We start from the raw sequence: 60948 nt of genomic DNA, 5'->3' as shown, positions 1-60948 counted from the left end.
CTCAGAGCACCTGCCTGGGTGGGCTTTGGGCCAGGCCTGTAGGGCTCTGGCCCTGCTGGCCTCACTGCCCTTGTGCCATGTCAGGGTGGTGCCCAGGCTGTGAGGGCTGAGCTGCAGAGCCTGGACTGGCTCAGGAGCAAAGTGGATGTCTGTGGGCTGCAGCCCTGACTCCCACCCAGCTCCAAAGGCATCCAGACCTGGATTTGTGTCAGGCCACTTTGCCAGAAGACTGCTAGTCAGCTATGTTCCCCGAAGCAGGTCCCACCTCCTGGTCGGACCTCAGTTTCTCCCCTGCAAACCAGGTGGGTGGGAGTGGGGGCTGGGGAAGGTGGTGTATTCAGAGCCCTTCTGCAGCAGGAAGTGGGCAGGGGAGAACTACCTGGAGCCATACCCCTCCCCCATCCCACCTGGCTGCTCTAAGCTGGGAGAGCCCCATATGGCTGCCCCGGGGCCCCCAGAGTGAACTCTGGAAGGGTAGATGAGTTGGGGGGCGCATTTCCCAGAGCTTGCAGACCTCCCAGTGAGCCCCTCTTCTTCCCCACCACCCCCTTGGCTCCTCTGTCTTCCTAGGCCATAACTCTGGGCTCTGACTCCCAGGGGAGCCGTGAAGGGTGAGGCTTTTACCTCCATCTCCTGCACTCTAGGCCCCAAGGACCCGCCCCGGGACGGGGTGTGGCTGAAACCTGGCCCTCACCCTCTGTCCCAGGGAAGGAAAACACAGCGAGAAATTCTGCCCGTGCTGCTGCTTGCTTGCCCCTGCCACCCTGTTTCCTTCCTGTATATCAGTGGTATCACGCTTAACAGCCCTACAGCCAACCATGCTGTGGGGGACATCACACATATCCTACTCCGTGTCCAGGGTGCGTCCAGCCTCCTCCACTACACCCCATCTCCCACCCAGAACCACAGCATTGCCACTGTGCAGCCCCCTGGGTACCCCGCAGTGAGGCGCTCCTGTCTGACAATTCAAGTGCAACCCGAGGGCTCTGCCCACAGCCCTGCCGCCAGCATTCCAGGCCTCCAGGGACAGGCCCCAGCCATGGCCCCTTCTCCCCCTCCCGTCTCCTCACCAGGCCCTGCGGGAATCCCTACACCCCTTTCTCCGCTGTGCTGCTATCAGAGGTTCAGGTCAGTAGTTTTCACAACAGACTGCAAGGCAAGGAAGTGGTACCCAGTACCTGCTCTCATGTTCAGAGTGAGTTTTGCAGTTGATGTCAGACCTGCCTGGTTTCCATTGTCCTTGGGAGCAGCACACACACACAGATGACCCTGGCATCTCAACCCACTGTGCCACAACACAAAAGTCCTCCTGCCAAGGGTTTCCTCTGCTGAGATGTCCCTGGGCAGCTGTGAGACTGTCACCTCTGTCCCCAGCCCCCATCTGCGCTTGGCCCAGTGTAACATGAAGGTGATGGTGACGCTGCTGGCCCAGGCTGCAGTTCCCCACTCCCTGTAACAAGTCAGCTTTCAAGAGACCAAAGACAAAAACCAGGAAGAAAAAAAAAAGGAGCTTTTCTCTCGGCTTTTTCCAGATGGAGACATTGAGGCAGAGGGCAGCACCTGCTCACCTAGCAGAGGCCCCCCAGTAGACAACAGCACTGGCAGCATCTGGGGTTGGCACAGACCGGCTGGAGTCGCTAGCAGCTGCGCCAGGAGCTTGGCCAAGAGGCCTGGGCACACACAGTTCAGCAGGCCGGGCCTGGCGGGGGAGGCTGCCATGGGCCCAACCAGAGGGTGAAGCTCTGGTTACTGACCCTGCTGGCTCCTGCCCTGCAGATCACAGATGCTGCCATAGAGGTCATTGTGTGTGGACACTTTGCTTCCAGAAGCCTCGACTTGACCCTGGCAGCTCCAGTGCAGGGCACAGCCCAGGCACAGCACTGGTCACAGTGAGTATATCGGGCTGCTGTCTCATGCCTGTCTTACTTGGGTCTGACTTCAGGCCTCCTCAGCCTTGTTCAGTCCCAGGTATTTCACCTGCAAATGGATTGCTGATGGCTACCTCCTGGGAAACCACCTTGGCCATTCTCCCAGGATCAAGTCTTCTGGTTATGCCTGGGAAGTGGCTCAGGTGGGGCCAGCTTGGGTACCAAGAGGCTCTGGGGACACCCCTGACCTTGCTTTTAGCTGTCTCTGTGAGCCGCCCTCTCGGGTCAGATAGGTCCTGTTCTTTCTCCCAGTTATGCCACCTTCCCATGGTGGGCTCTGGGCCAGGGTTCTAAGGTCTCGGGGGGAACTCGGGGCCCATCAGTTCTCTTTTGGGGGTGGGATGGGACGGGGAGCGCCGGGGGAGATAGAGGTGAGGGTGAGTCACCTGCAGAAAGAACAGGTGAGCACTGGTACTATGACAGTTGAGGGGACACGCTGGAGCCACGCTCAGTTATGGCAGGCCCAGTGGTTGACAGACTGGGGACAAGGTGGGCAGGATGTGTGCCTACCTGCAGGAGCACAGAGAGAGCTGACCAGGCATGTTCAGAGCTGAGCCATTGGCGGCTCTGGCCGGGAACTTGGGGCAGCGGGGTTAGATCCAGGAGAGGTACCTCCCCGGTGCCAGGGAGCTTGTCTGGGTTGTGTGTGAGGAAGGATGCATGGGGTGGGAGGGAAGCAGAGTCACACAGCCAGGCTGTTGAGGCGCAAGCTTCCTGTCCCAGGCCCCAGGGAAAACTGCCTGGGTAGGGGAGCAGCTGATCGTCCCAAGGGACAAGTGCTTCACGCACGCAGGCACACACAGGGGCTGTCAATGCAGCTGTTTGTTTTGTTTTGTTTTTTATTCAAGCCACAGTGGGAAATGGCCACCCTCTTCCCCCCCAGTTTCCCGGCCCCCCACCCCCACCCGACCTCCAATCCCTTCCCCGCACCCCTCCCCCCAGATGTCCTGTGACGGTGAAAATGAGACCTGTCTTGCCAGGACTGAGGGATGCCCGTGCTGAAATGAGAGCATGAAGAAGGAACGGAACAGGCTTGGGCTGGGGGGAGGGGTGGGCTCCGGTCGGGTCGCCTGCCCCCTCCCCCACCTCCAGGGCCCGGGCCTCCTGGGTAGGACGGCTTGGGGCTAGGGCCGGCAGCCCCCGCTCACAGTGCTGTTCCCAAGGGTCTAGGGTGGGCTGTCGGGAAGGAAGGCAACGGAAGAGGCTGAGCTGGCCCTGGCACTCCACCCGGCTGAAGCTAGGCCACAGGCTGGTTTTCTTTTGTAAAAATGGTTAAAAACGGAAACCAAAATGCAAAACCACTCACCCTGAGCACCACCCTTCTCCCCACCGGCAGGGCAAGAGGAGGTGCCAGCTCTGGGTTCTGAGGTGTGGGGAGGCGCGGGGCCCGCATGGCCTGGTGTGTCCCCCCTTCCCACCTCCCGGAGGCAGGCAGCACCCTGGGGGTGGCCAGGTGGGCTCCCCATTCCCGGCAGGGAGAGTGTCCGGATGGCTGTTCTCCCCCTGCTACCTGCCAGCGCCCCCTGGGGGCAGCTTCTAGGCCTCCGGCACCCGGTGCAGCTTCTGCTCCTGGGGTTCCAACAACCTGCACTTGTCCTGCAGTGCTGGTGCAGTGGGCAGGCAGCGGATGACCGGCTGGGTTGGGAGGGTTGGGAAGGTCCGTAAGACCTCCTGGTTCTTCTGGTTGAACAAACACACGTTGCGTCCCAACTCGGGGCTACTGGGAGCTGAGCCGGAGGGGCTGGGCAGGGCCCTGGGGGCTAGGTCCAAGGCCCCCTGGGACGGGCAGGGCTTTTCCGACAAGGAGGACAGCAGGTCCTGGACCACCCTCTGCTGCTGCTGGGGTGGCGGGGGTGGAGGCAGCGGCGGGGGACAGGGGCCAGGCTCCGAGGACTGCTCATCACGGGCTGTGCTGCTGCAGTCCGTGGAGGAGCCCAGCGTCTGGCTGCTGGCGCTCTGGGCCCTGGTGACAGAGCTGCAAGCAGAACGGGAGGCACTCTCTGAGGTGGCACTCGCGCAGGTGCCGCTGGTGCCTGGCTTCAGGGGCGCGTCCAGTGAGAAGAGGTCTGAGGAGACATTGGGCTGGTGGATATCGATGGCGGCCGTGGTGACCACGCACACGGCTGGCTCGGGGATGCCGCTGTCTGTAAGAGAGGTGACCTGCTCGTGACACCCCACCCTCTGCCTCGCTTCCAGAAGGTTGAGGGACAGAGACAGACAGACACGGGAGGGGACGCTGGGCCAGTGGGGCGGGATGGGAGGCTGGCTGCTCCCGCTCCAGGAGCCGATGGATTCTGCACTGGCAGCCAGCTTGTTCTAGAAAAGCTGGCAGGGCTGTGGTGACCATGATGAGCCAGGGGCAGGGCCCCAGCCAAGCTGCCATGGGCCTTGGCTGTGTTACTGAAACCACGAAGGCGCAGGGCTCTTTGCCACTGACTTGGAAGCGCTGTGTGCTGGGACGTGACCTTGGAGTGACCGTGTGAGGGGTGTCAGACGCAGCTCTAGATTGAGTTCCCAGCTCCTAGCTGTTGTGGCCTGGCCCTGGCTGCAGTGGGCATTCGGGGAATGAACCAGCAGATGGGAGATCTCTTGTCCGTCTGCCAAATAAACAAACAGGCCAGTGTGTGGGGCAGGGTGTGGCCAGAGCCAAGTTTTGTTCCAGAAGGTAGGTGGAGCTTCTCAGAAGCAAGGGGTACCCCAGAGCTCCTCAGGTGAGCTGGCCCAATGGGCCAAGTCACAGAGGGTATATAACAGGAAATTTTTCCTCTAGAGTTGCTGGAGTTGGAAATGGGTGTCTCTGCAGCCAACAGAAGAGGGCTCACATGTGGGAAGGGACAATTGCCATGCCCTGCGCCTGCCCTAACCCCAGCTCCCAGCCTTCCAGGGAGACTCACAGGGTATAGGGCTGTGAGGTGCAAACCCAAGACTCTGGCAAAGGAGCCAGCCCCAGGCTAGTTTCCCCAGTCTCAGCTTCCACACTGCAGACAGAAAACATCACATTGCACAGGGGGCCCTGATGTGGGTCACTGGTGCCTCTCTCCATCCTGCTGGCTTTCCCTGAGTGCGTCCCACACGTCCCACGTGGTGCTCTGCACATTTCCCTGTCCCTGGGGTCGGGGGGAGGTGTTCCATGACCATCTCTGCCAGTGGTCGAAGAACACCCTGCTACCCCACCCCACTCGAGCACTCCCAGCCTCTTCCTCCTGCACCTGCAGTAGTAGGTCTACCAGAAGCCCCGTGATGGGTACCAGGGCGAGGCAGGCGTGATCCTGGGTCTGGGGGTTGCTGGGGCCCCTGACTCACCGCTGCTGGGCCCGTTGTAGTACTGACTGATGTAGCTGTTCATGCCATCTTTCACCGCCGCTTCTGCAGGGGTGGGGACAGAGAAGGACAAAGGTAACAGTTCTCTAGGCAGCCCAGAAAGCAGGGACTGCTGGGAGGGTCATGTTCCCCTCCCATAAGCCTTCTCCTTATGAGAAATACCCACATAGGTGCCCCCCTCCAGTCTTAGCTGCCCCAGGGCGGGCTGCCCCAGTGACCAGAGGAGGCAGGTGCTGGTGCCATAGCGGTCTCCATACCTGACCCAGTCTGGCCCGAGGTCTCTCAGTGCTGTCTGCCCATCCCCGGTACGGACTTGCCCTTGTTAGGGTCACCCAAGCTCGCCAAGTGTCCCTGAGGCACCCATCATTGGCAGGAACCCTTGGCCAGCAGGGGCTCATGTGTTATCAACCCCATTTGCTCTGTTCCACACCCCACCAACCCCAGCTAGGTCCTCCCAAAGCCCTCAGATTCCAGGCAGCCCAGAAATGGAGCCAGGGCAGGGGCGGGACTGGGAACCACTGACCTCACTCTGCCCTGCTCCACCACCTGCACACTTGCTGTGCGCTCTGGCTCAGCCAAGCACTGGGGTTGTGATGGGGCCTGGAATGGGACCTGCCCTCCAGCCTCAGCCCCACCATCTCCTGAGCCTCCATAGTCCTGGGCTGTACAGTAGGGGGTAGTGACAGGTTGTTCCTCCAGTTCCTCCACCCATTGTTGAGGCAGGCACAAGGAGCTGAGAACTAGTACCAGAATGGGGTGTGGCACACAGACCCCCAGGGCTGCCCTATCCCAAGACCAAGCCCACACCATCTACAGGGGACCAGACCCGGGTGTGCATCCTGAGGCTGCCTCCCGGTGTAGCATCCATAAAGCAGACATAGCCTGCAGTGAGGAGCCGTGTGGCAAGGCGTGCGCACACAGGCCCAGCCCTTCAAAGCTTTTCTGGCCTCTTCTCATTTTTGAATGCCTGTGGTCAGGTGAGTGGAGCTAAAAGAGGAACCCCAGGCTGGCCCCAGGTCCTGCCCCTAGAACAGCCCACATGAGCAGTGGTTAGAACCAAGATACTGGAGGGGGCCCAGGGTGCACGAGAGAAGCCCAGATGCTGCGTTCATGTCATCATAGGGACCAAATGGGTTATGCCCCTTCTCTGGGCCTCACTTGGCTCTGTCCCATAAAGTGCTAAGGTTAAGCAGGAGGTGACAGAGAAGCTGGGGTAGCTAGGACACCCCTCTGTCCCCCAGAACAGGAGTCACCTGCCCAGGGGGCTCACTCTTCTCTGGCTTGCACACCTCAGGGGACAGGACTTCCCAAACCTGACCCCCAGGTATTGGTGTCCAACAGGACCACGGTATGCCTGGCCCCTTGGCCAAGTCTCCAGGCCAGGACTTGCGGCCTCACTGGGATGATGGCCACTCCTCAGTGCAGCAGGCGACCTCCGCTGAACGGGAAAGGGCTGTCCTGGGTCTACTAGCCCTGCCTTCTGTACCAATGCCAGGGACAAATGGCAGCCCATGTTCCCTGTCCATGTAGTGCCCAATCTCTGGCCTTCCAGCGTGCAGGAAGCCCCAGATGGTAGCAGAGAGAGGCGGGCACTGAACACTGCCTGCCCATCAGACCGCCAGCCTGGGGCTCAGACTTCACACCCACCAGGGCTGTGTGCCACGCTGCCATGCAGGGTGTCAGCAGCTCCCAGCTGGGTCCTTGTGCCCTGCATCCTTCCCCCATCCCCTTTCCACCCCAGGGTGCTGGGTTCATTCACACTGAGCCTGTGGCTGTTCTGCAGTGCTAGGGCCCAGCCAGGCCTGCACCACCTCCTGGGTTAACACCAGCCCCACAAGGACCTGCTTACTCTCTACCCGTCCCCTGGGGTGGGGGTTGGCCAGCTTTCAGCCTCAGTCCCGGATAAAAATAACTGGCCAGGTGACCTTCAGCCCAGACACACCCGTCCAGAGCTGCCAACTGGCCCGGACAGCTCCTCCTGAGCGACCTCCAGTGCCCTTTGACTCGACGTGCCCAGAATAAATTTGGTCCCCACCCCCTCGGCCCTCACCCCACACCTTCTACCTCTCCTGCTCTTGGGGCCTCCATCGCACTGAGCACTGGGTCCTCTGGCTTTCCCGACCAACTAGCCAACTCCTCCACACATGCCCCACCCTCACAGGTCCCCCTTCCGACACATGGGTGGCATGCCCCCCGGGTATGCCAGCTTGCCTTCCGTCCCTCTGCACACTGGACCTATGGGTGACAGGGGCCACTTTTCACTCAGTCTCCCTGGTACTTAGCACAGGGCTTGCACTGGCCAGGTCCTACCGGTACAGACCCAACAAGAGCTACTGAGGGAGCACCTTGTCCCAGCACAGCCTCAGTCCGTGCAGCACTCACTTCCCATGATGAACGTGGGTCTTGCTGCCCCACCATGCCTCTACCATGCAGCCTGCAGGATGCATTCCCAGAGATGACTGCATCCACCAAGCCCTGCCCAGACCCCAACCTGAAGTGTTCACCAGGGGCCTGACCTTGAGCAGAGAGCCGTGAGTCAGCCAGGCCGGACTGCCCAAGCTGTGATGTCCAGCCTCATGCCCTGTGAAGACCCATGTCCCAGAGCTCAGAAGGATGCCCTAACTCCTGGACTGAGGCTGCCGCTCCCAGCTTGTTGTCCCATGGCTCAGCATCGTGCGTGGGGGGAGGGCTCTGGAGCACAATGTGTACTGGGCATGGAAACTGGACACAGAAATGCATGGCCCTCTTCAGTGAAGCCCACTTTGGGGCCCCTGGAGCTCAGGGCCAGGGCCAGCCATGTGGATTCACAAGCCTGTTGTTCAGGAGGGTGACAGAACAGCACAGGACCAGGTTCGGGGCCCTGTGTGATGGTGTAGATCATTGGGCATGGAGACGGCCCCGTGCAGAGGGGCCACCTGGGCTCCTCTGGGTGATGCTGTGACCAAGTCCAGGCCTGGAGTCCCAGCTCATGGTGCCCATGCCAGGGGGCACCATGCTTCCATGAGCTGGCACAGGCCATCCCTTCTCCAAGGGACAAATTCTGGTGCAGCTCAACTCCTGGCCACCACCCTGGCTGGCCAGGTGCACTTCTGCCGATGCTGACGAGGGTCAGGGGGGATGTCAAGGTTTCCTGTAACGTACGACGAAACCCATGGCACCGCTCCAGAGTGGGGGTGGAGGGGGCTGTAATTCTCAAGTTATAGGACAAGCTTTAAGACTAATAAATTCAGGAGAGAAATATTAATGAATACACAGGAGCATCATGAACTTGGCAGGCAGGTCCCTCAGCCTGCGACTCTGCAGCCCAAGCTTTAAAAATGATTTGTGCCAGAGCAAGTCTAAACAGAAGCTGCTTGGCGACATCTGAGACCTGCTTGAGGACTCCTGAGATGGCGAGAGCCATGTCCTTCTCTCAGGCTGGCGCTGCCCGGTCCAGTGAGCCACGGCCATGCAGGGAAGGGTAGGGTTGGCCCCCCAACCTGGACTGCCTGGACAACTCGCTGGCGTCTGCATGCTCACTGCAGGGATGCTGGTGGTGTCCTCCCACACACACCACAGGCCTCCGAGCTGTGTTAGCAGCAAAGGCTGCTCTCCCTATGTCCCCGGAGAGGAGGCCTCGGGCTCATCCGGCCATAATTTCTGTTGTCACTGATGCCCCCAGGATGCAGCTCTCAGTCCCTGAGCGGTCAGCCGGGGGAATGCCCTGAGTCCCCGCAGCCCCGGAAGCTGTGACAGGTGCCTCTCACTGGACCTCATGTTCTGCCCTCTGCTCCACAGCACTGGCTGTGCTACGGTGGGGGGGTGGGGGGGAGTGGTGGTGGTGATGGTCGAGCATGCTAGGGGGCTGGCTAAAAGAGGAACGTGTGGGGCTGGGGGAGGGAGCCACATTGGTTGGGAGGGGGAATAGCAGAGGTGTGCGTTGAGTCCAGGCCAGGGGTGGAGGGGAAGAGGCCTCTGACTGGCCAGGAGGCATATTTGAAATGTCCAGGGGCATAGGCACCTGCCTGTAGGTGGGGGGACAGGGAGGGTACTGAGCCTGCCTAATGCAGACCTCCATCCCCCAGCAGTTTTCCAGGAGGCTGGGCAGGGACAGGACACGCCACAGTTAAGTTTACCCTGGGTGGTCTTTGGCCCTGCTCCCCTTTCTTTCTCCTGGCCCCGTCCCTTCTTCCTCCACGAGGTTGCCCACAGTGGGGAAGGAGTACATCCAGAGAGGAGCAGGATGGCCAGACCCAACCCTTACCACCCTGCTAGATGGAGCAAGCTCACTCGAAAGGCTTGGAGAGCATGCAGGCCCACAGCTTGGTTCCTGCCAGGCCCTTGGTGGCACAAGGCCTCCTGTCACTCAGTCATTGGCTGGACAGCAGCTGCATTCTTACCTCTGGAGCTGAGGACCTGAGAGGGACAGACGTGGCAGAGAGCCTTTGCAGAGCGGCTCTGTCTGGGAAACGCTAAGACTGCAGGAAGGGTCCCTGGGGGCAAGGTTTCGGAGACTCTGGGACACATGCACACGAGGCCAGCGATGTCCCAGAGTCTGGCCTTGTACTGGGACAGTTAGATACGTGCACTTTCCACCCAGTGCCACCAACCCTAGGGCAGCTCATGAGGTCAGGTGCAGGGAAAGGTGCTCCGAGCCTGGTACGTGTGTGTGTGTGTCGGGGGGCTGACATGACAGCACAAGCGAAGGATGGGCCCATCTAGGAGACTCCCTTTGCCATTGCTTATGGCTTTGAGGATAAAGAGGAGCTGGGAAGTCAGGCTGGGAGCCAGGGAAAGCCCATGGAGGGGCTTGGGGCACACCTCCCTTTAGGACATTTCTGGAAACCCCCTGGCATAGGAGGACGTGCCATCAGGGGTCTGCTGGGCCACCGGGGAGGGACTGAACACTGGCCTTCCCGTTTCACATGTACTCCGCTGGAGGGCTCAGGAGGGCCTAGAACCCAGAGTGGGGTCTTGCCTGGAGACAAGGTACAATTACCTAATACAAGGCTGCGTTGGAGGTAGTACAGGCCTTGGTTCATCTTCTCCAGGTGAAGGAGAAGCCCAAAATCAGGTAAGCCAAGGGAAGCCCTGGCAGGCTCACAAGGAACCGCCACCTTCAGAACCTTCTGTGAGCTCGCGTGGCTAAGGCTGTTCAGTCTGCGCACCTGCCAAAGGCAGCCCAGGAGACCCATGCTTCACCCTGGGGTGGCGGCCAGGGGACGCCTGGAGCCAGTCAAGGCCTTAAGTTACAAACAGGAGAGAGTCCAGGAAAGGTGACATTGACCATTTGGGAACTGTCAAGTGGAGGGAGGGGTGCTGCCTGGGGCAGAGGTGAGAGGTACCCCAAGGTCCAGAGATGGCAAAGGCAACAACGGAGGTGGGGCAGAGATTGTCCCAGGTCAGGGTGAGAGGAAGGAAGGGGTGATGGGCTCCTGCGTCCTGTGTGGAGGCAGAGATTAGTCACACTCCAGCTGGCTGTGAGAGAGGGACAGATAGGGCCAAGTGCCAGGGGAGGGAGCGACTGCCCATGAGCTCAGGCCAAGCGGCTACCCCAAAGCTCGGGCGCATCCCAAGACAGAGCACAGACAGCCCCTAAACAACCACTCTGGGTGGTGGGTGTTCCTCGGAGTGGAGTGGAGACATTGGAGGGCCTGTCCCCCGGAACTGTGAGAGTCAGGCAGAAGACACACATCTTGGGAGGACGCTGCACCTAAGGGTGCCCACCGTGCAGCCCTGGAAGTTAAGCCACCACTGTGGTAACAGCCTCCCATAGTGGCAGAGTGAGTTGGAGCTTTCCCTTCCCTGCTTCCCATCCAGCTCCCTGCTAACACCCCGCAGAGAACGGCTCAAGTGCTTGAGCCCTGCCACCCACGAGGCAGACTGGGATGGAGTTCTGGCTCCTGGTTTCATCCTGGACCATCCCTGGCCATTGTGGCCATTTGGGAAGGGAACCAGTGGATGGAAGATCTTTCTCTCTCTGTCACTCTGACAAAGATTCGATCTTTCAGATCTAATGATGCATAAAGCTTAAAAAAAAAAAAGTTTGTTATGATACTGTAGCCAACTAGTGGTGGCAGGTGCTGGGGTGGGGGCAGGGTGTGTGTTTCTGGTGGGGACACAGCTGGGCAAGTTTGAGGAAGACACTTACAGGCAGAGGGAGCGGCAGTGCCTGGAGCTTAGGCCTCCTGCAGTCCAACCTGCCTTAGCACACACAGCTGGCAAAACTGAGGCGGGGTTTGGGAAGCTGCCCAGGGAGGTAATTAAGCACCTATCGTTAGCGACAGGGGAGCTGACCTTCGGCAGGGAGTTACAGATGGGATGCCTGGCCTCAGCAGGTCCTCCTGGCCCTCAAATGCTGCAGTCCTAAGATCTGACCAACAGTGGCCACCTGCTCCCCCAGGACGTCTACCGGACCCCCTGTGAACTTCAGAAGGGAACTCTGGGGCCTCAGGCAACCCAGCTGGGGTGTGGCAGTGCCTGGAGTTCAGGCTTTCTGCTGTCCAACCTGCCTCAGAACACAAAACTGGCAAAACCGATATTCCTGTAGGTCACATACCCTGTCCCAGGCCATGCACGTGGGCAGGATTCAAGTGCAGGAACCTTCCCGTGCCATGTACTTGCCCTGTCCTGGCCTGCATTTCTAAGTCCATCAATATCCTTGCCCATCCAGTCACTGGCTGGCTGGCTAGCTGCAAGGGTTAGGTTGTGGGCTGTTCTGCACCGCCCCCACCCCCAAGGCCTGGCCTTGCATATGCCTGGGCCCTGGGGAGGTGAGAAGTGGCCAGGAGGGGCAAAGGTCTCAGGTGCTAAGCCTACCCCTCCTACCCCTCCTCCCCGATCAGCAGTGTGACTTTGGATAGCTTCTTCCCGGTCTGTTTCCTTCACTAGCAGCTGTTACAGACTGTAAGAACACACGCCTGAGGCGATAGTACCCAGAGAGAAGAGGGGTCCAAGTGACGAATTCGCTTCCGGGTTTGCACCAGGGTGCTTTTGGTCCCTGAAGGCGCTAACCTCCGAATGTCCCCCATCAGGCACGGAGCAGAGGGCGCAGGTGCACAGCTGCGCAGTGGACGTGGCAGGAGCACCGAAACCCACTCCCGGAGGCTCACCTGGCGAGGGCCGCAACTCCTCCACGCCGCTCTCGGCCACTGTTTCCTCGTCCCACACGCCGGCCTCCACCACCTTGTAGCGGCTGTGTGGCTGGCGCAGCACGTGCGGGGCCTGTAGCGCCGCCTCCCGCTCCGCGGCCAAATCCAGGTCTTGCTGCGCCAGGTGTGCGCGCAGCTGCCGGATCTCAAACTGCAAAGGGAGAAGGGCCAGGCAGTCGGCTGGGTGAGGAGGTGGGGGACGGGAACCCTGGCACGCTTTGTCCCCGAAGGGGAGGAGTGAGTTGGTAAAGTGATTGCCTCTTGCGAGTGTCCCTTGGAAGAGCCACCCTGGTCTAGGGCCCCCTCGCCTGCTTTGTCACTCGCAGCTCTCTGGCCGCGTGGCCTTGGACCTGTCTCTCCCTTCCCAACCTTTTCCCATAAGTTTTCACCTCTTTGAAGGACTTAGGCTGCCCCACCAGGGGGCTTTGTGAAAACCGCACGTTTTTATTTTGGTTTAATTTTGGCCTTCCGTGTCTGTGGCTTGTGGGCTTGTGGTTGTTAGCATTCGGGGTAACTGGACTGTGACATTAAAAGATGGGGTAGGGCACTGGGGCAGGGGGAACTCTGTGTCCTCTGCTCCCGGGGTAGCAGCCGGGAGCATGCACAGCCTCCTGACTGCCCCCTCCCTCCCACCTCCCCTGCCCTGCCCTGCCCTTCCCAACTGAAAGTTCCCTGCTGGCTGGTGATGGGCACACGGCCTGTCCTGACCTTCCCTGGAATGTCAGGCCCACGCCTCCACTGCCAACTCAAGCTGCTGGAAACAGGATCGAAACCTGCCCCTCAGATGTCCTCAGTCCATTTCAGCTGCACCTTCTTCGAGTGCACACGGCCTGTCACTCTCCCTCACCCCAACACACCTGCGCCCCAGTCCAGCTCTACCTCCAAGTGCTGACCCTGGCTGCCTCCTCCCCGGTGTCCACTGTCCCCACGGCCGGCACTCACCTGCACCTGGTAGCCACACTTCTTATCCCCCACCAGCACCGTCCCTCCTCACTCCCTGCTGGAGTCATGAGGTTCCCACAAGATCACTGCAGACCGCCACATCCCTGTCCCTCAAACGCCATGGCGTCCCACCTCTCGAGAAACTCCCGAAGCCTTGCGGGTGCACTGTCTGCCAGTGCCCACCTGGCCAACGGTCTCACCCTCTATCCCATTGCCAGCCCCTCAACACAAGCTCCCTGTCCCTTGATACAGAGACCATGCGCTCTCAGGGTCATTTCCCCAGCTGCTTCTTTATCCTACAACCCCTGACCTTTCATGGAAAGCAGCTACGCCAGGCCCTGGGTCACAGCAGCCTGCCTGAGTGCTCTGCATCATGCTTACCACCTTCTGGCATCTTGTGTGTGTCTATTTTAATGTTCTGTTCATTTTTCTCTTTAGGAAAGTCGAAGATGCATACTAATAAAAGCGGTCACGAACACCAGCAAAGCTGGCATCCAGCAGCCACTCCGGGTGAGTGTCTGTGGGCTTTCTCTCTGGCATTGTTCAGGTTTTCCAGAGAGGTCTTTAGTTTCTTGCCTAAGGATAAAATCTCTGGTTGACTCTGTATGTGCAGGAAAGCATGGGGGTGCGGGTGGAGGGAACTGGGGCTGGTGAGTGCTCCTCTGCCGAACCTACACTTGAATATTTTGTGTGTACACTTTTGAAAAAAAAAATCTATTTCCACTTGATTTATACAGGTAGAATGAGAGAGGGGGAACAAAGGGACAGAGATTGCCCATCTGCTGATTCAGTCCTTAAGTGTCCTGAACAGGCGCTGGTGCAGTGGTATAGCAGGCTAATCCCACATGGGTGCCTGTTGAGTCCCAGCTGCTCCACTTCCCATCCAGCTCCCTGCTTGTGGCCTGAGAAAGCAGTCGAGAATGGCCCAAAGCCTTGGGACCCTGCATCCACATGGGAGACCTGGAGGAAGCTCCTAGCTCCTGGCTTCAGCCTGGCTTAGCTCTGATCATTTGGGGAGTGAACCAATGGATGGCAGATCTCTCTCTCTACTATGACTATCAAGTAAAATAAATGAATCCTTAAAAAATAACATATATATATTATATATACAGATATATATCTATATATATATCTCCTGTAACACCCATGAATCCTTAAAAAATTATATATATATATATATACACACACACACACACACACGATATATATATCTCCTGTAACACCCATGGCTGGGCCAGGCCACCTCCAGGAGCCCAGAACTCCATCCAGGTCTTCCACATGGCTGATAGGGATCCAAGTATTTGAGCGTTCCAGGGTGTAACCAGTAGGAATCTGGATCAGAAGCGGAGCACCACAGCATCAGATGTGGGTACCCCAAGCAGTGTCGGTATCCCAACTACTGCAAAAAAAAAAAAAAAAAAAGCCCGCCCCTGTGTGCAGACTTAGCAGAAGCCCTGCCTCAAGGCCAGCTTCACCCCATCTCCTTCTTCCTGGACTCCAGGGCTTCTCAAAGGAGAATTAGTCATGTCTCCCCCGACCCCGCAGCAGGTGCCCTAGTAATTAACTCTGCCATCTGCAGTCTGCTAGATCAGCTGTCTCCGGTCTGCTCTCTACCCTCTCCTAGCCACCTGTCTCTGTACTTTATGATTCTTTTTTCTCTTCCTATCATTTGAGTGGCATTTGGGGGAGGAGAGCAGGGTGTGGTTCCATCACCATTTCCCTTAGGGACTCCCAGCATCCCCTCTCTTCCACCCCCAGGGAGCCGTGTGCTGGTGGGGGAATGGGCTTGAAGAGGAGTGTGTGTGATGTCGGCGACTGTAGACTGCCATCAGGATGTCACAGGGAGCTGGGAGGAAGTGTGTACCACAGCTTGTACAAGCAGCTCTCCTGCTCTCCGCTCCCCACCAGAGCTTTCACACCCCTGGGTCTGCTTTGGTGCCTGGTGCCCAGGAGGCACCTAAGAAACAGTCTTGAATTAAAAATGAGTAAGCAAAGGCATGAAATGAGTTAGTTGCATACAATTCTGTGGTTCAGATCAAGCCCCAAACTCCAGCTACAAACTGAGCTCTGACCTTAGCCCAAGGCTGAGACCAAGACTGAACTTCAGTGCTAGCTGCACATGAAGTTCTGACCCTGGCCACACACTGGCCGCTGACCCTGGTCGTGGGCTAAGCCCTAGTCCTGGCCATGCCCTAAGCCCTGATCCTGGCCACACTCAGGGCCCTGATCCCGGCCACACTGAACCCTGAACCCAGCTACACTATGAGCCCTGATCCCAGACACACTTGGGGCTCTGATCCCCTAACCCTAGTCCCAGACTCAGCCCTAATTTCTGATCTCAGGCTCTGGGACCTCAAAACCAAGTAGTTACATGGGCTGCGGGCTTCAGAGGGCCAGAAAGCAGGGTTGGTTCATGACTGGGTGCTTTCTGTGTAGGGGGACAGCATGCAAGCTACCCCTCTGGCAGCAGATCTCAGAGGACCTGCAAGGCCACCTCCCCAGCCCTGCTGGCCTGGGAGCCCCACCTGGCCCTGGGTGATCTGAACTTCCCATGGGCACACCCTGTCCACTTTCTCCAAGCCCATGCATCTGGCCCCACAGGCCTGGCTAATGGCTTCCTGGCCACTCTAAAAGGATGCATTATTGATGGCTTGTAATTGATACGGAGCTGCCCAAGAGCGTCCCACTGGAATTCAGGCCAGACAGTCAGAGGCCAGGACTAGCTCTGCCTGGCCCCAACACGCAGGCCCGCACACAGAAACACGTCCTAAGCTGAAGAGGCAAACTCCAAACGTGCGGTAGTTCTGGTCACCTGCCAAGAGGCCAGGTCAAACAAGGGTCCACATTGAAACTGTCCCTTGGTTTAGAATGAGATTGGCTCCCCTAGCTAAGAGGTGAGTGCAAGTGAAGGCACAAGGACTAGAATCCCGTGGGGAGCCCTGGGGTGGGGCTGGCAGCAGATGATGTAGAACAGAGAGCTGGCAGTTCAGAGGGGCTGGGGAGGTGGCAGGGACCCCATCGGCTGAGCCTCACAGCACATCAAGACATGTGAAGGACAGAGTCTGCCTGCATTTGAAGAGCCACAGAAGCCACTGAAAATTGGCGTGGTGGAGGCAGCGCACAGTGACAGGCTGTGAAGGGAGTGTGGGGCTGGCAGAGTAGATGGTGGACCACACGGGGCCAGGGGGACCATGGCGACGGTCCAGCCTGGAGGTAATCACAGAGGTGGAAAGAGGCACATGGGCCAGATTGGAATGCTTTATGTCCAGAGGGTGGAAGTGGCTGGGTGCCCTCAGCCCTTCACCCTGAGGAGCCAGTGACTCCTCCCAGGAGCACCGCAGAGGGGCCTGGTAGCTCTGAACTCTGACCACAGCTGTGATGGCCCTAGGAGACTCTGGTGTGACTTTGAGAGAGTGGTTCTGGATGCATCTGGATACATTCTAACATGTGTGCTCCTCAAAGCCAACTTCCAGGTCATCAAGGGATCCCAGCACATCAGGACCCTCCCAGATGGGGAATGGCCTTCATGCTGGGCAGAAGATGGAAAGGCCAGAAGCTACAGTGCACCCATGGCAAAGCAGGGTCCCATAACCCTACTGGCAGCCCTCAGGACTACGGGGACCTATAGCCCTCTTGAGCAGGATGGGAGGGACTCATTGAGTTCAGGGGCCAGGACAAGTCAGGGGTTACACCCTCCAGGGCAGGCAGGAGCCCAAACCCAGACCCTGAGTAGGTCCACGTGTGCCTTGGAGCCTCAGCCTCGCTGGGCGGCCAATAAGGTAAGTGGAGGAGCTGGGTGCTGAGTCTGTGGCGAGCTCTGTCTGCACTGGCCCCGGAGCAGCACCTGGGTGGGAACGAAATTCAAGTGCTCTCAGTGCTGTCTCTGGCTTCCTGCTGGGAATGTCCCATTCACGGAAGACCCAACTCTTCAGTGTCAGATAACGCAAGCCAGCATCTTCGTGTGTCATCAACGGTCTGTTGCCTATACGAAGAATGACTAGTCATGCCAACAGGCAGGAAAAGTGGTTGACGACCAATACGTAAAGCAGCACACAGAAGCTTGCCTGTAGAAACATTTGAGTTAACAGATAAGGAATTCAAAGCTTCACCCCTGGCCCACCTCCTTGCTAGTGAACCTGGGAAGGTAGCAGATGAAGGCCCAGGAGCTCAGGCCTCTCCCCCTGCCCCCACGGGAGACCTGGATGGAATTCTGGGCTCCTGGCTTCGGCCTGGACCCAGCTGCTGTGGCCATGCGGGAAGGGAGCCAGCACATGGGAGATCTGTCTCTGTCACTCTGCTATCCAACTAACTTTTTTTAAAAAATAAATATGAGTAATATGTTAAAGGAAATAGTGGAAAAGATGGACAAAATGAATGCACTGTTTCTTCAGAGAACTAGACTCAAAGTCGGACACAAATTTTGAAAACTTAATACATAATATATATTACATAATGTTATTATATGTATTAAGTATATGTGTAGCTGGGATTCATAGTATACTGGATATAGTAGAAGACAGATTTGTTAAACTTGAAGGTAGGGTTCTAGAGAATTATCAGAGCTTACAGCAGGGAGACAGAGGTGGGAGGTGAGAGAAAATAGGAGAATGGGACAGGCTGTAACAGAGGTGTGAGTGTTGCTCAAATGATGTAACATACTCACATTTAGAACCCCAGGAGGAGAGCAATGAGAGAATGGGACAGGGGCAGTTGAACAGAGAAGCCACAGACACGAATGTTCCAAACCTAAGAAACCTCAAGCCACGAGTCTCAGAAACTCAGACACCCTTAAGACACAACAAATGCCAAAATGTCCCCACCCAGACAGTTGCTCGGAATGAGTGGGAACGGCCAGCATAGCCCTTGGGAAACAAGGTGCACAGCGGTGGCCTGGGTGACAAAGTGGAGCGAGTACACCAGCACACAGGCCTGAGACCATGCCCAGAGTTAAGAAGAATTAAGGCACACCCAGAGCCTTACCTAAATGCGCATCACAAAGCATTTCCAATTAGAGAATTCACCAGATCAGGCAGGGTCCACAGGGAAGTCCTCTGCATGCATTACTGGAGGGGGCCAGGCTTTTAACATTTGCCCAGGTGGGACCAGACCTGCCCGCGCAGCCGGGCAGCCAGGCAGCCACACCCAGCGCTCCTTAATGGGCTGGCTAAGGAGTCCAGTCAACACAGGCCCTGGGTCTGATCAATGCACACTTGGGCCAAAAGCTCGATGGGGTCTAATGCAACAGCAATAACCCTATTGCATCCTATTAGTGCGGTCGGCACCGACTGCCCTGCTTTCCGACCCATCTGCCCCTGGCACAGCACCCGATGTTTATTTCCATTAGCATCACCGTTGTTGGTCGCAGTAAAAATCGGAGGCAGTTGCAAACACATGATTTAGGTGCCCAGTGACGCCGGGAAGGACCTTGGCTCCTCTCCATCCACTGTGAAGATGATGGGGGTGGGGTGGGTGGGTGGCCATAAATCTAAATCATGGCAAAAGAATAACATAACTTATTCCTCTGATGGCTAATTTTATCAGCTAAATAGGCTTGTCACTGAAGCTATCAGCTATTTTACAAATCACTTCCACTTTGACACACACACACACACACACACACACACACACACACACTTTCCAGGGTGGAGGGAGAGCTAGAATATTCCATCTAACAGGCCGTTGTGCTGAATTGCAGGAGGGGAAGGAGCTCCCTGGAGCCACAGCAGACCGCCTTCCGGAGGTTTCCCTACTGCTATTCCCGCCCTTCAGCTCCTTCTCTGAGCGCAAAGGTGAGCCCTCTGTGTGCAAGCTCCCAGCCCTTCTCTCAGGGAGGCGGCAGGGTTCGAGGGGAAGCCCCTCCCCACATACCAACAATAGCCAGAGTGGCCAGAAGCTGGGGCAAGGGCCTGAGAAGGCCCCCTCCCAGCCCTAGTTCCCTCTGTCAGAGATGCCCAGGCCTTGGGGATAAGACTAGCGTCTTGTTTGCTCGGGACACAGGCCATGTGTTGTTGTGCCTCCTGCAGGGAGTGGACAATAGTGTGGTGCCAGTGTCACTGTGCAAGGGGACTGTTCTTACTCCTGGGCACACACACCTGCTCCTGTGACATCCCTCGTTGAAAGTCACGTCTTCAGGGGTTTGGCTGCCCAGGTGGGTCTCAAAGGACAGCTAAGAGGCGCGGTCTCTGCCTTCTTGTTCCTGGGGTGCAGCCTGGCTGGTGACCCGCAGAGGCCCCAAGTTCTGGCCAGGCAACTCCTCCACCTCCACTCTGCCACGGCCCCACTGGGATCCCATCTGGCCCTCTTTGCCACCTTAACCAACATGACAGGTTCAGGTGTTTTACTAGGTTCCCTTGGTTGGTTTCTGTTCATCTGTGTCCCAGATGTCAGCGCCTGGGAAGGGGGTGGAAGATTGAATCTGTCTTCATTTTTTGGGCACCTTTCTGTGCAGTCTGTGGGCATCTCCCACCCCCCTGGGGAGGAGGCCACATTTCTGGGGCATGACCAAACCAAGATGGCAGGAACCCGGGGTTCCAACTTGGTAGGGAGTGGGGTGGGCCAGGACCAGGGGCTGTGGTGGAATCTCTGTGTGGGCGGCAGGAGGAGGAAGGCTGCTTGACACATGGCAAATGTTGATGTTTGCTCTGGCTGCATGGCTCATGCATTGTTGATGTGGTGTGTACAGCAGGGTACAGGTGTTCTCTGCCAGACCAGAAAGTGGGGAGGAGCTATGGGCTTCCAGGAGTGGACCTGGAGCTGTGCTGGAGGGTTCATGAGACCAAGCCCAGCAAAGCAGAACATGTGCTGGCCCATGAGGAGTAGACTGGGAACTGCCCGCCATCAGCTTCTGGGTTTGAAAGAGATTCCTTCCTCTGTCTCCTTCTCTGCCCACACCCAGGACCTCTCTCACCTCAGTGGGCCCTGACCCCCAACATCAGCCAGAAAACTCCAGAAGCCAGCCTAAGCAGCCCCCAATCCCACTTCTAACACCTTGCTTATCCCTGGAGGCCCTGCCCAAGCTTGCCTCCCATCCCTGCCCTTCCGCCCACACTTGGAATAGCCTAGAGCTCCGCAGATGTAATGCCCACACCTGTGCCCCACCCACACATTGCCCAGATTTCATGTGGCCCTAACTCCAGGCCAGCTCCTCTGCAGCCCTTCCCCATGTTGGCACACAGAGCCCTCAAGCATATGTCTTATGAAGCCTGCTTCACAGCAGGTGTCACCACCCTGGTATACACCAACAGCCCAGCTCCCCGAGTCCCAGGAGAATAGGGCCCTGTCCTGACCAGGCTAGCATCCCTGATGCCCATCACCAGCCCAGAATGGAGCCTGCTGGCTTTGGTATCACCTGAGGGTCCTTCCCAGGAGATGCATGTCCCCCTGGGAACATTACTGTGAAGTCCCTTTGTGGAGGACATTCCATGAAAAATAGAGAAGAGTGATGCATCCGAACGCACATTCTCTAAGAACCAAAGGTGGACAGGGCTGGCCTGGGGCTGGGGCACCGGGGACGGGAGGTAGAGATGGAGAAGCCATGGCTGCCCCTGGTGGGTACCTGGGAATGGAGAGGGAGGTGCCCAGGGTAGCCAGAGGACCCAGGCCCACATGAGGCAGGCAGCTCTGGGCTGGCCCAGGCCCTGAACCTGGCAGCCTTGGGTTTAGCGTCTCTGGCTCATGGAGCAATTGTCAGCAGCTCCCTCCTTCCCCCCACAAGCCAAGGGTCCCCACATCCCAGGATGGGCCCTCACAGGGCCCACTAGCCATCCTTGAGAGCTGAGAGCACTCGTAGCCCCTCGTCATGGTGTGTGGGCATCGTGGGTGGCACCTGGCACCCTGTGGGAGGCCCAGCAACCTTCAAGATGAGCTGGCAGAGTCAGCTGCAGTGTCACCCAGGTGACCGGGGAGATGTCCCTCCCGGCCCTGGGCCTTGGGCTCCCCCAGCAAGGCAGTGGACAGTAGTGGGCAGAAGGAGAGGTGGTGGTGCCTTACCCCCTGCTCCTGACAGATCTGCGTCAGCCTTTCCAGCTGCTCGTCCTGGACGGCCTTGGCCTTCTCGTATTGCTGGATGACCATCTCCATCTCCACCTTCACCGGCAGCACGTAGGCTGGAGGGGAGGGCAGCCCTGTGAGCAGCTCGGCAGTAGCAGGGCTTGCTGGGCCGAGGGGCAAGTGTGGGCCCCAGACTCAGTTCCCCCAGGATGGGGAGAGGACAGAATTCAAAGTTACCCTGAAGCTGCACCCTTAACTCAGTCTCCCTCCTTGTCCACAGTGGTGCCACCCTTCACTGGGCTTTGTGCAGAGCCACCTGCAATATGGCCTGGGCATGAGGCCATATTCTGGGGTCAAGAACAGGGGCCAGTGGCTTCCTGAGAAGGCAGCTTGGGAGGGGGTAACTGATCCAGTGGTTAAGACATGCCTGGCTCAAATCCGAGTCCTGAAGGTCCAGTCCCAAAGCTGGCTCCTGACCGTTGTTCCCTGCCCATGCAAGTCCTGGCTAGCAGCAGGTGGAGATGGGAGAGGGAGGCTTGGCTCAGGTAGCTGAGCTCCTATCACCCCCGTGGGAGACCCAGATTGAGTGCCTGGCTTCAGCCCAGCCCGGCCCAGCCCGGCCCAGCCCACCAGAGCTGTTGTGTGCATTTGAGGGTGTGAACCAGCGGCTGGGAGCTTTCTGTCGGTTTGTCTGTCTCAGGAGGTAGTGCTATGCCCCTCGTGCACAGCAGGTGCAGCCACTGTGGACAGCAGCTTGGTGCTTCCTGGCAAATGTTAAAGAGGGACCACCCGGCCTGGAAATCCCACTCTAAAACTAGGATACAGGAAGACACCCACCCACACACAGACTTCTCCACGAACGTCGACAGCAGCGCCAGTCCCAGTTGTGGGAATACAAAAGGCTTCTGCTTTGTCTAAATCATCATTCGTCTCTGTGAGTCACGACACTCTTGAAGATGTGTTTATGTGACTGCAAGGCCGAGTGACAGAGAGGGAGTGGAGGAGGGGAGAAGGGTCCGGCAGAAGCCGGGACCCAGATCTCCCATATGGGAGGCAGGGTCCCAAGTATAGAGCCACCACCTGCTGCTGCTTCCCGGGGGACATTAGCAAGGAGCTGGACTGGAAACAGAGGAGCCAGGACTTGGCCAGCCCCCAGTATAGGGCAGTGGGCATTGCAAAAGGTGGCTTAAAGCACTGCCCATAGGAAGACCCGGAGGAGACATCCTGTACCCAGGAGAGGGAGGGCCGGGGCTCTCCCAGGTAGTTTTCTGCAGCTCATCAGCCCTGAGCTCCTGGAAGTCTCAGTCTCAACTCCACCTTGACTTGACCTTCTCATCCTTCTTGCGCCTTCCAGAATGCAACCCTTCCTGGCTGTTCGGAGGCCTGGGTCCCTCCTCTGACCACCGTGTTCTCTAACCTTCCATGTTGCCACTCCCCTCGAAGCCTCCCAGGTGCTCCCTGGCTGACACAATAACATCCATGCAGACAGGAAATTCAGGACTGTGTTGGCAGTGGCCTTCCCCGGCTCCAGGCCCAGGGACTGCCTCCTTGGCTCTGCCCAAGACAAGAACGGCAGAGTGACATCCATGGGTGTCACCAGCATTGCCTCTAACGGTGGGGCCTAGCATGTGGGGGAGAAGGGGAACAGACAGGGGGAGCGCTCCCTTCAGAGAGGACGCTGTGCGACCGGGCAGCTGTCTGCAGCTGGCATGATGCAGTACGCACCACCCTACCCTGCCTTGTCCTGCGGAGAACGATGCTCTCAGTGGTCCAGGACTGCTTGTATGGGGCCAAGCAGCCCTCAGCCGTCCTGCCTCAGCTTGCCTATCTGTCAGATGAGAGGAATGCGCAAGATGACCCTCCCTCTCCTCCTCCCCCATCCAGGGTCTTCTGGATTTCCAAAGTCCAGAACCCAATCATGAAAATACTAGGTTAGGGGCTCCCTGATGAGAGATGAGCTGGGCTATGGGGTGGGAGGCCAGGGAGGGGTGTTTCCCCCAGGGGATGGGAGACCCTGGAGGCCTCGTTGGCTGCCTTCACCCCTGGGGACCAATCCAAGTCATAACCTCTACCATCTGCAGTGAAAATCTAGGGCTTTGGGGGCAGGGGCCAGCCAGCAGTGTGGCGCAGCGGGTTAGACCACCACCTGCATCCCATATAAGCACTAGTTTGAGTCTCAGCTGCCCCATTTCCAATCCTATTCCTTGTTCATGGCCCTGGGGAAGCAGTGGAAGATGGCCCAAGTGCTTGGGTCCCAGCACCCACGTGGGAGACCTGAAGAGGGGTCCTGACCTAGGGGACAGTGACACTGGGGAGGGAATTGACGCTGTCCTAGGGCAGAGGGAAATTGAGTCATGGGCCCAGGAGCAGGTGGGCAGGGACACACGTGGCTCCCTCCAGAAGGGCGGTCCCATCACTGCATGTGCTGTGAGTAGCTCTACTGGCCGTCACCAGGACACTCACCATCAATGACTCTCTTCACGCGCCACACCCGGAGCACGATGATGAGGCTGATGGCGTCCCAGGGGCTCCGGGGCCCATTGGCCACTGTGGACGCCACCATCGGGGCCAGGGACAGGATGATCACAGCCCCGTCAAACACCTGTGAGGGAAGGCAAACCTCAGCACCCTGGGTCTTGTCGCCAGCCCTAGAGCCAGAAACCCTGCCCATGGTCAAGGGTGAGGAGGAGCCCCTGGGCTGGGGCTGGGGGTGGCTCCGGTGTTTACCTCGATCTTGTTCTCGATGTAATCCCAGATGCCAAGCACCACAATCCGCAGGACAGTCTGGGAGGGGCGGAGGAGAAACAGAGAGAGAGAGAGAGGGTTTAGGGTTCTGCAGCAGCTCCCTACCTCTCCCCCACTGAGAAGATTCCAGAACTCAAGGCCAAGAGTACTCAGTCTCAGGGGAGGGTCTTCCCTACCTCCTAAGCGCCCCCACCCCCCACCTGCAGGGGGTCAGGTGGCCCCTCTGCCTCTCCTCTTTGTGCCACTCCCCAGGGCACCCCTCACAACTCCTGACCCCATGCCAGCCTTCTCTGTGTCCTATAGTGGAAACCTGCACCTCCCAGTCCTCCTCACACCCTGTGCCCCTCTGGGCTGTGTCCTTGGGGTTTCCAAGTAAGGTAAGTGTAAGGCTGCAGGACCCTGCTGGCCTCACGCTCCTGGACCAGCCTTCACCCCCCTACACAAGCCAACTTTTTGGTAGCAGAGAAGGGGAGCCTTCCCCCCATCCCAAGCTAGTGCACTCAATCGTTGGAGAACGTAACCCCTGCCACCCAAGAGGGAGGCCAGGAGGGGCTCCTCCGCTTGGCTTTGATGTGCCTGTTGTGGCTGAGCTGGTGGATGGGAACCCATGGCTCATCCCTGTCTCTTTCTGTGTCTCAAATACATACATAAATTAAAAAAAAAAAAAACAAATATGCTCTTGGGCAGGTTTTGCCTGGGGCTATCGTTGGACAGCAGGAGGAAGCTATGGGTCCCAGGATCCAGCTGCAAGTGAACCTAGGGAGAGGGGAACAGCCCTTGCCAGGCTCAAGTCCACAGTGTGGAACAGGTGGATAGGGACGGCCGGTGACTGATGCACGAGCGCCGCCTGGGGGCAGCCATTGGCAAAACAGGAGCACACGGACTGGTCCAGCCTCTCACAGGCACTCCCTCCCAGCTCCACCCCGGGGTTGCTGCACCCGCACTTCCTCCCAGCTCCACCCCGGGGTTGCCCAGGGGCTGTCCTGAGATGCGGGAAGTTCGCTCCCAGCTTCCACTCCTCATGGGAACAGTCTTGATAAACCCCCTTGCCAAAAACCTCTCCTGGAAATGGGTCTCCTTTAGACTCTACCTCTAAAAGCCAGGTGTGTGTGTGTGTGTGTGTGTGTGTGTGTGTGTGTGTGTGTGCGTGTGTGTGTGTGTGTGTGTGTGTGTGTGTTTTCCCACCTCTCCCTGCCCCCTGCCCACAGTTCTCATGCCCCCCATGGCTGCATCCCAGAGACCCCCTCAATCTGAAGAGTGCCTCTGTAGCTTCCCAGTCACCCCACTTCCTCACACCTCCTTAGCTTCCCCTTCCTGTGCACTCGGCCAGCCTCTTGTCCTTTGTCGCCCAGGACCCTGGTTTCTTTTCTCCTGGGATCCCCTGTGTCCCTGGGACCTCCTCCCCCATGGTGGCAGCCTTGGTGACTCTGGAATCCCCAAGCCCACGGCTATGGCTTCAACTCCTCTCCTGACCAGCTGTCCTCAGCCCAGTCAGCAGTGTCCCCACCTTGGGGGCTCAGCCAGAGCCCCTGGGGACTACAGGGGACCCCTTACCTGCTCCCTGTCACCCCAATCCTGCTCCCTAACCTCCCATCCCCACTCCCCTGTGATCTTTCTAAGCTAAACCGTGCCTTCCACTGGCTAGAAAAGGCTGTGTGTCCAGCTCCTTCTGGCTTGGAACCCTGGGGATCCCTCGATATTGCAGGCTGGCCACAAGTCCAGGCCCACACACAGTCTTTCTGCCACCAGCTCGCCAAGTCTCCCTCCAGAACCCAGCATGCCCCCTAAGCATGCTGCCTTCCAGTGTGTGTCATGTACCCAGATGTGGGTTGGGAGATGGCTATCTCTCCCAGACCTCTTCTCTGTTTTAAAGTTGGCCCCCTTAGCTTCCTCACTGGCCAGTTGTAGCCTCGTGAACCACCACTAAGGAAACAGCAAGATGGGGGCAGTGCGGTGTCTGATCTCCACTCACTGCCGCACTCTGACTTACGCCAACCCCTGTGCTATTCATTTTAAAGATTAAAAAAAAAAAAACTTATTGGAAAGGCAGAATGGCAGGGAGGTAGACAGGGATCTTCCATCCGCTGGTTCACACTTCAAATGGCCAGTTAAAGCCAGGTCTCACACATGGGTGCAGGGGCCCAGGGACTTGGGGTATCCTCTGCTGCTTTCTCAGGTGCATAGGCTGGGAGCTGGATGGGAAATTTGGAAATGTTACTTTGGGTAGGTTTGTACCCTGATGTCACTGCTGGGCTGCAGTCATCACAGGCTGTCCCATGTCAATTGATTTCCGATAGATGTGTCCCTGAGCCACAGGTGCCTGTAGGGACCTCCTCATGCTCTTTTGAAGATGTATTTGTTTAATTTGAAAGTCAGAGTCTCTCTCTCTCTCTCTCTCTCTCTCTCTCTCTCTCTCTCTCTCTCTCTCTCTCTCTCTCACACACACACACACACACACACACACACACAGAGAAAACTTCCATCCTCTGCTCCCAAAATGGCCACAATAGCTGAACCAGGCTGAACCATGAACCAGGAACTTCATCTGGGTCTCCCACGTGGGTGCAGGGAACCCAAGGACTTGAGCCATCTTCTGCTGCCTCTTTTGAGCACATCAGCAGGGAGTTGGATCAGAAATGGAACAGCTGAGACTTGAGCTGATGTCACAGAGATTTTACGTACTTCACCCACTCCATCACCCTGGGTACCTTCTCACTGGTCTCTTACAACCCAGACCAACAGAGGAAGTTTATACCCACAATCCCACTTGAATGTCGCTCATAGACCAGGATGCTTGATTTGCTCAGAGCTGAAATGACTTCCCCAGGGCACACTGCAGGTAAGAGCCTGAACCAGGAGCCTCTCACCTGTTCTTCCTCCATTCCCCTGGCCCACCACAATGAGGTGGCTGCCTGGTGGAAAGATGAAGGTCTCCACCCCTAGGGATACCTAGCAGTGTGGGGTGACAGAGCAGGTGTGATGGCAGGCAGGTGGCACTTACTGCTTATACTTGGCTGGGATTTTAAAACAGTATTATTTACTGGAGAGCGAGATCTTGTATGCTGTGGCTCGCTTCCCACATGCCCGAAATAGCCAGAAGCTTAAAACATCCATCCAGGTCTCCCACATGGGTAGCAGGAAAGCAAGGTACTTGAGCCAGCTCCTGCTGCCTCCCAGGCACGTTTAACAGGCACAGAATGGCTGGGGCTGGAAACAGGCACGCCGACATGGGTCGCAGGCATGCCAAGTGGTGGCTTAACTCACTGCACCATTTCCAAATCCAGCACATGGGGGTGGGTGCTGAGAAGGGGATGGCACTATTTTTAACAGGCAAAAGTGAAGAACTTCCTCCAATCCCTATTTGAGGGTTAAACTGGGAACATCCACACGGCAGAGGCAGACACAGAAAAGCACGAATGGGTGGCCTTTTGGTACTGTGGTTAAGACCTTGTTTGGGGTGCCTGATGGCTGCAGACCCTTTCAAGGTTCAATCCCTGGTCCAGATGTCCAGTAAGTTTGGTATCTAGCCTGAGCTGGCCAACTCCCAGCAAGAGCTGGCTTGACCTTTTCTAAACAAGTGCATTCTGTATTTCTAGACTCTTCTTTATATATTCAGCCACAAAGCACAAGTGACAGTAAATAGGAGAGGAAAAACCGGGTGTGGATGAGCCTTTTTCTCCCAGATGCATATTATCTATCCCCCCCCCCCATAAGTGATGGGCAGATCACATGCTCTCCCAGTGGGTGACCAACTGGGCACAGAGCCTGTGTCCCAGGGAGCAGGAGAACAAGTCATCCCAGCTGACCATGGAGGAAGGATGGGGCTCAGAGCAGGGTGCAACCGGGCATGGCCCAAGTTTTGGGGTCCTGCCGGGCAGCAGGCACCAGCCTGGGCGTTTTCAGAATAAGAACAGAACTTAATGTGGCCACCTACAGCTCAAGGCACACCTGTGCAGCCCTTACCCTCTCGGGAAACTCTTGTTTCTTCCTGCTGATGCAGATCTGGCCCGGAGCAGGTGGTAGCTCACACACGTGGGTTCCTGTGACCCACGTAGGAGACCCTCTTTGAATTCCTGGCTCTAGCTTGGCTCAGGCCTAGCTATTACAGCTCTTTAGGGGAGGAGGGAGAATCAACGGGTTTCTGTTTCTCTCTCCCTTTCAAATTCAATAAATTACCTCTTGATTCTGTCTTCCATGAGCAGTCTGGATGCCGACCCCTCTTTGCAGGCTCCCGTGGGCCAACGCACCGTCAGGAGCTGAGGGTGAACCTCAGACTGGAGCCACGAGGTCATCAGCAGTGCTGCCACCTAAGCCACCCTGGCACCTCAAAATGCTCAGGAGAAGTGGCACCAAGAGGTAAGGTGACTGCGGCATATAAGGTGATGAAAATTGTGCAAGTGAGGGGCAAGTCGGGAGCTCCTGGGGTCCCAGCGTCTTGGGGTTGGCCATGGGGATGAACCTCACTCGCCAAGCCAGAGAAGGCTGGAGGTGATGCTGCTTGACCCACAGCCACGCCCCCAAGCTATGAACCAAAAAGAGCAGTTCAGAACAAAGGAGCGACATTCACCATTGCCAGTCCCTGGGGCCTGGGGTCAGTCCCTGGTCCTCTCCTGGCAGCACAGGGTGCTGACCCGGTGTTGGCCGTGACTGTGTGGGTCATCCTGGGCCGCTGACCCTTAGCAGTGTGCATGGTTCTAGAAGAACCTGTTGACATTTTCAGAAGCAAACACAGGACACTGGCACCTGAGCCTTCCTGTGGGTGGCGTCCCTGTCACCATGAATAGCAGGACTGCCTCCCACGCCTCTCAGGCCCTCTGGGGTCAGTGGGGCCGATTCTCTAGTGAAGCCACAGAAGCCCTGACGCCAGGTGACACTCTGGGGAGCCAGGTCTCCTTGTCACTCCACCGCTAGGCCCCAGGGTCAGGGCCTCCACCCCTCTCTGCTGTCCAGCTCCCACCACCTAGCCTGTGGGAAGTCCTCCAACCCCGGGGTGTCTCAAGTGGTTTGTCTCCAGTGGCGACAGGAAGGGATCCTGAATTAATGCGGGGTCATAAATCTGGCCCAAGGATCATAAAAATCAAGCCTAGGGCATGGAGGGGTAAGAGCCGCAGCAACTGGCTAAACATTTTTGTTGGCAGTCACACACACAGCACATTCCCTAAGGTCTGCATAGAGAGACATCTGGCCACAGCCCGGGTGTCCGTGGGACCTGGCGGACAGGGTGGGGGGCGGGGCGCAGCTGCTGCTCAGCTCCAGAGCCTCAGGCCCCCAAGCCCTGGGCTGCAGGAGCCAAGGCGTGCACAGAGGATGTGCTGTGCGTGGGAGGCCAGCTGCCCTGTCCACCTCACCCCTGGCCACACTCAGCAGCATGACCATAATGCCCAGCTCTCTCCTGATGTGTTGCAAGAGGTTTCTGGGACTGCTTGGGTTTTGGCTCACACTATAAAAATTCACCTCCAAGCCCTTGTTCCGCGCAGACTGCCTGTGGCTGCAGGCTGGGCAACCCTGCTGCCCCGGCTCAGCCCCACTCAGTGTGCAAGACACCCTGACATCGCTTGCGCTGAAGCCCCGCCCCAATGCTGCCTCCTTTTTGCATATGCAATTAGGGCCCCACCCCCTACCTCATAAAGGGAAGACTGGAATTGGAGTGACGGCAGATACCATTTCCCGCAACACCTGTGCATGTCCCTGTGAGCCTGAACTCCGTGGGCATCTTCACATCACCTCTGCCTTCCCCTCAAGCCTGCGGGCTGGGCTGGTGGCCCATGCATTGGACCAGTCCCTGGCTCCATTAGGAGGAGCTGGTGTTGCCCAGGAGACATTCCTGTTCCCACAGGATCAAGTCCAGCTTGATCTCAGCAGGAAGCCCTGTCCCCTTGGGGAGCTCAGCTCCCTGTATCACACCTGCTTCCCTGCTGTGCGGCCTCAGGGACAAGCCCAGGGCCTCCACCGGGCAGGAAAGCCTGGCTGTCCCTGGGACTCGGGGCTGGAGGGGCCAGAGCTGTCACCCACCTCGGAGAAGAACACGGACAGGATGATGAGGCTGATCCAGTGAATGGCGCCCGCGAACTGGAAGGCGCTGGAAACTGCAACACAGGAAGGGCCCATTGGAGGGGCCACCAGCTGGCAGAGCCGGCTCCCCGGGGACATTCAGAGGTGGCTGCATTCGGGTCAGAGAGCCACAGCCAGCCAGCTAGGGCAGCTAGGGACCCAGGAGCTGGTATGGGGGTGGGGAGGAATGTCACACCCTGTGTGGCAGAGCTGAGAAGGCTGGGGTGGGGGCAGGGGGTGGGAAAGGAGATGGGGAGCTAGCAGCCCAGATGGCCTCTCCCTCTGCCCCCCCAGGTTCAGGGATGAACGGCAGCGGTGGGCGGGAGAAGGTGCTGGCTGTGGGTCCCACCTGCCTCGCCTTCAGCTAGTGCCCCTTCCCCGAAAGTCCCAGCCAGGGACATGTCCGCTGGCAAGGCCCAGAGCAAGGTGGCTGGAACTCAGGACGCAGGACAGGTGGGGAAGAGAGACTGCAGGAACCCAGGCAGGTGTGGCGAGGACAGAATTGCTGTCACATTCTCAGCAGCCTGCCTGCCTGGCACCCTGTGAGTCCCCGGGGATACTGTCCAGACTGGAAAGGCAGCTCCCGGGGTGTGCAATCCCAGGTGCAGGTGGGGGACACGGGGTCCCCTGGCCTTGGGCCAGTGCACCCCTTAGACCAAGCCCCGAGGTGCTGCAGATTCTTTCCAGTCCCGGGTCACAGGGACACCAGTGGGAACCAAGAAGCCGAGTGACTCAAATACAAAAAAAACAAAAAACAAAACTCTCTCCATTATTTCTCCAGTGAATTCTTGGGCTATTAAAAAAAATGGTTTGCATGAACACAGAGCCATAAATCTCTGGTTGTGCATTTTTATGGAATTTGACATGCCTTTTTATGAGCTGCTTTGGATCTCCTACTAAAGCCAATCGCCTGGAGATTTCATGTTAAGAAAAAAAATTTTTTTCCCCAGCATTGGCCAGTTCTCTGTTTCACTGAACACCACCCCCGAGATCCCCACCCACCCCAGTTGCAGCCTGCCCCTCACCCCTGCCTTCCCCAAGCAGAGCCAAAAGGCAGCGGGGCCAGCAGGGCTGGGCGGGAGGTCGTGATTCTAGCATGGTTTAATAGAATACAGGCTGCGTGTGAAGCTGGGGTGGGGCTTGTTGGGCCCCCTCTTCTGGAAAATGGCTCCTGTGGTCCCACATTCCAGTTCCCAGGGCCAGCCTCTTAACCTGCCCCACCTCCACCCCCCCCCCCACCCCACTGCCGCATCTCAATTTGCTTGTCCAGGAGGAATGACCACACCCGGAATCTAAGTGTTACTGGTGCTGGTCCCAATAGGACACAGCTCCATTAAATTACAGAAAATTCCAAATAGTAACAAAAGTGTGTGTATGTGTGTGTGGGATGCATACAGGAGCCTCCAGCCTTTTTTTTTTTTTTTCTGTCTCATCAAGTCCCTGGTGGTGGAATGTTAGATGGGGCCCAGCTCAAGAGACCCTCCCTTGGGTCCAGACCCCCGGGCAGAAGGCGATCCCCTTGAAGCCAGGTGGTGGGTTGTGGGAGGGGGCCCCCTGGTGGACGCAGGTGCACATGACGTATTCTCTCTGGCTACTCACAGTGGAGAAGCTTTACATCTATTAGCAGTTCCAGGGTCAGGAGAATCACCACCAATATTACACAGGCTACCAGGAAACTGTTGAGACTCGCACTGAGCAAAAATACCTGCCACGTGGCTGCTCGCTTCCCACAGCACGGCTTCAGCCAGTTAGACCTGCGGGGACACAAGCCAGGAGAGGCGGGCTGAGCCGGGCAGCCCCAGCATCTCCCAGTGGGAAGTGCCTGGACTGCTTTTCCTAGCCCTGGCTCCTGATTCCAGCTTCTGCGAACCTTAGGCCCTGGGTGGTGACAGGTGCTGACTCCAGGGGAGTGGGTTCCTGCCCTCCACCGTGGAGGCCTGGGTGGAATGTTCTGGCTCCTGGCTTTGTCCTCCAGCTCAGCTTAAGCATGGCCATTGCAGGCATCTGGGGGAGTGAATCAGCGGGTAGAAACTTGTCTACTTAGCACGCCATCTCTCTTTCAGTTTCTCACCCTCTCTCTAAATTTGCCTTTCAGATCAATCAGTCCATCTTAAACAGAACAACAAAAACTCAACGACACTGATTCTCAGCCATCACCTCCTGTCCAATCCAGCTGGGAGGAGATGACAGAGTCCAACTCCCGGTGCGTCCACGGTGCCACTGGACCGAGAGTGGCGGCTGCATTACAGGAGGTGGGGTGGGGAGTTCTTCATGACCCAGCCGTGGGGGGTAGGGAGAGTGGGCAGGATAAAGCTTATGACTGTTCAGAGTACCAGGCAGGAAACTGGGCTTGTTCTAGTCTTTTCTGTAAGGTTCTATCTAGAGACGTGTGGGAGTGACGGACTCTGCAGGACAGGCACAAGCTGTGGGAGCTGGCCCCCTAGAGAGAGGAAGGCCAGTTTGGGCAGGTGCTGGAGGAGTCAACGGGGGACTTGGGGATGCTGAAGGAGGGGGAGCTGATAGTCACCATGAATTCATTCTTTGAATTTAAAAAATGAATTTGAAAGATGGGTGGACAGGGCCCAGTATGATGGCTTCATGGCTAAATCCACATGTTGGATGAGCCACGATCCCATATGGGTGTCAGTTCATGTCCTGACTGCTCTGCTTCCCATCCAGCTCCCTGCTTGGAGTGGAGGATGATCCAAGGCCTTGGGACACTACACCTGTGTGGGAGACCCAGAAGAAGCTCCTGGCTTTAGATCAGCTCAGCTCCAGCCACTGCAGCTATTTAGGGAGTGAACCAGTGGGATGGAAGATCTTTCTGTGTTTCTTCTCTGTAAATCTGTACTTACAATAAAAACAAACAAACAAACAAACAAACAAACAAAAAAACTCTTGAAAGATGGGTGGATACAGACACACCAAGATCTTCCATGTACTGGTTCACTTCCCAAATGCCAGCACCAGCTGGGCCTGGATCCAAACCCAAAGCCAGGGCTCCCTCTGGGGTCTCCCACTGAGGACTTACCTGCTCCCCCCTCCAAGGCTGCACATTAACAGGAGGTTGCGATCAGAAGTACAGCTGGAACTTGGACCAGGCCCTTCGGTTATGGGGGTTATGCGGACACCCCAATTGGAGTCATTGTTTTAATTGTCACCCCAAACACTGGCCTGAGCTGACATTTCAATTATGGCAGTAAGGGCGTGACAATAAGGGGGGGGGGGGATAAAGCCCACAGGGCTATCTGGGGGAGTGCCCATCTGGCCTGGCTGAGTGTCCAGCAGGCAGGGATAGTTTGGGGTACTCTGCAGTCTGCAAGGGTCCTCCAGGGCTGAGAACCTCGCCAGAGCAGGGAGGGCTTCCCCTTCAGGAAGTGGGGCGGGGGGCTTTCAAACTGCCAGTCCCTGGGCAGGTGCGGCCAATGCTGCCTTAGGTTTTGCCTACCCCCGCCCCCCACTCTCCACCTGCCAGGTCCCAGCCTGCACCTTGCGGCCTTGGCCCCGGCCCCTGACTCCTGTCTCCACAATCTTCTGCTGGTTTACATCATGTCCTGTGAGAGCCCAGGTGGATGCAATTGAAGTCCACGCGGGGAATGCTGGGATCCACGGGGTCGGAAGACCCGCATCTTCCGGGGCAGCGTTCCTCAGTTGCAGCTCCACCCTGCATAACCGGGGGAGCCCCCGAGCCCCAGCGTCTAGGCCACCCACAGACACACCAGACCACTTCAACTACCTCCCTGCCAGACCGGTGCCAAGTTGCAGCAGCGCCAGTGACAGAGGTAAGCCTGAGAACCACGTCCCTGGGAGCTCGGGAGGACCCCGGGCAGTGTCAGCGCTCCGCACAGCGGCTCTCCCGGAGGACACAGGTGTGTTAGCAGGGGGCTGGGGGGGGGGGGGGACGCCGCGGGCAGTGCTGCCCCAGGAGCCGCCAGCGGAGAGCAGGCGCGCCCCGATGTCCACCCTGAGGAGAAGGTGGCCTTGGTGGGCAGGTGGACATGGTTGTGTGCTAAGCTGCCTAGGAGAGAGGCCGCGGGGGGCGGGAGGGCAGGCTGGGCGCCATGGTTGCGTGCTTCTGTTTTGTTTTCGAAGGTGTTGGGTTAAAAAGTCAGAGTACAGTGTAGATTATGGAAACACCTAAAAGGCAAACGCTCTAGCCTTTGTTGGCGTGGTGTGTGTGTGTGTGTGTCTCCCCGTCTGCCCCCATCACAACTCTGCAGTTAAGTCCTTGCCACCATTGGTTCTTAGTCCCTGAAATGGAGGCGTCTGCCTGTGCAGGCTTGCTGTGAAGGTGCAAAGCATTAAAATAATCACTTCCCAGGAACCTCAGGACACGTGGCTTGCCATCCATATCAGCTGTGCCTGATGGTCTGGGTGCCTGGCTTGGTCGTCTGGGAGGGGTGGCGGAGTTTCAACGTGTATTCCATTCTGCATCTAGTTATCATGTGCCCCGACATCGTATGGGGCGCTTTATGAAATAACGGATTGAAAGGGGTAATTCAATGATCAGCTTTGGGACGTTGGTCGTTAAGATGCTGGTTCACAGAGCCCCTGGGCAGTCTTCAGCCCCAGTGTCTGACGCCAGCTTCCTGCTGATGCCGGCCCTAGGAGGCAGCAGGTGGTGGTGCAAGTTCCTGCCGCCCAAGAGTGAGACTCGGATAGAATTCCCAGCTCCTGTCTGGCTGTGTCCGATCCCAGCCATTGCAGACTTTTGGGGAGTGGGCCAGTGGGTGGAAGCTTTTTCTTTCTCCTCTTTTTGCACTTGTACAAAATTCACAGGAGATGCTGATTGTCTGGGGCCACCTCCTGGTGAGCCTGCAGCAAGTAAACCCCTAGATCTTGCTAAAAAGCAAATAAACCGACGAGGCTTCTCCAGTCAGAAACCGTATTGTTGACCTTGATAATGTTTCTGGAAGGCAGGCCCCCCAGGCTCCCTCCCAGCGATAAACAGTCGTGGCCAGAAGGGTTAGGCTGATTGGGGCAGGGGGGAGGTTCTGCCAGCCCTTCGCAGGACCACAGGGTCACCAGCCACAGAGCAAAAGGTGAGACCAGCTTGCTGTGCCCACAGGGGGGCTGTGTCCAGCTGAGGTCATCAGAGCCTACCATTTGCATGCCCCAGGATCTTAGAGGATCTTAGATCTCCCAACCTCCTGGCAAATGTCATTCTTGGAAGGAACGTGGCCCATGAGGCAGGAGCTGGGATTGTGCCTGGCAAGCTACGCCTATCTTTGCTCACCCTCTCAGGACAGGAGAACCCGCCTGGCCACCCCACACCACGCAAAGGGGTACCCAGGGCCCCGTGGCCAGGGAGTAGCTCCCAGCTCTGTCAGCGCCCAGCCTTCTTGGGGAGGGTGGTGCTCTGCAGGCTGGCCAGGGCCAGTGGCCACGAGTCTGCCATAGGCAAACCCGGGCGGGCCAAGGCCTAGTACCTAGGTGCCCCCATAGCTCAGGGAGCACCCCCGTTGCCTTCCCGGGTGACCGGGACTCCAGTCCCCTGCCCCGCCCACCGTGGCCAGCGGCGCTCTGCCGCCGTCTAGCGGTCACTCCCGGCAGCACCGTCCGTGCTTCGAGTGAAGTGGTCTTGGCCACCTAAGGTTACCAGAGAAATCAGCTTATGTGTGTGTTTTATCGTCTTCCTAATAGGTGCAAAGTCTTTGGGCTATAGTCCAAAGGTCTAATCTGTGCTTTCTAGGGAAAAAAATATAGACATATATATTTTTTGGTGGTGGGGGAAGGAGGCACACTGTGACTCTGGTTGGAGCACTGTGAATTCTAAACCCACTGAAATAAGAGCGGGGTTCAGCTGGGGGTGGATTGTGGACGCACCAGTGAAATCTGGCACTCGAATCCCCCCATCCCACGGCCAGGGAGGGGGCCCTCACCGGTTACCCCAGGACACCCCTTGCTTTCCACTGAGGGGAAGCGGGCATGCCCCAGGCAAGGCTGCTGCTGGCTTTGCTTGGGTGGGGGGCGTGCAGTGTGCACCCCTCCCAACCCCCAGCCCGGCGGGGGCTCCCCCTCTGCGGGGTCGGGGTCCAGCTTCCGGCTCCCCACACCCCGAGCAGCGGCTTCCTTCCCTTCTGCAGCCCCTCCCCTCCCCTCCCTCCCTTATCCATTGATTCCCTGGATCGGTCAACACCCCCTCCAGTTGCAGGAGCCCCCGGCCCCGCCCTGGAGGCACACTCGGCGAGGAGGAGAGCCGGCTGTCGCCCCTGGGTGCACGGGTGCAGGTAGGCGAGGGTGCGGGGTCCCCCGAGCTGGGCCTGGAGGCGGGGGTCCCTGCCCGGACAGTCTGGGAAGCCATTAGGGTCCCTGGGGCTGTTGTGGCCTGTTAGGTATCCCCCTGCCTCGGCCTTCTCTCGGCGCCTCCCTGACCCCCCGGGTCTGGGCGCAATGGCCACCTGCTTGGACTTGGGACACTGGCCCTTTCAGGCCCTCCTGGAAGACTCAGCTGAGAAACTATCATGTCCTCCTGTGACCAACAGCACCCCGGCCTGGGGGCCGGCCGGCCCAGCTCAAATGGCACGGGAATGAGGGCCTCCGGGTGATGCGACCCTTTGTGGAGATCATCTGGAAAGCGGGTGGTTCCCAGACCAGCAACTGGGAAGGCTGGCGGAGGGGCGGATGGAGTGCTGGCTGTGGATGCGGACCGGACGCCCCTCAAGGCGGCAGCGCCATGAAGCGCCTCCATGGCCGCCCCGGCCCCGCCCCGGCCTGCGCCCCGCGGTGCATTTTGGGAAATGAGGCGGTTGACGGGCAGCCCGTGTGTCCAATAGCGTTTCCCGTATCCCCGTCAGGTGACCCGATTCTAGCCACTAGGACATGAGGAAAGAGCGGCTGCAGGAAAGTTCTTTGCTGTTCTTGGAAGGAATTGGGTGGGCGGCCATGGCGGCCTGGCAGACGTGAGGGAGGAAGGAGGTGCCGGACAGGGGTGGGGAGACTTGTTGCCACGTGGACGGAGAGAGGGGAGGGGGTCTGGACTTCGGGGTCTCCGGAAACCGAGAGGAGAAGTGTGTGGGTGGGGGGAGGCAGCAGTAGCGGCCAGGACAGGGACACCATGGCGGCTGGCCTTGGTCCCCGTCTCCCCGTCTTCCCGACTCCCCGACTCCCCGTCTCCCCGTCTCCCCGTCTCCCCGTCTCTCCGACTCCCCGATCCGTGCTCAGCGGCCTGGGCTCAAAGTGGTTGCTGAGGCCTGGGTGTCGGGGCCGGCTTCATGTTGGGGGCCATGCCGGGTGACGGCGGCCAGGCTGGGCGCCCTGGCTACTTTTCATAATGACTGGGGTGGCCAGCGAGCAGCCGGCCCGGTGGAGGGCTACACCCGTGGGCACGTGGAGGGTGACGGGGCTGGCTGGGGCTCAAAGACGCTGACCTTGAAGTGAAATCACAGCGTGGGTGGGAATCGATGAAACCCCACAGAAGGCAGAATTGAGAAGCGTGAAAATGGCCGAGGACAGATGTTGAGAACCCCACGTTTAAATCATAAATAGAGGAAGTCCCATCCCTAAAAGGTGTTGGAAGGCTCTCTCACAAAAGGAGTGGGCATTTCGGTTTGACCCTCAGCTTAATCTTGCTTTTCCGCTATGGAACACCCTTAGGGTGGCAGGTGATGGCTCAATTCTCGGGTCCCTGCCTGCCATTTGGGAGACCCTGAAGGAGTTCCAGGACCCCTGGCTTTGCCTGGATATCATAAACACGTGGGAGGTGAAGCAGCAGAGGGAACAACTTGCTATCTCACTGGCTTCGCTGTAGTCCAAGGCAGAAACAGAAGGATCTAGAGAAAGTGGGAAGCACAGAGGACCCCCGAGTGGTGGTCGGGCAGGTGCTGACCAGAGGACAGTGTAAGGAACCTTTGGGAACCGCGGTGCGTGGAAACATTCACCATCTCAGGCCCAGGGTGTGAGAAATGCTTACGCCTGCTGTGATGTGTGTGTGTGCGGGGAGCACAGGAGTGCACGGGGAGGGGGACAGAGTGAGTTTTACTGGGCAAACTGGGTTCTGCAGGTGGGTGTCGCAGGCAGCACAAATGCCCTCGATGCCACTCCTGTGCGCTTAAAGGATGGAGCTGAGATGCCAGCTTTCCTGTGGTGTGTGTATGAGGGTCCTTTAACAGTTTGTGGAAGGCAGAATCAAGGTTACATGGGGGCAGACAAGTTTCTTCTAAACCAGGCATTGCTTTTCCTAAGGTAGATTTTTCACGGTTTATTTTCTCATGTATTTCACCACTTAAAAAAAAAAAAGACCACTTATTTGAAAGAACTGCACAGAATGAGAAGCAAAGAGCTCTCGCATCTGTTGGTTCATTCCCCAGAGAGCTGCAGTGGCCACGGTGGGGCCAGGCTGAAGCCAGGAGTTGGGAGTTGCATGCAAGTCTCCCACATGGGTGCCAGGACCCAAACTCTTGTGCTGCCTTTCCCACATCATGAGCAGGGAGGTGGATCTTAAGGGGAACTGCTGGCAGGGCAACTGGTACCCATGTGGGATCCCTGCCTCCGGGTAGGGCTTTAGGTACTATATGCCCACCCCGCTCCCACAATTCTTAATTTTTTCTCAAATGGGCATTTGGCAGGGTGGTCTAGCAGGGCAGCACATATGTAGCTGTGTTACCCACTCTCACAGCCATGATGTTGTGCACGGATGTGTCACACGTGGGAGAGACTGGTATATCTATCACATGGGAGGCGAGCCCAAGGGTGCTGGCATGGATTCTGGCTCCATCCTTGCCTCTCTGGGCATACAGCATCCCCACTCTGCCCCGTCCCAGACTCTGGGATCCTTCAAAGCCCTGAGGTCAAGGGGAGGTGGTGGTGGCGGCGGGGGAGAGGTTGGGCTGAGTGACCTTCGCACGGTGTGGGGGTCCCTAGCCTCCCTGCCCTCCAGCACCACCCATGGTGGTGGAAAGAGTCAGTGTCCTGGGGACTTTAGGCTCAGAACCGCTGGGAAGAGCCCCTCCGGGTTGCCACATGCTCCCGCTGGAAAGGCCAGGCTGGGAGGTTAGGGAACTCCCCTTCACCCCAAGACAGCAGGCAGCCAAGCTCCTCCCCTGCCATCCCCCCAGCACCTGCTTGCTTGATGTCCTTCCCCCTGGCCCCAGTCCACGGTCTGCCCTCTCTGGCCCTGGGAAGGCCTCAGGCTGCCAAGGGGCCCCCAGCTGGGAGTTCCAGCAGCCTAGGCCATTCCTGGGGTTGCTTCAGTGTCACCCACTCCCTGGGCATACCTGGGCTTTAACCCTAAGCCAAGGTCTGGCAGGGCCCTTCCCTCGTGTCCTCACCTATGGGAAGCTTCTTGATGCTGTAGAGGCCCACCTCAGAGGCAGAAAGAATAACAGCAAGGCTTCCCTCAGCTGTCTCTCAGGTTAGCAGGGAAACATCAGGGTGCTGGTGCACCCCCACATTGAGGTGCACCCCCACATTGAGGTGCACCCAGAAGGCTGGGTACACCCATGGTGTCACACCCACAGCACATATGGGGCACACTGTTCCAAACCAGAATCCCTGGAGAAGTGTCCCAGCTTCTCTGCACATTTTCCTGCCGCTTGCCTTGAACTTGACAGGGATTGGGGCCAGTGCAAGGAATGAACCCTGCGGGGCAGCTTGAACATGCTAGGAGGCCACACTACCACAAATGGCCACTAGAGGGCAGTGGCACAGTGGGTCACCGCGGTGCGATGTGATTTTGCAAAGCCAGGTGGAAATGTGTAGGGTGGGGGTTGGGGGTGGGCCAAGTGCTGAGGCCTTGGGAGCACCAGACCCTGGATGCTGCAGAGGTTCCGAGTACATGGAGCTGGCCTGAGCTCAGCCTTCGAGCCAAATGGATGCTGACGGTAACCATGGCTGGGGCTACCCTTGGCTACCTCCTGTCTGTTCACCTGGCCTTTCCTGTCTGTTCTGCTGACTTGATAATTCGGGAGGAAGTGCCATTTTCAGAGACAGCCCCTGGGGTGCCATGAAGGTGTCTGGCTTGGCACCTGTTGGGTGACTTACCCAAGAAAGTACAGAGAGCCATGTCATGCTTGGCAATGCAGCTATAGCGAAGGCGACCCCTAGAACACCTGCCACCCTCACCTTTAGCTTAGAGCGGCCACACAGTCTGAACCATTCAGATATGTGGGAGGGAAATGTTGCTTAGCATGGGCTCTTGAGGTCTTACCAGCCTTTATAAGTGTGTGTGTCAGGGCCATGGGGTATGTACGAGTCACTTCCACGTCACCCCAGGCCCTGCCCTGCTCAGATCTGGGCTTCTGGTGGATAATGCGTGGTTTGTGGCAACGGTGTGGCTGAGGAGTGAGCATCGACCCTGTAAGCTGGGCAGGGAGGTGTTAAGGCTCATTCCTTCAGTGTGGTCTTCCCTATAAGGGGAAGGGGGAGCTGGCCAGTCCTGGCAGGATCCCTGCCTAACATCTCTCCTCTTTGCTGCCGACACTGCTGCCTCCACCACCCCTTGAAGCAGGGGCTGCCTGGGGGCACCCAGGACTCGACCCAGGATTCGGGAGCCTGCACTGCTGGCCGCCCCTCCCCACCCCCAGCAGTCAGCACCTACCCTTCTCTTTGGTAATCTTCATCCAGGTTTGACAGGAGCTGCGAGCCGGCCGTGGAGAGGTCGATGGCAGCCAGGGGCAGGTCCCGATCGGCCAGGTTCACCAAGTGCACGGGTGCGATGCTCTTGGTCTCCTCATCGACTTGCTGGGAGATGATCTCAACCTCGGAGATTCCTCCTCCTAGGGCAGGCCTGGGGGGGAGGGGGAGAGGCACAGGGCGGAATCACCTCCCAGGCCCAAGGTGGCGGTTCCCTAGGTGCTGGAGGAGGGGAATGTGGCCGGGGAGAGGGCAGGGACTGTGCCTGGCCTTGTCCTTCACGGGCTGAGGAGTGGCAGTGGGAGAAGCCAGAAAGGGCAGTCGCCCAGATCTGAATGTAGGAGTTTCCGGGGCAGGTGCCTGGGGGAGAGCAAGACGCAGAAGGGAGCTGCCAGCCGACAGAGCCCTGCAGATAGCACCCAGGCTCTGTGGCACCACCCATGTCCTGGACTGGCCACTCTTTTTAACACTGTCACCTTGGGTTCTTTATAAAGGGCCGGGAGTGTTCCCACACCTAGCCTCCCTGTGTGTTGGCGCAGTCAGGTCCTGCTGGGGTCCCTGGACAACACTCCCTTCTCACTTGAACCTGATCCACAGAGGGAAACGGGGAGCTTCCTCTGGGTGGCTGTTGGGCTTGCACGGAGCTTTGCCGATAAACAGTGCCCAAGCTGGCACCACACCGTGAGGTATCCCAGCCAGGGGCAGTGCCACCTCTCAACCTGCTACAGGAAAGCTGGCAATTTGGGGGACAACAGTTGCAAAGATAGTCACAAACGTGAGGCAGGCAGTCACTGTTGGCCGCTAAGGAAGGCTGGGAACACTAAGTATGGGCTCGCCCGCTGCCCCACCAAATACCCGTGCACCAGGGTCACTCTGCCTTCACTTCCCAGGGAGTGAGCTGTGGCAGTGGAGGGGTTGGGAGCCGGGCCTGGTGCTTCTGGCCCAACAAGGAGACATTCAAAAGGGAATTAGCATGGCAGGGGATTGTGACAAAGTGGATGGTGAGGAGACAGAGGACTTGTTTGTTTGTTTTGCTTCTTTTTTCTGAATCTGTATTGAAAAGGCACAGAGGCAGAAAGAGTGACTGGTGATCAAGATAGATCTGTGGTATTTTGAGTTCTGTCACCGGGCAGGTGCAACAGCCAGGGCTGGGGTAGGCCAAAGCCAGGAGCTCGCAGTTCAGTTCGAGTTGCCCACATGGGTGACCAGGACCCAAGGGTTTGAGCCTTCACCTCCAACGACAGACATTTTGGATTGGAAGTGGAGTAGCTGGGACCCAAACTATACAAATATATTTGTATATATTTACGTATTTTATATTTGAGAAGTACAGAGACAGTACAGAGACATGGAGAGACAGAGAGGTAAAGTTCCCATGTACTGGCTTACTCCCTAAATGTATACAGCAGCCAGGGCTGAGTCCCAGCGAAGCCAGGAGCTAGGGACTCCCCCTGGGTTTCCCCTGTGGGTGCCAGGAACCTGGCTGCCTGCCAGGGTGGGCATTAGCAGGAACACTGGGATCAGGAACCCAAAGCAGCTACTGGGTCCAGGTCCTTCCCTGTGTACAGCTTACACACCTGTTCATCTGGTTGTGAGGTTTGTGTTCGAAGGGTTGCCTGCCTAAGGACATGGGTGAGGAGCCTTCACAAAGTCCATGTTGGGTGGAGAGGGGAATGGAATTAAAAGAGATGTTTTGTTTGGAATCTGTGAATCATTTTTTTCATAATAGGTATTTCATTCAACCTACCTTTAATATACCTAGATTTCAAAGCTTATCACACCCACATGAACATCTCTGAAATCTATTTTCCAGGGAACTTGGCAGTTCCTCTGGTAGCTGCCTACATCAGAAGGACATTACTCAAGGCCATTCTGTTCTCTGAGGATGGGACCTGGGGGTACTCACTGTGGGTGGGTCATGTTGAAGGTGCCGACTAGAGCCATGGGTCTTCTGGGTGTCTAGTGGGGCTCAGCTGTGCCCAAGTGTGCCATCAGCATGTCCAAGCTTGGGTTCCATAAGAAGCACAGAGACACAGCCATGCGTGTAGAGCACCCTGCAGACAGAAACAGGCCTTTGGTTAGCTTCTGGGGCTCATCTGAAAATGCAGGTTCTTGCAACTTCCTTCCCTGGAGCTCTCCATGCAACGTCTGATCCAGTCCTGCTATTACCCTACCAAGGGCCAACAAGGGGGCATCCCTCCTTGTTAGGGATTAGGGGAACAAGTGACTCCTCTGTATGACACAGAGATGGGGGACAGTCAAGTTGGACTTAGGTTTCCTGACTTCTCGCCCACCGAAGTCCTTTCCACCAAACCTCTATGCACCACTCCACCCTCTGCCCCCCCCCACCCTGCCTGTACCAACCCAGCATCAAAAGCATTGTAGAAAATGGCAGAAGCAGCTACGCTTGGACAGCATTAGCCTAGAGCTTCATATGACAGTTTAGGGTGTCTGTATCACCCCCCCATCAGGGGTCCTGGATTCAGTTCTTGCTCCCAGCCCTGTACCCCAGCTTCCTGCCCTGGGAGGCAGCTGGTGATAGTTCAGGTACTGGGACCCCTACCCCCTGTGGGGCAGACCCGGATGGAGTTACAGCTTCCAAGTGTTAGCCTCAATCCCAGCCACTGTGGCCACCAGGCAGTGAACCGACTGATGGCGATTCTTTCATCCACTTTTCTCTCACTGGTGATCTAATTACTTTAAATAATTTTTAAAAATCCATGCATAGTTATTTCACAATATGTATTTTCTACAAAGTTTTTGAAGATCTTTGTGTGCAAATGTGGATCATAAAGGAACTAGCCAATGGGCAATACATGTCTGACACTAAGTGCCTGGTACCAAGTAAACGTTGAATTTTATTTTATTTTGTCAGCTTGTGTAATCTGTTGAATCTGAGTATATGCCAAAGCATTTGAATGTCATATGATTTCCTTAAAAAAAGATTTGGACTAGACAGTTAGGATGCTTTTTTTTTTTTCTCTATCCACCAATGCTCTAGAATCACCTAGAAATATTGGAGTCAGAATAATCTGAAAGTTCTGGAGACAGAACTTGTCTAAAAGAATGCGGACAAAAACACGGACCTGGCTGCGGGTGAAGTGGAACAGGTGATCCGGGAGGGGACTCAAAGGGGCGTTCCTTTGTGGGACCTGCCAAGGAACCTGCCAAGGAACCTGCCTTGTGCGCCCAGCGCATCTCCCACTCGGCTCTCCTTAGCCTCTCAGCCTCCGCCGCAGCCGCAGATGAACTAGTGAGAGCCTGAGGGGGCTGTGGCCTCACGGGCAAGGGAAGCTCGCTGTGAGATGACCTGGCGAGGCGGGTCCATGAGCCAAGGGAGAAAGCCCCTTCAAGAGAGAGTGAGCTCAAGCTTAAGGCTCTTGAAGAAGTTCCAGGCAAATCTGAACTCGGAAGAGCTGGAAAAGAGGAGATGGAGAGAACTCAGAAGAGCTGGGTGGGTATTGTCTTATGGCAGGTGGAATGCCCACAGTGCTGGCATCCCATGTGCGTGCCAGTTCAAGTCCGGGCTGCTCCACTTCCAGTGCAGCCAGCTCCTTGTTAATGGCCTGGGAAAGCAGCAGAAGATGGTCCAATGCTTGCACTCCTGCGCCCACATGGGAGACCTGGAAGAAGCTCTTGGTTCCTGGCTGCAACCTTGCCCAGTGCTGGCTATTGTGACCATCTGGGAACTGAGCTAGTGGATGAAAAATCTAATTCTGAATTTCAAATAAACTTTTACAAATGCAATAAAATGAGAAGGGCCTCAAGAGGGAGTCACCAAGTTTTTCCAGAATGGATTTTTGTAGCAGGAGAAAAAAGCACAGGGCACAGGCCAGGGTCAATACCACAGGGTCTTTGGACAGATGTTTTCTCCTGCCACCTCTTTGCCTTTTCCTGTCCATCAGATTTTCTCATTTTTTTTTATAAAAGATTTATTTATTTATTGGCAAGGCAGATTTACAGAGGGAAGGAGAGACAGAGAAAAAGATCTTCTATCCACTGGTTCACTCCCCAAATGGCCACAATGGCCAGAGTGAGCCAATTTGAAGCCAGGAGCTAGGAGCCTCTTCTGGCTCTCCCATGTGGGTGCAGGTCCCAAGGCTTTGGGCCGTCTTCGACTGCTTTCCCAGGCCACAAGCAGGGAGCTGGATGGGAAGTGGAGGAGCTGGGACATGTACTGGTGTCCATATGGGGTCCTGGCACTTGCAAGGCAAAGAATTAGCCAGTCAGGCCATTGCATGGCGCCTCACCGGTTCCTAGCTCTAGAGAAGCATCCATGCATTCACTTGGGTGTTACAGAATGATGACATTGTAATGTTCTTGCTTCTTACTCATTAATCAGCTTCTGTGAAGACAAATGTTCCCTCCCCAAGGATTTAATTAGCCTAGGTACGCCTTTATATAAGAAGGAAGTGGAAATGTTCAACTCCCCTCTTTCCTTACTCATTTTGTGATGTAACGAGGTGCTATCCTGTTATCTTCCAACGGGATGAGAAGTTTGTTGTGGTTTTAAAAGATGTACTTATTTACTTGAAAGGCAGAGATACAGGCAGAGAGGGACAGATAGATCTTCCGTGCCTTGGGCTCCTTCCCCAGATGGCTACCATGGCCAGGGCTGGGTCAGGCCAAGGCCAGGAGCTTCATCTGGGCCTCACACGTGTGTGGTGGGGGCCTAGGTTCTTGGGGCATCCTCTGCTGCTCTCCCAGGCCTGTTCATAGGGGAGCCAGATCAGAAATGGAGCAGCCTGGACTTGAACCAGCACTCATATGGGATGCCACCATCGCAGGGAGCAGCTTTACCTGCTATGCCACAATGCTGGGCCCAGGAGTTTGTTGTTTTACAAGTGTCATGGACTGGGTGCAGAGCAGACTCCCGGAAAGGAGAAGCAGGCGTGAGTGCGGGAAGCGTGTTCAGCAGGATGTGCGAAGAGGAGATGGAATCTTATTCCAAGGTGCCGTGAGCAGTCTGAGCTGCGGGTTCTGACGTGTGACAAGCTGCACATTTGCAAAGGCAAACATGCCTAAAGGCGATAGAAATGCAAAGCCTGGCCACTTGGGGGTGTGTGTGTGTGTGTAACAATTTTATTGAAATGAATGCAGGGAAATTCATACAAAATGTGCATTATGAAAAACTCTGCCAGTATTTTTAAGCTTTTCACTAAAAATTCAAGCTTGGGGGGGTTGTTTTTCATCTAGTTAGCTTTTTTTGCTATTATTATTTTGATTTTTGATGATCTTTACATACTTGATTAGAGTGCCAAGGTCAAGAGCTTGAGGTAATGGGTAAGAACGTGTTTCCACATTCTCTTTTTTCCTTTCTGTATCTGGGGGGAAAGGGGAGATAAAGGGAGAAGCCCCACCCAGCCTCCCAACCGCCCTGGGTCCCAATGTGGGGCGTGCTTTGGGGGTCCTGCTTAAGAGGTTTCAACAGTTCAACAGTTCTGAATTCCTGCCGATCTCGGCACTCCAAGCACGATGAATAAATGTGTTCTGTCCTCCGTGCTCTGTTCTGGTACCAGGTGTCCTCTGCAGGCCTCAGTGTGCTGCCACGTCCTCCACGTGCCTCGGGATATACCGTCCACTGCTCCGTCTGAGCCACTGAGCAGGCCCAGCTCTGACACATGCACTCCAAGGTCAGACCATGGAACCTGCACTTCTCTTTATGGTTGGGGTTCTCTCAGTCCAGTGGTCCAGTTGAGACATCCCCAAAGAAACCTCGTCTGAGGTATGACTGACAAATATAAACCGTATACCCCGGGGGATTGATGTGACATCCGGAGGGGGTATACCTTGTGAAGTAATCATGACAGTCAAGCTAGTTGATCCATAACCTGACGCAACTGTTTTTCTTGGGTGCTGGTGATGCCGGAACCTACTCTTACCTTGCAAATTTCAGTCAAACAGAACAGCTTTCTTAACCTCCCTTAGTCACCAGGTTGTGCATGCCCTGGTACTTGTTCAGCTGTTTATTTTTTTTTAAAGACGGGATTACTTACCTATTTGAAAGGGCTACAGAGAGATCGATCGATTGATCGTTCGATCCTGTGCTGGTTGGCTCAGATGGCCATAGCAGCCATAGCCGGGGGCCGGGGGTTCCCTCTGCGTCTCTCACATGGTTGCAAGGGTCCAGGTACTTGGGCCATGCTCCGTTGCCTTTCCATACACATCAGCAGGCAGCTGGATTGGAAACGAGGCAGCTGGGCCATGAACTGGTGCCCACATGGGGTCCTGGTGTCACAGGTGGCTCCATGACCTGCTGTGCCATGACTCAGCCTTATTATCTGTTGCTGTGAGTTCAGCCGTTTTTTAGATTCCATGTGTATCATGGGATCATGGGCCCGGCTTATTTCACTTAACACAGTATTGCCAAGGTTTATGAGTCGTGTTGCGGGTGGCAGAATTTCCTCCTTTTTTACTTGTTTATTTATATTGGAAAGGTAGGTTTTACGGAGAGAAAGATCTTCCATCCACTGGTTAACTCCCCATGTGGCCACAATGGCTAGAGCTGAGCCAATCCAAAGTCGGGAGCCAGGAGCTTCTTCTGGGTCTCCCATGTGGGCTGTCCTCGCCTGCTTTCCCAGGCCACAAACAGGGAGCTAGATAGGAAGTGGAACAGCTGGGACATGAATCGGCACCCAATGGGATCCTGGCACATGCAAGGTGAAGATTTAGCCACTGAGCCATTGCGCTGGGCCCAGGATTTCCTTTACCTTAAATGGCAAGTGATAAGGGTATATAGAGGCAGGAATGTCTTTTTTTTTTTAATAAAACATGATTGGTCCTGGTGCGATAGCCTAATAGCTAAAGTCCTCACCTTCCACATGCTGGGATCCCATATGGGCTCTGGTTATATAATCCTAGCAGCCCCGCTTCCCATCCAGCTCCCTGCCTGTGGCTTGGGAAAGCAGTCGAGGACGGCCCAAAGCCTTGGGACCCTGCACCCACGTGGGAAATCTGGAAGAGGTTCCTGACTTTGGACCAGCTCAGCTCTGGCCATTGTGGCCATTTGGGGAGTGAACCAGCAGAAGATCTTTGTCTCTCCTCCTCTCTGTATATCTGACTTTCCAATAAAAATCAAGTATTTTTAAACATATTTATTTATTTTTAAAGACTTATTTTCTAGACCCCTGTACCACATTTTCTTTACCCATTCCTCTGGGTAACAGCCGAGTTCCTTCCGTGTCTTGGGTATTCTGAACATGATACAAGGGACACGAGAATGTGATCATGGTTTTACTTCCTTTGGAAATGGGATTGCCGGACAATATGGGAGTTGAGTTTCCCGAGTCTATGGGCTACGTTACTGTGTATTGAAGGGTTGATCCCCAGGGCGGGTGCAGAGACGCAGAGTCATGAAGAGGTGACGCGGGCCATGAAGAGGTGACGCGGGCACGAAGACAGGGCCCTTGTGGGTTAATGATGCACTTACTGTGGGAATGAGTTTGTTATCAAAAGCAGGTGTGGCATCTCTTGCCCTCAGTTCTCGTCCTTCTGCCCTCCACCAGCGGGTGCCAGGGCACCAAGACCCTTGCCAGGTGCTGGGGCTGTGTGTCGGGACTTCTCAGCTCCTAGAACAGTGAGCCCAGTGCCTCTCCGCTCGGGATAAGTAAGGCAGCGTGCGGGAGTCTATGACAGCAGCGTGACGCGGGCGGAGACGGCTTCCCCACAGGCATGCCACGTTACTGCATTTCCCTGGCGACTGACGCTGTTAGGCGCCTTTTTATACACCTGTCGGCCATTTGTATGTCTCCTGGGGACGGTGCCTGGCAAGGTGGGTGCCCAGTTTGAAATGGGCGTTTTAGTTGCCTGAGTTCCTGATAGGCTCCGGATGGTAACTCCCCAGGTGGTGTCCGAGTGTTCGCCCATGTTCTGTGCATTGTCATTCCACTTTGCTGCTTGGTTGCCGCGATGTGCAGAAACTTTGGCGGAGTTTCCATGTGTGTGTTTGCGTTCACTTGTGTGTGTGTGTGTGTGTGTGTGTGTATCAAAGTGTCACTGTCAAGATTGCAGTCAAGGAGCTTTTATGTTGGGTTTTCTTGGAGCAGTTTTTACATTTAATTCATTTCAAATAGATTCTTTTGTATGGTCTAAGATATGGGTTCAATTTAATTTTTTTCTATACAAGTGTTCAGTTCCCCTGAGGTCATTCATTGAAGCACATGCTTTTATCCTGTGGATTCCTGACACGTCTATCAAAGATGAGTTGACCCCAGAAGCATGGGTTTATTTTTGGCCTCACTGTCCTGTTCCGGTGTCTTAAGAGTCTGTTCTTATGACAGTACCATACTGTTTTGATCACAATAACATTAAAATAGGGTCTGAAATTAGGAAAAAAGATGCCTCCTGCTTTGTTTTCTTGCTGTAGCTATTTGGGGGTCTTTTATGGCTCTATATGAACTTTAGGAATTTTTTTGGTATCTACATCTGTGCAAAATATCACTGGAATTCACACAGAAATTACATTGACTCTGTTGATTGCCGTGGGTAGTGTGGGTATTTTAACTGTTGATCACTTGAGTCCATGAACATGGGATTTCTCCTACCTTTTTTTTTCTTTTAAAGATTTATTTTATTTCTTTTTATTTTATTTATTTTTATTGAAAAGTCAGATATACAGAGAGGAGGAGAGACAGAGAGGAAGATCTTCAGTCCACTGATTCAATGGCCAAAGCTGATGAACCTAACCGAAGCCAGGAGCCCGGAGCTTCCTCTGGGTTTCCCACATGGGGGCAGGGTCCCAAAGTTTTGGGCCATCCTCCACTGCTTTCTCAGGCCACAGGCAGGGAGCTAGATGGGAAGTGGAACAGCTAGGACATGAACTGGTGCGCAAGTGGGGGACCCTGGCGGTTGCAAGGCAAGGATTCAGTCACTAGGCTATTGCACTGGGCCATTGGTATCTACTTCTTAGTTCTGAGTCTGCTAAATGAGCGAACCCACAAGGCCTCCCTTTCTGGGTGCACCTGGCCTCCCGTGGGCCCCCTCTAATTTCCTGCCACTTGGTCTCCTTCACTTACATGTCTTGGTCTGTCCATGGCTGCCATTCACACAAAGCACAGGAAATACCAAGTACCCAGTACCAAATACCAAGTACCTCAGTCAGCGATCTGAAAAGGCAATGGGGGTCCATTCTCCCTAGTTTTTCCTGGTTTTGAGCTTCCCCAGGTTCCCCCAACCAACACCTGCTAAGTTGACACACCTCGTGACCCTGCTGGCACTCTGGCTCCTTGTCTGACATAGGCAGCAGATGGCAACCCCAATCCCATGATAACATCACTTCCCTTCCAGAATTCCACAGAACTTCTGGGGAACGTGAACAGCTATGATTCTGGCGGGGGGGAACCACCACCACCAATGAACTTGGGCCTGCGGCAGCTGTCCCACCTCCTCTCGCTAACTCACTACCCTCGGTCAAGCAAATCTTAAGTGAGACAGCGCTTTTCAAAGCCTGCAGATCTCTAGAGCAACCTTGCCATGAATTCTTACTTATTTACTTGAGAAGCACAGTGAAAGAGAGAGCGAGAGATCTATCCGCTGGTTCATTCCCCAAATGGTTGCAACTGCTAAGGGAAGGCCAAGAAATGCACCGAGGTCTCCCGCGTGGGGACCCAAGGCCCTGGACCATCTCTGTCTGCCTTCCAGTACATCAGCAGGGAGCTGGATCAGAGAGGAGGAGCTGGGACTCAAGCTGGGCCCCTCCGAGGTAGGATTGCTGGTGTCTCCAGCAGCAGCTTAATATTTTCTGCTGTAACATCCAGTCCCTGGATAAGCTTTTGTGTTATGCGATGTCAGTGAAGGTATGAGGAGAGTTCATGGAATTGGAATGAAAAGATACGGTCATTATGATGTAAGAAAAATTGGAAAACCATGCACTTGGGTTCGCAGGAATCATATATGTGTATTACAAGCAAGCTATGCATGGATTTCAATTTTTTTTTTTTACAACAAAATAAGCTTCTCTTTTGCTCCATTTTTTCATGAACTTTCTGAAGTACCCCTGTAGGTGAGGAGGCTGTGGGTATGGTCAACTCTGTTGGTGGGTGCTGCATGGCATCAAACGGACATTCTGTGGCAAAAGGAGAAAGAAATCCCCCTTCATTTCATTCTACACTGTCCCTACAATACATGGGGTGGATGGAGAAATGACCCTTCTCACCAATATTGCAATAACACTCCTTTTTGCATGGAACTTTTTCTTTTGAAGGTTTATTTTTACTGGAAAGGCAGAGAGAAGGAGAGACGAAGCAAAACATCTTTGTCCACTGCTTCACTCCTCAAATGGCTTGTAACATTGGAAGCCAGGAGCTAGGAGCTTCTTCCAGGTCCCCCAAGTGAGTTCAAGGTCCCAAGCACTCAAACCATCCTCCACTGCTTTCCCAGGCGCATTAGCAGGGAGCTGGATAGGAAGTGGAGTTGCTGGGATACGAACTGGCACCTGTATGGGATGCTGGCACTGCAGGCTGAGGCTTAGTCTAATATGCCACGGTGCTGGCCCCTGTCGTGAAATGCTTTGCTGTCGGCTCAGCCAGGTGCTGCTGGCCTGCTGACTGGCCTTGTTTGAACAGACTGTTGACTGGGTCAGTGTGAAGCCAGCAGCTGGAAGTCAGTCTCTGATGTGGGTTGCAGGGAAGCAAGGGTGCAGCTGGGACTCCAGGCCAGCAGGTCCTCCAGTGTGGGATTGTCGGTATCTTAACCAGCTTCTTAACCTGCTGGACCAAATGCTACAGAGGTTGTTTGTTTTAAAATGATTTCTAAAGTCATTTCTTGATGTCATGAACTACACTCAACATCAGGGCTGTTGGGGTAAAGGAGAGAGGGTCGCAGCCCTCAGAGGTCATGGTGGGCACAGACAGAAGTGCCAGGAAAAGTTTGCTTCTTAAAATCTCACCAAGATTTTTTTGGGAGATGGGGTAGTCTGTTACGTGGTATTATATGTGGACACTTGTTCAGCATCTACTGCAAGCCCAGAAATAACACAAGAGGTGTGCGTGTGTTTTTAAAAAGCAAACTCCCTCTCCACCTTCCATTAGTTTGTTCCTCTTTCTCTGGGGGTCCCTGTGTGAACATCACGTACGGGAATCCTAAGCCACTAGCAGGGATGCCCACATCTTGTAGCTTGAACCTAGGTGCACCTGCTGTTGGGAGGCGGCAGGCGAGGGCTCGAGAGAGACCCGGACTGAGTCCTAGCTCCTGGACCTCTGAGCAGTGGACGCAGGGGGCTTCTCCATCTCTCAGTTAAGTTAAAAAAAAAAATTGAAAAAGAAATTCTTGCTTCGAATGATGCAAGCCTGTACTCTAAGAGTTTTGTTTTTTAAAAAAGATTGATTTTTATTTTTATTGGAAATGCAGTTACAGAGAGGAGAGACACATAGAGAGATCTTCCATCTGCTGGTTCACTCCCCAGAGGGCCACAACAGTCAGAGCTGAGCCCAACCTGAATCCAGAGCTCCTTTGTGGTTTCCCATGTAGGTAGAGGGACCTAAGGACTTGAGCAATCCTCTGCTCATTTCCAAGGACATAAGCAGGGAACTGGATCGGAAGTGGAGCAGCTGGGACACAAACGGCCACTTATATGAGATGCTGGCTCTACAGTTGGAGGCTTAGCATGCTATGCCACAGCACTCGTCCTAAGCCTATACTCTTAGACACAGGTTATGTTTCACAAAATCCAAATTAGCCCTGCAGATTGTTCTCATTACTTGCACATATGTAATGAACATTCTTTCTGACCAACAGATATTTCTGTTTTCCAATTTTATAATTTATACATGCTTGTACACATATAACTTTATGTAAATCAGCTATCATAAAATCCACATATTGGGTGGCATTAGTGTTTTTTCCCTTAGGCTTGTGTTTCTGGGTCCTGCCTCACTCTAGTGCTCTCTCAAAACAGCATCAAAAGAGAAGTTCATATAAAACTTATATAGTCCATGTGTGGGTGAAGTAAGTTTTCAAAAAGTTCATGAAAAAAGCATATTATGAAAACAATTGCACCAATTTCCAATTATTTTTGTCCCCAAAGTAAACTTTGAATTCCACGAACTCCTAAAGACTTACTTATTTGAAAGGCACAGAGAGAGAGAGAAAGAGATCTTCCAACCACTGGTTCACTCCCCAAATGGCCACAACAGCCAAGGTTGCGTCAGGTCAAAGCCAGGAGCCAGGGGACTCCACCTGGGTGTTACACATGGGTGACAAGGACCCAAGGACTTGGGCCGCCTTCTGCTGTTTTCCCAGGCATATTAGGAAGGAACTGGAGTGAAGAGAAGCAGCTGGGATTTGAACCAGCACTCTGAAAGGGGTTGCTTTCATTGCAAGCTGTGGTTTAACCCACTGCACAACACCTGCCCCTCCATCAGCTTTGCAGAGTACCCTAACATGCACACGAACACTCACATACCACACAACTTAGGGCTAGCTCTTTTTTTCTGTGCTTATAAAATCATATACAAATGTAGTTTCATTAGTTGTTTATTAAAGATATGTTTTATTCATACATATCTGAGCTTTGTTTTTCCCATTAACATCTTGCAGAAATCCCCTTTTCCCAAGCCAAGTTCACCCAGCCATTATTGATGGTGCAGTATTCCATGGTGTGCATTTGCATAATTTCATGCATAATTCCTTTGTCAATAGGGAGTTTATTTTTAGACTTTTTTTTTTTTTGAATGGGAAAGCCACTGTGAGAAATGCTGTGATCCACATCCTTTCATACGATCATTATGTCCTTTGATTTATATTTGTTTGGGACAGATTCCCAGTGATGGGGTTACTGGGCTCCAGGGCACTGCTTTTAAATTTTCATACTTCAACATTTTTTTCCAAAAAGTTTGTAAAAAAAAAAAAAAGTGCATGACACCACAGTGAAAGATCCAAGTTCCGTTTTAAGGGAGAATCTTAATTAATCACAAGCTGTTCTGGGTGGCTGTGAACCAACAAGTCCAAACACCGGCTTAATTATGCCTTCTTCCCCATGGAGCCCTGAAGGGGGGAAAAAATCAGAAAAACCAGAGGGCGAAAATAAAAGCAAAAAAATCGTCACGTCTCCCTCCTCCGGAGCAGAGTGACGGGCCGAGCAGCCACCCCTGATACAGCGTTTCGACGAGTGGTCTGTGCGCTCCCTACTTGGCTTCCTTGGGCCATAAGTCTTCACCACACAAACTAAACCTGGGACTTGCAGGTTGGCCAAGACCACGTGGGCCATCAGCCTCTGAATCCCCCTGGGGGCCAGTGGTGCCCACCTGTGGTGTCAGCTGCAGGGTGCCAGCGAACCACCTAATGAGCTAGCTGGAGATTGGGGCATCCCAGAGAGTGTGCCCAGGGAGTCTCCTGGAGCAGCCTGGGTGACTGACCCTGGCATCACCTTTCCTAGCAAGCCCCTCCCTGAAGAACCACATTCCAGTTGTGTTTCGTTTCAAACTCCTCAAGACCCTGTGCCTTCTGCCACCATGTGGGATGCATTGCAGCACTGTGCCACAGGGCTGGCCCCTTGCGGGATTGCTCTTGGTGCTGGCATGTGACACAGTAACAGGGCACACAGGCATCTCCACGTGGCACCACGTCCGCTTGTGTCTGAGAAGCCACCGATATAAGGTGCACTGTCAGCAACGGTGTGCTAACAAGAGAATATACATACTGTCAGGTTAGTGCACAGGGGTGGGCATGTAGCTTCGCAGTTCAGATGCTCATGTCCCACGTTAGAGGACCTGGGTTCGATTCCTGGTTCAGGCTCCTGACTCCAGCATTCCTACTAATGCAGACCTTGGGAGGGCAGCAGTGAGGACTCGAGGAATTGGCCCCCTGCCTCCCACGTGGGGGATCTGGATTGAGTCCCTGGCTCCTGACCTCAGCCCCGGCTAAGCCCCGGGCATTGTGGGCATTTGGGAAATGAACTAGTGGGTGGGAACATTCTCTTTTCCCCTTTGCCTCCCCCAGTCTTGAGAGAGAGAGAGAGAGAGGAGAGAGAGATTTATGTATCAAGTGAAAAGGAGCTCAGGAAAACTGAGATAAAAGGTAACTTTATTTTGGTGCAAGGTTTTCTTTTTTTTTGATACCTGTGCATAGTTTTTTAGAAATGCATTTCCCATGGACTGTTGAAGACTCCCTTTGCATAAGACTCTGTTTATTTCAATAGTGAAAAATAAATGGGTCTTAGCCCTGACCATTTAACACGCAAATACAACCCAGATGTCAGGACATGAAGGGGTCTAGGAGCACTGAGACCACTCCTGCCCCTCCCCCCCATACTAACTGGTGACCTGGCCAAGAGGAAGCCACAGAATGGGGGAGACAGATCACCTATGCCAGGCTGGCAAGGAACACATTATCCCTCAAGACAGAACCACCTGAGGAAGCACAGAGAGCTCTCCTATGGGGATCCGTGGTGTGATGGGGAGAGCAGTGTCCCCAGGAAGGTGGGAAGGGAGGTGGAGGCTGTCACACCCTTCCATAGCAGCAGCCTCCAGATCTCTGATGGTTGTGCATCTTTGCTCTGACCCAGGGTCTACATGGTGTAGACCCGCTCATGGGCCCGAGAGGCAGGTCTGTTCCTAGGAGAGTTGGGCAGCACCATCCCTCAATGTCTTCTCCAGGGTGGCCCTGCAGGTGGGAGGAGAAGCACCCCAGGACAGGCAGCTCCCCTAGCTCAGTTACCAGATAGCCCCAAGACAGGGCTTTGTCACCACCTCCCGGGCTGTGGGGTGGGGTGGGGGGTTGGCCACGAAGGAGGCTGCTCCTGGGGAAGTGGCTTTCAGAAACCAAACCAAAGCCATAGGCACTAAGATGGCCCTCCTCACCAGTAAGCTTAGGCATGTGAGTGCAAACCAGCTTTCTGTGAAGAGTCTGGGAGAGACTGACATCATGATACCTGGGTGAGAAAGTGGCCGTTACATGCACCTGCTGATGGGAACGTCCGTGGCCGCTAACTGGGCCGAAGGCAATCTGAGAACTTTTGTGATTGTTTTTAACAAGTCATTCAGTCATTCCACTTTTGGGAGCCAGTCATATTTTAAGAAATTGAAAAAAGACATGCACACGTACACACATTAGGTATATTACAAAACAACAATGCAGGATTTCAAAGTTATTTGCACCAAGATAAAGATCTTATAAATGTTTGCTGGAGAGGCAAAGACAGAATCACAGAGTCACCAGGTTCTTGTCCTAGACACTTAAAGTGACATAGGCTGGGCGGGAGCCAGAGCTAGGTGGCAGGGACCAATCACTCAAGCCATCGCCACTGCCTCCCAAGGGTCTGGTCAGCAGGAGGCTAGCCATGGAGCAGAGCCAGGAGTGAGCCAGGCTCTCAATACAGAATCAGGCCTCCGACCCAGCACCCTAGCTAAATGCCAGTCCCTAATAGAATGTGTTGGGTGCTAGTTCATTTTGTCGTGCAACATGTATTTTATTCAGAAATCCACAAAATAATAATTTTCAAGCCACTAGAATGTTCCTCCGTAGGAAATGGGGTAAGCCAGTTAAGGAACTCTTCTTTGTGGAATTAAGATACAGTGATTGGGAAGGATGACACAGAGCTGGGGGTTGGGTGGGATTGGCTGCCAAGGGACATGAAGGAACTTTCTGGAATAATGGAAACATTCTCTAAGGTAGTGTGTGGTGATGGATCCAGGCGCACATTTTAAATGGAGGCATTGTGACGTTTGTCAGCCATACTTCAAAATCATGTGGCTGATTGAAAAAAAAGGAGGGGGGCAATTTAAGTGTCCTCACTAACATGCAAAGTTGCCTGTGATATAACATTCAGTATTTGAGAAAAGCAGGTTTACAGGGGGCAGGCACTGGGGTTGCAGCAGGTTAAGCTTCCGTTTATAATGCCTGCGTTTCATGTAACAGAGCATTAGAGTTGGGGGTTCTGATCCAGCTTCCTGCGTATGGGAGGCAGGTGATGATGGCTCAAGGGCTTGGAACCCTAGTGGAGTTCCAGGCTCCTGGCTGTTTCCTGGCTCAGTCCTGGCTTTTGTGGGTTATCACCCAAACCTGTCTCTCTCCCTGCCCGCATTGCTTCACTTTCTAAGTAAATGGAAAGAATGCCAAGATAAAAGAGCAGGTTACCAAAGGCCATGTCTCTGATGATTCTCCTATGAACAGAAGTGCGTGTGGTAGGGTGCACATGGGACTTGTCCTGCTGCCCTAGACTTCCGTAGCTGTCTTAAGACTAAAGGGGAAGCATACACATATCTTAGAGAGGGAGGCTAGGCCGTCTCTTTGGAATGTAGAGGTTGCTTGGAGAGCAGGGAGGGAGGGGTTCATGGACAGGGACAGCGCCAGCATCTCCTGCTTCTTTCCTCCCTTAAGTCAGGTGAGGAAACCCCAAGAGAACCCCTGGGAGCTTGGGCAGGGAGTGGGGGATATACTGTGTGAACAAAGAAAGCCACACCAGATTCCCAGGTGGGCTGGTGGGTGGTGGACCTGGCAGGGCGAGGAGATGGGACACCAGCGAGAGCCATGGCGGTAAATCCTGAGATTCAGCACCAAGGAGACACCAGCCACGGTTCTGAGGCCAGCCAAGTTTATTGGGTGAAACAGAGTTTGGATTCTTTTTAAATTTGTTTGTTAGAGATCTTCCATCCCCAGTGCCTCTAATAGCCAAGGTCTAGGCTAAAGTAGATCCAGAAGCCAAGAACTCCAGCCCAGGTATTTGACCCATCACTTGTTACCTCCCACTGCATGCTTTAGTAGGAGGCAGGATCAAAAACAGAGGTGGGTCACAACTGCAGGGCACTTGATAATGCTTTTTATTTATGTATTTAGATTTGTTGGTCTCCTTGAAAGGTAGAGTTACAGAGTGAGAAGGAGACAGGAAAATCTTCCGTCTGCTAGTTTACTTTCCAAATGTATGGAGCTAGGCTAGGCCAGGATGAAGCTAGGTCTCCCACGTGGGTGGTAGGAGCCCAAGGACTTGGACTGTCTTTGCCTGCCTTCCCAAGCCCATTGGTAGGAAATTGGATCAGAAGTGGAGTAGCTGGAACCTAAACTGGTACTCCTATGGGATGCTGGCACTGCAGGTGGCAGCTTAACTTGGTAGGCCACAATGCTGGCTTCCTTGAAATGGATTCCTGATGGATGCTGTATGGTCAGGTACGCCAGCCATCCAACAGCATGGATGCTGTATGTTCAGGCATGCCGGCTGTCCTCTGGCACTGCTCCTGTAGATGCATGCTTGCAGCCACTGGTTTGCACAAGCTGCATCTCCCTTCTTGGCCTGGAAGCAGAGCCGTCTCCAGAGGAAAGCACCCCTGGATACAGAAACACCATTCAAAGGTTACAGGATGGTCAAGTATCAAAGTGCCCTGTGTAGGTACAGATGGGCTCTGGGCCAGGTAAGCAGCTGGGCATCCTGACAGTGCTGCCCTGCCCCACCTCCCCCAAGGCCAAGGGGCACCCAGGGGCAGAGTGGCTGGGAGGATGCAGGGGGTAGGTTTCCAAGGAGCCAACGGAAGCTCCTGGTAGGAATCAGAGGGAGCAGAAGGGTGGCCTGGATCATGTGAACGATCTAGACGGAAGATGGCAGTGCCTGTGCGTGACTGGGCAAGGGAAACCGTCTTCCCATGTGCATGTCAGGTGCCAGCAAGGGAGAGGTTGCTGGGGTCCATGCAGTAGGTGCGGATGACACGAAGGTGTGAAGAAAACAGCTCCCTGCTTGGCAGGGCCCGGGGGAGCTTCCAGCTGTTTGGCAGGACCCGGCAGATTTCTCTCTGACCACCTTGATGCGATCTCACCCCCTTTTTGCCTGGACACTCTAGCACCCCACTAGGAATTCTGTAATCTATTGAGCCATTGTTGTTTGCCCCTGTGAGATGTAACTAATGTGAGCTTGGGAGTTAATGTTATTGCTAATATTCTGGTGAGTGGGCCTTTAACTGTGCACAGGAGTACAATTAAGCCCATGCCGTTTCTGGACACTTCATTGTGTGCCTGCCCATTGCCCTGGAATCTGGCCCAGACATGCAGCATGCCTTCTGGGAAATGGCTTGATAAGAATCTTACAAACTAATGGAAGTGATGGGAGTATGAGCTGAAACTGCTATGGCAAAAAATATAGTTACTGTGACCCTAAGGGCTAGCCTGTCCTTGCAACTCTTTAAAGCATAGAAAATGTAGCTGTTTTAGCCATTTTTATAATTTTTTAACTAGAGGAAATATAGGGCAGTTTTATTAACACCATACAGATATACTTTTGATTATTGTCTGATTGTTTATGGGGTTGTAGAGCCTGCAGTTGTAGGGGGATTTAATGTTTGAAACTTTTTGTCCTGGATCATTATGTTTTTTTTTTTCCCTTTTGATTTCCCCCACTAAGTGATAGATAAGTTGTGAAAATAAAATGTAGTAGGAATGTTTTACTGATTAGTAGGTTACCATCTGTGCCTTGGCCTTGGAGTTCTGGCTGTCACCTAATGGCTACTTCTGAAGAATGAATAATGACTTGCTTTAAAAAAACTGATGATAGTAACTTACAGAATTATCTTTAAGAGCAGCTGGTTGATCATGAAGTAAAAATTAATTGAACATCTGTGCATGCTGGCTTAGTTCTGAACTTAAAGATAGCAAAGTCAAATGTTTGTGCAGAGGCTTGTGATGTGTCTAAGTAAATAAAAAGGACAGCTTCTTGAGCTGTAGCAACATTGTCTGTGTCTTTCCTTATCGCCGACTCCACGCACCCTTCTCGAGCTCCGAACTCGGCTGGAGCTGGACTCCAGCAAGCGGTGATGGAATGTGCTGGAAGGAAGTAGTAACTTGGTTGTTCTCTGTCAATCTTCACTTAACTCAAAAGTCTGGATAGCTGAAATTACAAAGATGAATGGCACTGCTAGGCAGGCAAGCAGCCTTTGGGATTGGCTTATATATATTCATGTATATATATTTACATATATATAAAGACAAGGGATGTTTCCATTAAAAAATTCTAGTTATGGGGGCTGGTATTGTAGTGTAGTGCGAAGTTACCACCTGCCACATCAGCATGTCACATGGGTGCCAGTTCAGTGGGTGTTCCACTTATGATCCAACTTCCTTCTGATGTGCCTGGGAAAGCAGTAAAGATGGACCAAGTGTTTGGAACCCTTCACCCACATGGGAGACTCAGAAGAAGCTCCTGGCTTCAGCATGGCCTAGCTCCAGGTGTTGCAGCCATTTGGGGAGTGAACCAGTGGATGGAAGACACTGCTCTCTTTGGCTCTATTTCTTTGTCTCCATCACTCTTCCCTATCCCAACCCAATAGCTCCACCTTTCAAGTATATAAATCTTGAAAAAAATCTAAATATGACAAACCCTGAAAACATTAGGCTGAAAGAAGCCACACACAGATGGCTATGCATAATGTATGATTACTTATATAAGAAATGCCCGGAGTAGATACTGATGTTGCTACGGTACAGCAGTTGATCCACTGGTGAGACATTTGGCATCCTATATCAGAGCGCCAGTTCAGGTCCCAGCTGCTCTGCTTCCAAAGCGCCTCCCTGCTAATGCACCTGTGAAAGCCACAAAAGATGGCCCCAAGTGCTTGGGCCCTGCATCCATGGGGGAGACACAGATGGAGTTTGTCACTCCTGGCTCCAGGCTGGCTCAGCTTCAGTTGTTGCTGTGGGCTTCTGTGGGAACACACACATGCTCCCTTCTCTCATTTTAAAAGAATTAACTACAGACAAGGCAGAATTTTTGGAGTGCACGAGAGGGGTCCAGATACAGACCCGTAGGGGGCGTGGAGGCCTCCCACTGCCTGTTCTTGCTGCCTCCTGGGTTTTCTGCCAGCATCCTGAACTTGTTGTGACAGGCCCCTGCTGCCTGCTGCCATCTGACTGATGTCCCAAAGGACACCTGCAATCTGCTTCTTGCCCAATCCAGACGTCCGGGGCCTCACTGCCTCCTGCATGTGCACAGTTGCAGTGCCTTCTGCCATCGGGCCTCTCCCATTCTTCTTCAGGTTCCGCACTCCGTCCACCTTCTGGTCATCTCTGTGTGCAAGAGCACACGTGTGTGTACTTGCGTGCACACCCACACATCCAGGGATTCTCTCTGCCTGTATTCCAGACCTTAACCTTAATTCTAAGAGGTGCACAGTGGTGTCTCCTGGTTGACTGAAGTTGCATTTCCCCAATGACACAGGCTGAATTCCCCTTTCCCCCACACCTGGCTGTCCCGACCGTGGGGAGGAGCCTTCGTTCTCATCTCTCCTCGGCCCCATCACCTGTGTTTCTTGCAGGAGATCAAACCCTCCGCTGCCTCCTGCTATGGCGGTGTACACTCT

The 60948-nt window shown here is 54.9% G+C and overlaps 1 protein-coding gene across 1 annotated transcript; it reads right to left on the bottom strand.

Moving 5' to 3' along the window:
* Positions 1-3464: 3464 nt before the first annotated feature.
* TMEM266 (transmembrane protein 266) lies at positions 3465-42622 on the bottom strand. Its single transcript, XM_040969082.1, has 10 exons — positions 42585-42622; positions 40644-40832; positions 31706-31860; positions 30068-30141; positions 24038-24094; positions 23774-23912; positions 21311-21426; positions 12341-12530; positions 5232-5294; positions 3465-4072 (listed from the first exon to the last, which is right to left on the bottom strand). Exons 1-10 carry the CDS (start codon positions 42620-42622, stop codon positions 3465-3467), a joined length of 1629 nt encoding a protein of 542 aa, XP_040825016.1.
* Positions 42623-60948: the final 18326 nt, after the last annotated feature.

This window comes from Ochotona curzoniae, unplaced genomic scaffold (genome assembly GCF_017591425.1).
Source record: "Ochotona curzoniae isolate NIBS_2020 unplaced genomic scaffold, NIBS_Ocur_1.0 scaffold_4701, whole genome shotgun sequence".
Classification (NCBI taxonomy): domain Eukaryota; kingdom Metazoa; phylum Chordata; class Mammalia; order Lagomorpha; family Ochotonidae; genus Ochotona; species Ochotona curzoniae.
The sequence above is the reverse complement of the archived record's forward strand: the minus strand, read 5'-3'. Positions and strand labels throughout refer to the sequence as shown.

What these genes read in the sequence shown, in the direction of transcription:
- TMEM266 (XM_040969082.1), bottom strand. Translation starts at nt 42,622, where the DNA reads ATGGCTCTAGTCGGCACCTTCAACATGACCCACCCACA. An exon ending in ACATCGAGAACAAGATCGAG is followed by an intron (nt 23,913 to 24,037) that starts GTAAACACCGGA and finishes CTTCCCTCACAG; the next exon opens with GTGTTTGACGGGGCTGTGAT. An exon ending in CGTGAAGAGAGTCATTGATG is followed by an intron (nt 21,427 to 23,773) that starts GTGAGTGTCCTG and finishes CCTCCCCTCCAG; the next exon opens with CCTACGTGCTGCCGGTGAAG.